The 70,045-nt window shown below is 49.9% G+C and overlaps 6 protein-coding genes across 6 annotated transcripts; 3 read left to right on the top strand and 3 right to left on the bottom strand.

Annotated features, from left to right (window-relative positions):
• Positions 1-18,442: 18,442 nt before the first annotated feature.
• LOC118159994 (olfactory receptor 14C36-like) lies at positions 18,443-19,021 on the bottom strand. Its single transcript, XM_035314525.1, has one exon. It carries the CDS (start codon positions 19,019-19,021, stop codon positions 18,443-18,445), a length of 579 nt encoding a protein of 192 aa, XP_035170416.1.
• Positions 19,022-26,609: 7,588 nt separating this feature from the next.
• On the top strand, positions 26,610-27,536 carry LOC118159993 (olfactory receptor 14C36-like). Its single transcript, XM_035314524.1, has one exon. The coding sequence runs from the start codon at positions 26,610-26,612 to the stop codon at positions 27,534-27,536; it is 927 nt and encodes a 308-aa protein (XP_035170415.1).
• Positions 27,537-36,540: 9,004 nt separating this feature from the next.
• LOC118159989 (olfactory receptor 14C36-like) lies at positions 36,541-37,527 on the bottom strand (the record flags this gene model as incomplete). Its single annotated transcript, XM_035314519.1, has 1 exon — positions 36,541-37,527. A coding segment is annotated over one exon (894 nt), but the record flags the coding sequence as incomplete, so codon positions are not given.
• Positions 37,528-41,428: 3,901 nt separating this feature from the next.
• On the bottom strand, positions 41,429-42,723 carry LOC118159992 (olfactory receptor 14C36-like). The gene has a single exon (XM_035314523.1). The coding sequence runs from the start codon at positions 42,368-42,370 to the stop codon at positions 41,429-41,431; it is 942 nt and encodes a 313-aa protein (XP_035170414.1). The 5' UTR covers positions 42,371-42,723.
• A 9,342-nt stretch (positions 42,724-52,065) lies between these two features.
• LOC118159991 (olfactory receptor 14C36-like) lies at positions 52,066-52,989 on the top strand. Its single transcript, XM_035314522.1, has one exon. It carries the CDS (start codon positions 52,066-52,068, stop codon positions 52,987-52,989), a length of 924 nt encoding a protein of 307 aa, XP_035170413.1.
• Positions 52,990-63,983: 10,994 nt separating this feature from the next.
• LOC118159988 (olfactory receptor 14A16-like) lies at positions 63,984-65,264 on the top strand. Its single transcript, XM_035314518.1, has one exon. The coding sequence runs from the start codon at positions 64,072-64,074 to the stop codon at positions 65,011-65,013; it is 942 nt and encodes a 313-aa protein (XP_035170409.1). The 5' UTR covers positions 63,984-64,071; the 3' UTR covers positions 65,014-65,264.
• Positions 65,265-70,045: the final 4,781 nt, after the last annotated feature.

Raw genomic sequence — 70,045 nt, 5'->3', positions numbered from 1 at the left:
AGGTCACAAAAGCCCTGATAAGTTGAAAGGTGATTCTGGATCTTTCTGTCAGCTGACGGGTGGTGAAGACCATTGCTGAGATTCCTCATAAGTCTCAGAGTCACAGCCTCTTTTGGGAGTCTCAGTCCCTTCTGCAACCCAGCAGTTGTTTCCTATTCCCACCCAGCTGAGAACCAGAGAAAAGTGGAAGTACAGACTCAGGAAAGCACAAACTCAAGCAGCAAGCCCCTGCCTTGACTGAACATGGGAAACGTCCCCATACCTGGGCGTGCTTTGGAGCTGTGAGCAGCCTGACACAGGCAGTAGCCTCGTCACCAGCAGGACCCTGCCCTGTCCAGCCAGGGGACTCCTTCCACCCACAGCATCTCCCCGCAGCCCCTGGGCAGCTCCCTGGGCAGGATGAGTGCTGAGCCTGGCAGGTGGCAGAGGCCCTGCCCCGGCACACAGCCCCTGGGGCACAACAGGGACCCTGCTCCGCACCACAGCCCTGGGCACCCCTGCCTGCTTCACAGTCCTTTGCACTTTTTCACTAACAGCCTCTGGAATGAGTATTCTTCTAAAAGATCTTATGGGCTGTGGGCAATGCTGCTTTTGTGGGACCCTTACAGGCACTGCAGCATTGCTCTGCAGCCAGGGACTTACCGGGTCAAGAGCTGCAACGTTTCTCCTCCAGAGTGCTCTCTTCATCCTCCTACTCCAGCCTGCCTTTAACCTCTCTCTGCCTTCCTCTCCTCCCTGTATCCCCTGCAGGCAGTGCCCCCAGCCTTGCTGTGCTGTGCAGAAGAGCTGATCCAGAGCAGAGCTGTCTTTCTGAAGCACTGCCCTCTTGACAGATCTCTATCCCAGGAGCCCAGTCCAGCTCAGCAGCACAGGCCCAGCCCAAGGCATCACTTTCTCTGACCATCTTGGCTCCCTGGAGCTGCCCCTTGGGTTCCCGTGGAGCCTACCTGGAAACAGGATGAAGAAATCTCTTGTGTTCCCTCCCTCAGCTGGGGAGAGACTATTCTTGCCAGCAGTGTAATTGCTTATATCATAGAAAAAGTTAGGTTTAGAATAGTCTTTCATAGAATCATAGAATGATTTAGGTTGGAAGAAACCTTAAAAATCCCTTAATTCCAACCCCATGCCATGGCAGGGACACCTTCCGCTAGACCAGGTTGCCCAGAGCCCCTTCCAACCTGGCCTTGAACATGTTCTAGGACCTCAGTACTCTCTTAGTGAAAAATTGTTTACTAATATTTAATCTAAACCTACACTTTTTAAGTTTAAAACCATTACCCTTGTCTTAACACAACACTCCCAGATGAAGAGACCCTTCTCAGCTTTCCTGCAGAGCCTCCTCTAAGTACTGGAAGGCCACTATAAGGTCTTCCCAGAGTCCTCTCTTCTCCAGGCTGAACAACCCTAGCTCCCTCAGCCTGTCTTCGTAGGAGAGGTGCTCCAGCCCCTTGGTCATTCTTGTGGCCCTCCTCTGGACCCACTCAAACATGTCCCTGTACTGTGCTTTTACAAGCATTCACCATTTACTTTTTTTTTTTTTTTTAATGTTTCTACACCTGTTCAGGAGTGATATTTGGGTGCATCCTTTGTGAGCTGGACATCAGATGCAGCTCCGAAGTTGGTAACTTGTGCTTATAAAGTGGCAAGAACCTTTCACTGCAATCAACAAGATCAGAACATCCTTTGGCAGACTTTATACAATCCCATTCACAACAGGACTCTGCACTTTCTCTCCTTACTTCTGAAAATCATGGCTTTCTCCTAAATATCTCTTAAACCTAGCTGCACCCTAACTAGATCCTTCAAGGCAGTCTTAAAAGACTACTCCTTCCTATTCCTTTGCTGTAAGCAAATTAGCAGCATACAGAGTTTCTGTGGCTTCCCACAAAACAGCGCACTCCACCAAATGATCTGAAACAGAAGAAAATGCTGCTTTCCAAGAGCACTAGACGGTGCCCAGCTGCTCCTTCAGACCAACAGCTTCATCATTGCATATTCAAATGTCTATTGGTTTTCCATAGACCTCTTCAAATCAAACCAAGGATAAGCAGTATCCCAGTGACTGCTGTTTTTTTATTACAATTAGTCTGCACAACTACTGAAATAACCAGACTCCCTCTTCATTCTTCCACAGAGCCATGGTTTGCTGCATCCCACATCAATGTTGCTATAGAAGGGAGAGAGCCGTTATTATAAGCTGGCAGGACACGTTCTTAACCTTCTTGCTCCACAAGCTTCAGTATCTTTAGCCCCGGTGTAAGTTGCTCTCCAGCATTTGGAAAAGTCCATATACAGGTTTTTTTTGCCGTTCTTTGGAAAGCTCTGTTCTTCTGCTTACTATGTCAGAAACATACAAGCTCTACAAGAGGAAGTTTGGTTTTTAATTTATATTTTTAAATTAAGATGAAAAATACACATTTCTTCCCAGAGGAGATTGCATCCACGAAGTAGCCTTTCATTTGAAATGCCAGGCATGTGCCTTCACAGCTCACTTCTAGCAGATCCCTACTGGAAGTTTGACAGAGAAACACAAGATTAATTATTTTGTTGACGTGCATTTCAAACCCCACTCACAAGTAGAGGTATACCATTCTGTGTTCTGTTTGCTATTGCAGTGAAGGAAAACCTTACAATTCTGTGAGACTTGGCCGAGTCATAAAAGTTAGGTAGCCACACAAATAATAAAAAACAACATGGTTTCTTCTTTCCAAGGGGTCCGAGGTGTCCTTTTAATACTTGAACATATCACATAAGCCACAATGTTCCAACCATCTCTTAATGATTGCATCAGTATTTCACTCCTTCTGTCACTGACACTGATAGACAAAGACACAAGACACTTCCATCCACACTGTCAGCAGCCAGGGAAGGACATATGTTTTTCTTGAACAGCCATGTCCACTTCTCCTGGGCTAATATTGAGAGGTGGGCTGTTAGAAAATTGTACCAATGTAAGCATGTTTTCTTCCCAGTACATACAGATCCTAACACTTTTATTTTACTTCATTTTTTAAGTCTCTGTATGAAGCTAGATAAATCACCATTGGAAATAAGGTAAAACAAGAGTTTAACTTGAAAACCTATGAGCAAGAAGTGTAAGCTGAAATGAAGAATTTCTTCTGAACTCTGCTGTTACACTGTGCCAAGCTGTTTCCCCAGAGGGCAGACCCAAGGCAGTGCCAGCACCAGAGCTAAGAGATCCTCATTTGCAAAATCTCACTTGAGGGTGGTCCTCTCCATGTGGCTCCTTTGCGGAGCAGCATGACAGTAGGCTGTGGCAGAGACTGCTGAAAGCTCAGGTTGAGTTCTGGAGTTCCCTCTGGGGGTGAGGATGAGTTATATCCCCGTGGATGGGCCCAGGGTTGGAGGGGACAGAGCTGAAGCTCTGTCTTCTCAGGGACAGCCAAACCTCACCTTCTGTCCTTTGCCACGTACAGGCCTCAGTTTTGTTCTCCCTCAGATTTGTCTGGGGCCAGAAGCCGAAGGAAAGAAGGCTCTTGATTAAATGTTAGTTGGTGCACAGTTAACAGTTGGACCTGATCATCTCGGAGATCTCCCCCAACCTAAGCGATTCCACGATAGCACCATCCGGTGCACATCAGCATCATCACTTGTTTCTCTGGTAATCACAGATGTGTGTGCTGCTGATTTTACAAACTTGCTGGCAGACTAGTCAGCCCCTTGGAACTAATGGCTGCATTCAGAGGTGCGGAAGAAGAGAGAAGAGGTTCAACAAAAAGAGCAAAGATCAGCCATGCTTCTCACAGCATCTCCCTTTGCAAAGGCAAGTGACCTTCAAAGCCCACAGACACCATGTCAGCTCCTTCAACTGGCTGCTAGCCTGTGATTGCCACCCACAAAGCGTGAATGCCATCATCTTGGCAATTCAGGAAATCATTAGGTAACATTCCCTAGTCTCAAAGACAGATTCTGTAGCCAGATAAATCACCATAGGAAATCGGGTAAAACAAGAGTTGCACTTGAAAACCTATGAGCAAGAAGTGTAAACTGAAATGAAGAATTTCTTCTGAACTCTGCTGTGACACTGTGCCAAGCCGTGAGGTCACAACACCTCTCCGTGATGCTGCGAGGGACATGAGGTCCTAACACTGCTCCGTGACGCTGTGCCAGGCCATGTGGTCACAACACTGCTCCGTGACACTGTGAGGGCTGCAAGGTCACAACACCTCTCGGTGATGCAGTGCTGGGCCATGAGGTTCCGACACCCCATTGTGTCGCTGGGCCAGGCCACAGGCACTGCTCTGCACTGGTCCTGACATTGGCACTAGCAATTTTGGAAGTCCTAGCTCGTGTCTGGGTCCCGCATCATTGCCTGAGCCCCCTCCAGTCGCTGCAGGTCACTAAGGTAGAGGTAGATCACACCATGCAAGGGGAAAGTTTCTCTTCTGTGCTTGATTGCAGTAGTTCCTGGAGGCTCTGGCTACTTGACACCTCAGCCTGATGTGGACCACAACCCTCAGGCCAATCCGCCAGGTAAGTCAGCAGAAGGAAGGAGCATCTAGGTGCTGCAGAGCCAGCAGGCACCTTGCAGTGGAGCTGAGATCTGGGGTGGGCCCGAGGAGGGCCCTTCTCCAGGCAGCTCCACACATGCTTAGTTTTTTACCAGCATGGTGCCACTGCAGGCACCCAGCAACTGTTTGCAAGATGCTCTTGAGTGGAAGGGAGAGACAAGTGCCGTGGAGCAGTCCCCTCTTTGAACTGCATTCTCTGTCACTGTGGTTGGAAGGAGTATATTGATGTGGTTCATAGGAGGGACTCCACTTGTGTTTACAGGTGGGACCAAAGGCCAAGGTGATCCAGGTTCCCAAATGGGTTCCAGGACTGAACCTCTGGGAGATGGCCTGGGTCAGTTGTGGCTTTGGACTTCCTTTGAGAGCTGCCAGCTCAAAGCCCAAATGGCAGCCTGGCACCTCTGCAGGTGTGAGTGTATAGACCAGCATGTGTATGTCCCCTGTCAAGGCACAACCCCGGTATGCTCTCCTGCTGAGCTATTAATGTAGACAGCAATGGGACAGAAACTTCTCACGGATCTTTGGTTGCAGAAGTGTCCCCAGGGAGGGCTCTTTGACGTTTGAGAGGAAATCATAAAAGAGTTAAAGGCAGCATTTGATAGTTATATTTCACTCTGTCCACCGTAAGACTTGGGAAGCTGAGGTTGTAAGTACATGTGTGGACAGGCCATAACCTGCACAGAAGAAGGGATCAATCAGAACGGTGACACTCAGTTCCACAACTAGCAGGGACTGGTGAGCCCCAGAGATGGCTGTGAGCCTCTGTTGCCACTTGTGGGTCAAGCCTCGTCCCAGGTGCAGCTGCTACCCCACCATTACCATTACATTGCAAAGGAATCAGTCAGACACTGCCATTCTCAGACCAAGGAACAGAGGCAACACAGGCAACTGCCACACCGGGAAAGGGCTGTTTCTTGGCCTTCTGCTGTCACCAACCAGAATCAGCATGCATGTGCAGGTTCTTTCCCACGCATTCTTGAAGCTCATGTCAGCAGCCAAACCCAAGAGTGTCAGTAGGCAGCAAGTGTTGCAGAAGAAGGCAGGAGTGGCTCCCTGAGGATGGCTGTCTTCTCCAGGCTGTGACAGCCTGTGACACCAGTGCAGTGGAGAGACGCTCACAAAGCTCTGTGGCTGTGGTTAGACATGGGTCACCTCCCAGTGCACCCAGTTGCCAGGGATTTTTGAACTTTGCTCTTGGGGAAATGAGGCCATCAGAAGCCCATTGAGCAGCCGAAGGGAAACTGCTGTGAAGTGGGGCCCAGAGTGATGCCTCGACCCAGTGCAGACAGGGCAGTGGCATAGAGGGAACATCGCCATCCTTCTGCATCCTCTGTGCCTGAGCCATGCTGAGGCTTTGCCTTTCTCTGATTCTCAACATTGCTGTCAGAGCCCAGAGAAACCCAACACGCCAGGATATAGGAACTATTTCAAAAGAATGCAGGTACTCAGCAGTCTTGTAGGGATGCAGAAGTGGGAGGCTCATCCTGAAAATTAGGAGCCTGCAAGTGGTGCCTATGCTGCAGAAAGGACAAAAGGGAAGGGCAAGATTCAGGTGTCTCCTGAGAGGGCCTGACTCTGTGCGCATGAGTGTGGGAGCAGCACTCCCTGCTGCGGGGATGGTTCTTGTCCATGTCACTCCAAAGGATTATTGGTTAAACCTGCACACTGCCTCACATGCTCTCCTGGTCTCTTGAGTTTTGTTCAGTTTTGACCCTAAAGGCTCCAAGTGTGCCTCAAGCAGCAAAGGTGGGCAAGCACCTAAGAGCTTTTAAAATGCAAAAGAAAAGGGGGAGCAAACCCGAGGCACCACTATTGCAGGGAAAAAACAAAAACAAAAACAAACAAAAAAAAAAGGATAAGCTAAGAGGCAAAAGGGAGGCTCCCAAGTCCATTGAGTTGCAGATGCCCCAGCTTCTGCTGAACGTCAGGAAGCATTGCGGCCTGAGGATTTTCACTTGCTCAAAGATGCTAACCAAATGAAAAAGAACACTTCCTGGCAATGTCAGACCTCCTGTGGGATTACCAGTAGTACACAGGACACAGCAATGTCCACAATTGTTCTTCCAGGCGTGGATGGGGAGAACAATGCTAACACTGCAAAGCCCCCAAATTTCCGAAGGTACTGCATAGAAGGTGCTGCGACATTCTTGGTTCCCCTCGTGCATGTGACAGTTGCGTGCTGTGTGCTTATCTGGCCTTGGAGGCAGAAAAATCAGTGAGTTGTGGTTCCCGCACTCCCTCTCCTCCTTTCCCCCTCCAAAATTCTTTACGGTATCTTTGTCAACATTATTACATGGCTGCTACAAGCCAGGAAGCAGTTGTCATTAGCATATTGTGAAGTGAGCAGACTCTTCTGAACTTTCTGCTGACTGGTGTTTTAATTGGCCTCTTAATTCCTGGGCATTCTCTTCCGGAGCCCGTTTTTCTGTTGCTGGTCTTAGCTAAACGTGGCCCTTCTGCAGCAAGAGCAGAGCCAGGGACAGCTGTAGGCAAAGCAAGGTCAAGAAGAGAAACTGCAGGAGCTGAGAGAGAGTGCCACCGGAGGGAGGAGCGCAGCAGTGCCAGTTCCCTCCCAGCACAAGGCACCCTGTTCTGGGATGCCATGAATTGCAGGTGTCCGCCTCAGTCAAGGTGTCCCAGGTACTGGGAGCATGGTGATGAGCCCTGCCAGCTGCGGGCCTTGCCTTGGACAGGGGCAGTCAGTGTGTCACATCCGCATCTGAGCGCTGCAAGCGTGCGTGTCTTCAGCACAGACAGGGCTTGTGTGTTTAATTACACATCCCAAAGAGCGGATGGGCAGCAGCTCAGCGAACAGTGAGCCAAGGCTGGCATCTTGTTGGGCCAGGGCCAGGGCCAGGCAGGGAGCTGAGTGCTGGTCCTTGCCAGGCGCTCTGAGGAAGGGCAGTGGGTGGCTGTGGTGTCCAGGAATGCTGAGCCTGGCTTTGGATCCCTGTCTCTGCTGGGGACAGGTCTCCTTCCTGGCACGTGCCAAGCAGGCAGGTCAGGATGGCCGGCAAGGTGCTTGGGAGGAGAGGAGCCTGGACAGGTCGCGGAGGGGAGCAGAGTCCCAGCCAAGGGCACAGGGTGCTGCGGACCCACAGCTCAAGCACAGCCTGGTGCTTTTACACCACTGCCTCACACCCGCCTGGCACCACAGCTGCAGCAGGGCCTCAGCAAGTTCCTGTTTCTGCGGGTGCCTCTCCACAGCCCTGGCAGCCCGGACAGACACTCGCGGCCGGTCCTTGCATCCAGAAAGGTGGCACAACCACCCTGCTGTGCCCGAGAGCAAGGCCTGATTCTAGCAGCCACCATTAACAACTGGAAGACAAGCCTGCCTGCCAGCAGCCTTGCCTTTGTGTTCCCCATGCCTGGCACCAGCTGCCTGGAAAATTCACGACTGGATAATCTGCCATCACACTGGCAGATCTGGCCCATTGGGGGTCAGGCAGACTGTACCCACCATGCAGGGAACGCAGGGGAAGGGAGCTGGGGAGCAACAAAGCAGGAGCAGGCAGAAGGGCTGTGAGCGCAGCAGTGACCCTGCACAACACTCACCCGAGAACCCCCCCATTCCAACTGGCTGTGCCACAGCCACACACAGGCCTGGGCCCTTCCTGATCCTGAGCCCCTGCCCGGGCTCCCAGCAGCCAGGCCTCCTCAGGTCCTGACACTTCACTGATGGCCAAATTTGGCCGGGGTGCCCCCTGCCAATGCTCCCACGGCTCAGCTCTCCTCAAGGGGTACAAGAAAAAATTCCCAACTCTTTGGAGTCAGGGCTGGGATTGCCACACGCTGGCACAAGTAACTGGAATCAGAGGGGAGAGCTGAGGCACTGCCAGCACCAGAGCTAAGAGATCCTCTTTTGAGATAAAGTGTGGTTCCCTGTCAGAAGATATAGTTGTAATAGCATAGTTACCTCCTGAGCCTTGACTGTTCTGGTTAGGAATGCTTCTGGCCATCCTGAAAAGGTGTCAGTTAATACCAACAAATACTGATACCCCCCTTTTTTTGGGATTTAAAAAAAAAAAAAAAAATATTACCACTCTTTGGAGCTTGATTCCTGTCTGTGGTTTACTTTTATACCTGTCTAACAATAGTATACAAATTAGGTCATACACATTTTGTATTTAAAACCTGTTATACTACTTCAGCTCCTCAGCATGCTTTATTATGTTCTCCAATTACAATTCAATTTAATATAGTATCTCAATTCTCCCATAATTTATTTATGTTAAACCTGTACATAACATTTTCCATTTTCATCTTAGAATATTCTCCTTCATTTTCTAAGGCTTTTGTTAATGCCTGGTTTTCTGTTCCTGGTACTAGTGTCAAAATTTGACTCTCAGCTGCCCATTCTGCCACCCCTTTGGCTTCTGTATCAGCCAATCTATTTCCCCTTTTAATATCAGTATCCCCTGCTTGATGTCCTTTACAGTGCATACTGCTTGGAGTAACTTCAGTATCTCTTCTGCATGTTTAATTGAGGAAGATAAAAGTCCTCTCTCCTTCCAAATTGCCCCGTGTAGATACACCACACTAAAGGCATATTTTGAGTCTGTCCAAATGATATTTTTTTTTTCCCTTTTGCCAGTTCAAAAGCTCTTACCAAGGTGATGATTTCCACCTTTTGGGCTGATGTTTGTTACCGCATATCCTGTGAGGTGAACTCCCTGGCAGATGAAGCTGCTGCCATCTATATACCAATCCTCCACATCTTCTAGGGGTGTATCCTTTAAGTTTGGTCAGCTGGAGTATACTGTGTCCATAGTCTTGATGCTTTCATGAATGGGTAATCTGGAAACTCTGTTACTTAGGAAAGAGGCTGGGTTCACAGTATTGGTGCAGAAAAAATGTAGTAAACTAATAGTCAATTCTACACATTCCTTTTCTTCTTCAGTAGCTATCATTTGCATATTGCAACCGTGTCCCCTTTTCCTGAAGGGGTCTTTCAAGCTTCAAGATCACAGGCTAGTTGTTTCCCATATATGTTGGGGCTATTCTTGAACCCCTGTGGTAACACAGTCCAAGTAAGCTGAGTTTTTCATCCTCTATTAGGATTTTCCCATTCAAAGGCAAAGAGTTTCTGGCTTTCAGTTGCCATGAGCAGGCAGAAAAATGCATCCTTTAAAACTAGTACCATGAACCAAACTTGACTGTTTTCTAATTTTGTCAAAAGGTTATTTCCATTTTTCCTTATTCAAAATAAATTTTTGCATCCAATTTTTCCAGCAAGTCCTAATAAGGGCCTTGGCAAATTGGGTAAGTATAAAAATTGATGAATTTCATTTTTTCCCAATTTAAATTTCAAACATTGCAAAAAACTCCTTTTCCTGTTGGCCAGTTGCTCCTATTACTTTTACAGACTCAGTGCTTTTCTAGCTGAGAAAGAAGCTCCCATAAGCAACAAAAACAGTGGACCTTCTAGGGTAGATGCCCCAGGTTCCCGCCATTCCTGACTGTTGCAAGTTTATCCTGCAACCTGAGACAATTTCTTTCTGATATCAGGGTGAGAGAGGGAGTTAAGAGAATCTTAGTAGATGGGATATTGATTAATGAATACCTAGATTGTTGTATTGAACTAGTAGATGTTGCTGCTAACTATTGTGCAAATAACCGACGCAAGAAGTTTTGGAGACCCTCACAAAGGATAGCTCCTGATAAATATGAAAAACCTGTCTCAAAAACCAGCTGAAACCGCTCCTATGGTTTGGACAAAAGCCAAGGACCCAAAGTGCAAGTGCCAGAAGAAAAGGCAAAACGTTCAGATATGAGGAAGAGGAAGGAAGAGTCTTACTTCATCTCAGGAGACCACCTGAGATGACTACCAGAGAGCAGTATGGAGGCGCGGATGAGAGGACCACATGCAGATTAGTTCTTGGAACTAATTATAATACGAGATGGGCATAGGTTATGCGTATGTATAAGCGCATTACAAAATTCATGCATATGTAAACTTATACTGTATATAGCTAGGGCACGCATTGTTTGGAGCGAGTGTAACTTAGAGGAATTATCCCTTATGCTCCCGGTGCTGAAATAAAGGCATACCCACTTTATCACTTACTTCATTGTGAGTTGTGGAGTGTTTCTGCATATCATACATAATCTCTAGGTTCAGTGCTCTGTCTAAGCCACAAGCTCTAGTTTCTAAGAATAATTTCTCTACATCCTGGAGCTGTTTCTGCAGGCTTATTATATAATCTGTCAATATCTCGCTGCTGGTCTGAGTTGATATTCCAGTTGATATATCCCATATAGGGCCTTCCATACACTATTTCAGAAGAATTCAACCCCTCCTTGGTCCTGGCCTTAATCCTGGTTCTCAGAAGTGGTAAAGGCAATGATTGAGGCCAGGACAAACTGCCCTCCTGTCCTAATTTTACAGTCTGTAGTTTAATCATTTTCTCTACTTGAACACTCGATTGAGGGTTATATGGAGTATGTAGTTGCCATTCTATTCCCAGGAGCTTACTGACTTGTTGAATGATGTTTGCAACAAAATGATGAAATGATCTGATGAAATTACCACAGAAATCCCAAATCTCGGAAGTATTTCTCGTAACAATGCCTTGGTTACCTCCTTAGCCTTGTTAGTTTGTCAAGGGAATGCTTCTGGCCATCCTGAAAAGGTATCTGTCAAGACCAACAGATAGTGAATCCCCCCCCCCCATTTTCTTGGGAATTCTGAAAAATCAATTAGCCATTGCTGTCCTGGATAATTTCCTTTCCCTATTTGCCCAGGATGGGCTTTAGGTCCCATTTTGGTCTTTGATTCCTGTCTGTGGGTTATTTTTAAGGCATATGACACACTGTTTCGATACCTGTCAGACCATGGTATAGAATTTATGTCCTACCCATTTTCTACTTAGAAACTGATATAATACTTCAGCTTCCCAGCGTGTTTTATTATGATCTTCAATTACCATCTGATATAATAGTTTGGAGTGTGTCACAATTCTCCCATCCTTTATTTGCGCTAAACCTGTAGGTAATATTTTTCCATTTACATCTTCAATTAATTGCTTATTGATCTTAGAATATTCTATTTAATTCTCTAATCCTTTAGCTAATGCCTGGTTTTCTGTTCCTGGTACTAGTTCTGAAATTTGACTCTCAGATGCCTGTTCTGCTGCCTCTTTAGCCTCTGAGTCAGCCAATCTATTTCCTATTTCAATATCAGTTTTCCCTGTTTGATGTCCTTTACAGTGCATAATGGCAAATTTAGTAGGCAGGTATACAGCTTGGAGTAACTTCAGTATCTCTTCTGCATGTTTAGTTGATTTCCCTTAGGATGATAAGATTCCTCTCTCCTTCCAAATTGCCCCATGTGCATGCACCACACCAAAGGCATATTTTGAGTCTGTCCAAATGTTAATTCTTTTCCCTTTTGCCAGCTCAAGAACTCTTACCAAGGCAATGATTTCTGCCTTTCGAGCTGATGTTCCATGAGAAAGAGGCTTTGCCTCAATTAATTACCTTACCAAGTGTTGTTACTGCATATCCTGCAAAGTGAACTCTCTGGTGAACGAAGCTGCTGCCATCTATATACCAATCCTCCACATCTTCTAGGGGTGTATCCTTTAAATCTGGTCAGCTGGAGCATACTGTTTCCATGGTCTCAATGCAATTGTGAACTGAGGAAAGAGGCTGGCTTCACAATATTAGTGAATACTCATTGCTGTACCAGCTGGGCTTTCTGTTGTGAAACATGATAACCAATTCCAAGAAAATTTAGTAAACTTATAGTCCATTTTACACATGCCTCTTCTTCTTTGGTAGCTATCAACAGATCATCTACTTATTGCAACAGTGTCTCCTTTCCCAGGAGAAAAAAAAGATAGAAAAACTTTATTTTAATTTACATTATTTTCTATCTTTAAAAATGATAAAAAATATATAAAATGGCTTAAGAGAAAGGGGATGTCAGGAAGGATACCATCATGAGGACCTTCTGACTTATGGGATCAGTCAATAGGCTGAGCCTCTCTTCCTTCCCCCTCCCCCCCCGGAATATAAAGGGGCAGAAGCCCCTTTATATTTCTGGAGTGACAGGGATGTCCCAACAGTTAACTGTAGTGGAGGCTGAAGTGAGCTTAATTGGGAAGGAGTGGCAAAAGCACCCCATGGGGGCTGCATGCATCCATGGCATAGGCTACCTCAGGAGAGGGAACTTCCAAGATCCTAAAAGGTAGTGGTGGGCTTTTGGCAGAGCTTTTTGGCATAGCCTAGGAGACGGAGGACATTTGGGACAGTTGCCTTCCTTACCTGGTGTCTCACAGGACCCTTCTGTTGTGGGGTTGCTGAGGGTCAAAGAACAGCAGGTGCCGATGGCTACCACAAGGGTGAACCTGAGGCAGTATTTCACTGAGACTCCCTGATTCCCATTCATGAGCTGGTTCATGGACTGGAGAACCAAGGAGTGATCAGCAAGACTCACTCACCCTTTAATAGTCCTATGTTGTCCAATGGTGAGTGGAGACTAACAGTGAACTATCATGGCCTGAACGAAGTCACGTCCCTGCTGAGTGCTGCAGTTTCAGACATGCTACAACTCCAATATGAACTGGAGTCAAAGGCAGCCAGTTTGTGTGTCATAATTGATATCACTAATGCAGTTTTCTCCATCCCTTCGGCAGCAGCAGGCAGGCCACAGTTTACTTTCACTTGGAGGGGGATCTAGTTCACCTGGAATCGACTACCCCAGGGCTGAAAAATCAGTCCCACCATTGGCCATGGACTGATCCAGACTGCACTGGAACAGGGGGAGTTCCTGAACACCTGCATTGCATTGATGAGGTCATCATGTGGAGCAACATAACAGAAGAAACATTTGAGAAAGAGAAGGAAATAGTCCAAATCTTTCTGAAGGCTGGTTTTGCCCTAAACCAAAATAAGGTCAAAGAACCTTCACAGGAGATCCAGCTTTAGGATAAAAATGGCAAAATGAGTGTCATCAGATCCCAATAGATGTGATCAACAAAACAACTTCTGTCTCCACCAACCAGTAAAAAAGAAACACAAACTTTCTTAGGCACTGTGGGTTTTTGAAGAAAGCACATTTCAAATTAGAGTCTGATTGGAAGCCCTCTCCATTATGACACCTGAAAGAAGAACAATTTCACATGGGACCCTGAGCAACGACAATCCTTTGAACAAATTAAATGGGAGACAGTTTGTGCAGTGGTCCTTGGGACAGTCTGACCAGGACAAGATGTAAAAAATGTGCTGTGCACCTCAGCCAGGGAGAATGGCCCACCTGGAGCCTCTGTCAGAAAGATCCTAGGGAGACTCGAGGTCAAGTCCTAGGGTATCGGAGTCACAGATTGTGCTGAGTCTGGCTGTTAACTTTCCCTGAAGTAGCCCATACAGTGCTGTGCTCTGCACTTGTAGCTAGAACAGCATTGATATCACACCAGTGTTTTGTCTATTCTGAGCAATACTGGCACAGCATCAGGACACCCTCCAGCCCCCCCTAAATAGCCAGTAGGCTGGGGGTGGAGACATCACCTGGATGGGGATGGGACATCACCAGGGCAGCTGACCTAAACCAACCAAAGGGATATTCCATACCATATGATGTCACACTCAACAATAAAATGGGGGAAATGGAAAGGAGAGGGGGGTGGGGGGCTCTTATGAAAATATCTGTCCTCCCAAACATCTGCTATGTGTATTGAGGCCCTGCTACCTGGGACATGGCCAAACGTTGCTCAACAGTAGAAAGTAATTTCTTTTCTCTTTCTCTGTGCTTCTCCACAGCCTTTTTTTTGTTTGTTTGTTTTGTTTTGTTTTGTTTTGTTTCTCAATAAAACCTTTTTCAGCAAATGTGATTGTGGTGGAGTTCAGCTGCCCACCTGAGTAAAACCACCGCACAGATACAGAGGATCCAAGGCCCTCTATACTTATACTGAAAAAGAGATATTGGCAGCATATTAAGGGGTTTGAGCTGCTGCAGAAGTGGTTGGTACTGAAGCACAGCTCCTCCTGGCACTCCACCTGCCAGTGCTGGGCTGGATGTTCAAATGGAGGGTCCCCTCTACACATCATGCAACTGATGCTATACAGAGTAAGTGGGTAGCACTGATCACCCAAAAGGCTCAAATAGGAAACCCCAGTCACCCAGGAATCTTGGATGTGATCCTGGACTTGTTGGAGGGCAAAGATTTTGAATTATTTCCAGAGGAGGAGGTGACATGTTGAAGAGGCCCACGGCCTAATAAACTCCCAGAAAATGAGAAGTGATATGTCCTGTTCGCTGATGGGTGCTGTCATATTATAGGAAAGCATCGGAGGTGGAAGGCTGTTGTATGGAGTCCTCAATGAAAAGTTGCAGGGACTGCTGAAGGAGAAGGTGGATTGAGCTGATTTGCAGAAAGTGAAGGCCATCCAGCTGGCTTTAGATGAACAGGAAAAGAGGCCAGTGTTCTGTCTCTGTCCTGATTCCTGGATGGTGGCAAATGCCCTGTGGGGGGTTGTTACAGCAACGGAGGCAGAGTAACTGGCAGTGCTGGGACAAACCCATCTGGGCTGTCCCATTTTGGTGAAATATTGCTGCCCAGGTGGAGAACCTGATTGTAAAAGCACTCTGCATATATATCTATACCCAAGAGTCAGGCTACTGATGAACATTAAAAGAACCAGCAGGGGGATAAGGCTGCTCATCTAGAAGTGGCTCAGGTGGGTCTGGACTGGCAACAGAAGGATGAATTATTATGGCTCAATATGCCCATGACACCTCAGGGCATGAAGGCAGAGATGCAACATATGGATGGGCTTGTGATCAAGGGGTGGACTTGAGCATGGGCACTATTGCACAGGTTATCCATGAGTGTGAAACATGTTGCAGTTAAGTAAGCCAAGTGTTTGAAGCCTCCCTGGTGTAGAGGACAATGACAGAAATATGAATATGGGGAGGCCTGAGAGGTTGATGATACCACACTTCCACAAACCTGCCAAGGCACTCCAGACTCTTAGAAAGGCATGACATCCACATAGTGCACATAAAACACATGCTCGGGTAGACAGTCTGTGTTATCCGTTGCTCAGGCACAGGTAAACCCATCTGTGGGATTGCTTTCACTCAAGGCTCTGGGTGCTCTTGGTGAGTAATGCAGAAAGATGGGGATATCCCAGGTGCACCTCAAAGGGACTGTATTTGCAGTGGGAACAGCCCCTGATTTGATCTGGATGGTGCCAATTGCTATATCATGCTGTGTGTCGTCACTATGGTGTTAATGGAATTACAGGAGGAGTTACCCAGACTAATGAAGAATGAATCTTGATGGAACTGGGCAAGGGCACTGGTAATGGAACCAGACTTAGCTCCATCAGGCAACACTCCAACAACACTTTCTCCCATCCTGAAAGACCATTATGACAGATGGAGACTCACGGACTAAACTCAACAAACTCAACAGACCTTTCAGAAGGATGGCCCATAGACTTAGTGTGTTATATAACGGTGCTGTATCAAAGGGCGAGAAAGGCGGTGGTGATTAATTGGGATGTACTGGAAAGTGTGGGACTATGGCAGTTTTACCCAGCTGGGCAACTAAACTCCACCACAACCACTCTCACTCCCCCTCCTCAAAGGGAAAAGGGGAGTAAATATGATGAAATGGGCTCAAGGATTGAAATAAGGAAAGGGAGATCACTCAACTATTATTGCCACGGGCAAAACAGACTCAGCATAAGGAGATTAATGTAATTTATTGCCTATTACTAACAAGCCAGAGCAGTGAAAAACTCAAAACATGCTAAAAACACCTTCCCCCCATCCACCCTCTTCAACCTCCTCCCCTTAGCAGTGCAGGGGAATGGGGGCTGCAGTCAGTCCCTGATGCTTCATCTCTGCCGCTCCTTCATGCTCACTCTCTGCCCCTGCTCTAGCATGAGGTCCCTCCCACGGGATGCCGTCCTTCCCGAACTGAGCCTGCAGGGGCTTCCCACAGGCAGCATCTCTTGAAGAACTGCTCCCACACTGCTCCATACCATAGGGTCCATTCAGCAGCAAACTGCTCCAGCACAGGTCCCCCATGGGCGCCAACTCCCCCCAGACCCTCTGCTCCTGCATGGGCTCCTCTCACAGGCTGCAGCTCCAGCCTGGGGCCTGCTCCTGTGCGGGCTCTCCATGGGCTCCTGTGCAGGCTCTCCACAGCCTCCTCCAGGCTACATCCACCTGCTCCACCAGGGGCTCCTCCACGGGCTGCAGCATGGAGATCTGCTCCATATGGGTCCCATGAGCTGCAGGGGGACAGCCTGCTTCACCAGGGGCCTCTCCACGGGCTGCAGGGAAACTTGTGCTGCATGCCTGGAGCACCTCCTGCCCTCCTTCTGCACTGACCTTGGTGTTTGCAGGGCTGGTTCTCACTCCTCACTCTCCCAACAGCTGTAGTAAAGCAGGTTTCTGGTTTTATTTATTTATTTTCCCCCCCTTTCTTAAATATGTTCTCACAGAGGTGCAGAAAACTTCACTTATTGGCTTGGCTATGGGCAGTGGCAGGTCCCTTTGGAGCCATCTGGAACTGGCCCTTATCTAACATGGGGCAGCTGCTGGTCTCTGCTTACAGACACCACACCTACAGCCTCCTGCTACCTAAACCTTGCCACATAAACACAGTACAGGAACCTGAGCATGATGTAGATTATACAGTTTAAGTAACAGATATTGTCCTGGTTTCAGCTAGGGTAAAGAAAATTTTCTTCATAGTAGCTGGTATGGCATTGGTTTGGATTTATAATGAAAATTGTGTTGATAACACACTGACGTCTTAGTTGTTGCAGAGCAGTGCTTACATGGGGAATGCTTACACTTTTCTGCTTCTCATGCTGCCCTGCCAGTGAGGAGGTTGGGGGTGCACAAGAAGCTGGGAGGGGACAAAACCAGAAGAGTTGATTGCAGCTGGCCAAAGGGATATTCCAGATGATTAGATGTGCTCAGGAATGAAACCTGGGGGAGTTTGCCACGTGAGCTGCCAGAGCCAGGGGACTGGCAGAGCATCAGTCTGCAGTTGGTGAGCAAATGTGTTGTGCATCACTTTATTTTTATTTGTATTCTTATTCTTGTTCTTATTCTTTTTGTTTGTTTGTTTTGTTTTGTTTTCTTATTAAACTGACTTTACCACAGCTTACAATTTCTCAGATTTTATTCTTTTCAATTCATATGCTGGCACTAAGCTAACAGCTGTGTTGGGTTTGGCTGCCTGACAGGTTCAACCAACAACAAATGAGTCCTGACCCAGCCTTTAGTCCCTACGAGACCATCCTGCAACCCTGATCTCAGCACACTGAGCTCATGGACAAACTAGCAATGTAGTAAGACTCTTTTGTCATTTATTTCCTGGACATGTTCGTGACAGAAACTTAGGAATAAGACATTATTCCGCTGCATTCAAGCGGTGCCCTAAGGAGATTCTGTCTGAGCATGGAAATGCTGTTCTGGAGGCCAGCTGTGTCACTCAGGTGCCCGCTGCCTGTCCCTGCCTGTGGTCCCAGCACAGCCACACAGCAGCACTGGCACTAAGTTACAGGAGCAGCCAGGCCTTACACCACCAACAGGGCTCAGATGGAGAGGATGGCAGTGGCAAGGGAGCAGCTCTGCACGGACCCAGCACTGGTGCTCCCTGGTTGTGCTGCTGGGCCAGGGCTCTTTTCCCCTTCACCTCTGCACATGGGCACCCCGGGAAACACAGAAAATATCTCAGTAGAGGGATATAGGAAAAAAAAAAATCACTTTGACTGGTTTAAATAGAAAAGCAAAATGAAGAATGGCATTTCTTTGTGGACAACATTTGTAAGAATAAAACTGAAAAACAAAAAGTAACAACTCAACAACGTAAGACAGTTTTGGCATACCGTGCATAACATTTTGAGTGATTTGCAGAACAAGGAAGGAACTCTATTATTTATTAAACACACCCAGTCATCAGTTTCCACACAGCATCCTTGAGCTCTTTGTTCCTCATGCTGTAGATGAAAGGATTCATTGCTGGAGGAACAACCAAGTACAGAACTTCAACTACCAGGTCCAGGGAAGGCAAGGAGATGGAGGGGGGCTTCAGGTGGGCAAACAAAACAGTGCTGAGAAACAGGGAGACAACAGCCAGGTGAGGGAGACACATGGAAAAGGCTTTGTGCTGTCCCTGCTGTGAGGGGATCCTCAGCACGGCCCTGAAGATTTGCACGTAGGACAGCAAAATGAAAATAAAGCACCCTAACAATAGAAAAGCAGTTACTAAAACCATAACAGCTTCCCTTAAGTAGAAGTCTGACTGGGATAGTTTGAGGATCTGGGGGATTTCACAGAAGAACTGGTCCACAGCATTGCCACGGCAGAGAGGCAGTGAAAATATATTGGCAATGTGCAGCACAGCATGGAGAAAGCCACTGCCCCACGCAGCTGCTGCCATCTGGGCACAAGCTCTGCTGCCCAGGAGGGTCCCATAGTGCAGGGGCTGGCAGATGGCCACATAGCGGTTGTAGGCCATGATGGTGAGAAGGGAAAACTCTACTGAAAAGAACAAGAGAAGCAGAAAGATCTGTCCAGCACATCCTGCTTAGAAAATGGCCCTGGTGTCCCAGAGGAAATTGGCCATGGCTTTGGGGGTAGAGGTGAAGATGAAGCCCAGGTCAAGGAGGGCGAGGTTGAAGAGGAAGAAGTCCATGGGGGTGTGGAGGCGGTGATTGCAGGCTACAGCAGTGAGGATGAGGCCGTTACCCAGGAGGGCAGCCAGGTAGATGCCCAGGAAGAGCCCAAAGTGCAGGAGCTGCGGCTCTCGCGTGTCTGCGAATGCCAGCAGGAGGAACTCAGTGATGGAGCTGCTGTTACACATTTACTCTGGGCAAGGGAGCCTGACAAAGAGAAGAAATGACAGTGCAGTATTTAAGGACTTTGCTGACCAAAGCCCACTGCAAGTTTCATAGAACACCCTCCCACACAATATTCTCTGCCTCATTAATTTCAGGAAGAGCTTTCTGCCAGTCCTTGTCTTACCTCTGTTTGGTGCTCTGAGGGTGCCACAACAAAGCAGGGGGCTGTGCTGTGGGCTCTGCAGCAGTCAGTACTGGTCTGTGGCAATAAGTAGAAGTGATCTTGAGTGATCTGACAAGTCCATTGGCCAGGGACATCTCCCTCTTTTCAGGTCATAAGGAGAAGGTCAAATAATCCCCCCAGAAACAGCAAAGGTGATGTCGGTGCTGTCTGTAGGCTGAGGAGAGTTAAGGGATTTTCTGCAGTGCCTCGCAGAACTGCAGCAATGCTCGAGGAACCTTAGTATCTAATAAAAATACTTTTACCATAATAACATCCCCCAGCTCACCATGAGGTGTGTAAAATAAAAGCAGAGACTGTAGAAAATGCATTGCTGTCATGTAGTTCTTGTCTTATACTTCCCTCTGTTTCTCTCTCTACAGTGCTGCCTTACTTGCCAGGAGTTCCCTTCCTCCATCCCATGATCTGTCCCATATCAGCAGCACAGGCCCAGCCCAAGGCCCAAGGCATTTTACTGAATACTTCCCCCTATCCCCCTGCTGCCCAACTCCCTCCCCCCCCCCCCAGCTCTTTGGATTTGGGCAGAGCCCAGTAGCCTCAGCCACTGAGAGGAAATGGAAGAGATTTCTCAAGTAGTCCAAGTCTGATGCAAACTCCAAAGTCTCTTGCAGTGTTAATGGGTCCCACCGAGGGACATTACTGACAATAGTTCCCCATGGACTTGTTAGAGCAGAAAAGTGCAGGCAGTGATGATGGGGAGGTAAAGGTGACATAAAGGTGGCCCTGATGCTGAGGAAACCTTGATGTGTCCCATGAAGTCCAACAGTCAGGCCCTGACCCCAGCCTCTGGGAAGGGAGATCCTGTCCCTCCAGTGGGGTTTAGGGCTCTTCCTGGGTCAGTTCAGTGTGGGGATGGGCAATGCCAAGTACAAGGCTACAGAAGAACATCTCCTAGGCTCCTGGAGGGGGATGAGGAGGCAATGAGACCCTAATGCTGGAAGGATAAGGTGTCTCCTCACAGACATCAGTGAAAGAGAAAAGAGCCAGAGCCCAGCAGACGAAGCTGTTGGCTCTGCTGGGGGCTTTCAGCCTTGCAAAAGAACCTTGACCATCACCACCACAGCATGACCTGTGCTGTCCCACATTTGCGCCTGTTTCCATGCTGGCCTTAGACACCCTCTGTGCTTTCTCACCTTGCTCTCACCTGAGCACCTTCCTGTCTTGACTGATGTCTCTCCATCTGCCCTCAGTATGCCATAAAACACAAAGTGACCTCTTGTACCACAGCTCTGTCCTTCAATAAACCTTTCTAGTCAGCCCCAATCTCACTGCTGCATTTTGTGATATTCTTTCTTTCTCTTTCTCTTTCCTACTAGTAGGAAAAGCACCTACACCTCTAAAACCACCCATTAGGCAGTCTCTGCATAACTCTACTGCCTGGAGCCTCTATGCCACAGGGCCTAAGGAACCCGAGTCCTGCAGCCCCCTCACACAGGTCATGCTCTTCAAGCCCTGAAGCCTCTCTTGGAAGACCTTCCCTCCACACTGTCCAGTTCCTTCACACTCCTCCAAAACCTGGAGCCACACCCTGGGACATACTGTTCCCAAGGTAGCAACAGCAGAGATGAGTCAAGGGGAACGACACCTCAAGTGGTCTGGGTGGCCCCCACTGCCCCTAAGGCACCCCTGTAAAGTGCCGGCCTTGCTTCCTATCAGCTGCCTACATGCTGCCTTCTTTTCAAAGGAGGTTTTAGGCACCCTGGGGTGATGCCTAAGCGCCCTGAGGAGATCCCTGATCGGTCCAGAAAAATGTGCATGGAGGAGACTCTTGTGTGCTTCACTGAGATGCCTAGCTGCCTCAGCAGAAGCATTCTTGCCCCTTGAAGGTTTGCCAAGATAGTTTGGTGATACTGGAAGTTTCTTGGTTGCTGCAGATAAATGCTTGAGTGCTATTTGGGGACACTTGGTTACCCTAGATGTGCTTTTGTGCCCAAGGAAGATATTTGATCTGGGATAAAGCTTTGTTTCTCCAGGGAAGATTTTGGGTGCTCCAGGGAGATGGTTGGGTGTTTTTTGTGTGATGTTTGGCTCCAGGGAGATGCTGGAGTGCTGTGGGGAGATGCTTGGTTCCAGCCGGTTAGTGTTTATGTCCCCTGGGGAGATGCCTGGGTGCCCACAAGAACATGCTTGAAAGACCCTGGCGAGTGCTTGTGCACCCCACAGAAGCACTGTGGTGCCAAGGGAAGTGTTTCCCATCTCCAATGAGATGCTTGTGTGTCCCAGGTGGTGTTTTGGAGCCCTGGAGAGGTGCTTGGGTTCTCTAGTCAGATGAAGGAAGGCTGTGGGGAGACGCCAATGAGGTGCCTGGGTGTTCCAGGGAGGTGCTTCTGTGCTGTGGGGAGATGCTTGGGTGACCTAGGGAGAATTTGGATGCTCCAGAGAGGTGTTACTTCTGTGGGGTGACAAGTACCTGCCACAGTCATTCATGTGTCCCCATGGGCACCTCACAGGGAAAGACAAGCATCTCCCCAGAGCACCCAAAATCCTCCCTGGAGAAACAAAGCTTTACCCCAGATAAAAGAAACATCTCCCTTGAGCACACAAGCACATCTCCTAGGGTTCAGAAGCATCCCCAGTGTTATTACTCATGCTCCAGCAACTCCAGGATCACCGATCCATCTTCATGGGACATCCAAGAAAGTCCCTGCATCACCCAGGTGTCTTCTTGGAGAAACCAAGCATCTCCCTGGGCACCCAGGCTCATCCTGACAGAGCAGCTGTACCCAGATTGTACTTATGATAGGCAAGAACCTCCATGGAGCAAGAAAGCATCTCCTGAGGCACACAGGCATCTCAGTGGAGCACACAAGCATCTCCTCTGCACACAACAGCACATCCTTTGAGAACAGCAGCATTTCTCCTAAGATGGGGAATGATCTGGGGGATGCATGGGTGCTCCCTAGAGCACAAAAATCTATCCCTTAATCACACAGTGTTCTGCTGCAGTCATCCAAGCATCTCCCTGCAGCACAGAAGCACGTTACTGGAACTCCCATGCACCTCAATGCAGTACCCAAGAATCTCCCCACCGCACTCGTACATCTGATTGGAGAACCCAAGCATCTCCCCAGGGCTCCAAAATACCATCTGGGGCACACAAGCATCTCACTGGAAATGGTAAGCACCTCCCTTGGCACCCAAGAGCTTCCAATGGGGTGCACAAGCACCTGCCACAGTCATTCAGTCAGACACTCAGACACTCCTAAACCACTCTCTCATCAATCAGGGGGGAGCCCTCCATTACCCAGACCCTTTGTCCTCCCACCAGGGTTGAGGAGTCCCAGGGGGGAGTCCTTGAAGCAAAGACTGAAGCAAAGAAAGCGTTCAGCATCTCTGCCTTCTTGGCGTCTCTCATTACCAGGACACCCCCCCTTGTTCAGCAAGGGACTCACATTATCCTTAGTCTTCCTTTTACTGTTTACATACTTAAAAAAACCCTTCTTATTACCCTTTATCTCTTTTGAAATCCTCATCTCTAGGTGGGCTTTAGCCTTCCTCATCACGTCCCTGCAGGTCCTGACAACACTTCTATACTTCTCCCAGGAGGACAGGCCCTTTTTCCACATTTCATAGACCTTCTTTTTGATCTTATCAATGAGCTCCTTGCTCATCCATGCAGGTTTCCTGCCCCCTTCCCTGATTTCCTACTCTTAGGGATGCACCGATCCTGAGCTTAGAAGAAGTGCTGTTTAAATGTAGCCCAGCTCTCACAAGCACCCTTGCCTTCAAGCAACCTAGCCCATGAGATACTCCCAAGCAGGTCCCAGAAGAGGTCAAAATTGGCTCTTCGAAAGTCCAGGGTAGCAATCCTCCTTTTAGCCTTGCTTCTTCCACCAAGTTCCATCTTGAACTCCACCATGACACCATGAACTCCACCATGACACCATGGTCACTGCATACCAAGCTGCTCCCAACCTTCACATTCCTAACAAGCCCATTCCTGTCGGTAAGTATAAGGTCCAGAAGCACCCCCCACCTTGTCGGCTCCTCCACCACCTGCATCAGAAAATTGTCTTAAACACATTGTAGGAACCATTCAGACTGCGTGTGCCTGGCCGAGTTGCTTACCCAGCAGATGTCTGGATAATTGAAGTCTCCCATGAGAACCAGTGCTCGTGAGGCTACCACCAGCTACTTGTAGAAGGCCTCATCGACCTCCTCCTCCTGATCTGGTGACCTGTAGTCCACCCCCACAACAGCATCCCCCACAACAGCATCCCCCACAACAGCATCCCCCACAACAGCATCCCCCACAACAGCATCCCCCACAACAGCCCACCCCTTGATTCCCACCCACAAGCTCTCCACTTGTCCTTCACCCTCCCCCAGGTGGAGCTGGGTACACTCTAATTGCTCCCTCACATAAAGGGCAACCTCAGCCCCTCACTTCCCCAGCCTGTCTTTCCTAAAAAGGACATAGCCCTCCATGACAGCCTTCCAGTAATGCGAGTTGTCCCACCACATCTCTGTGACTGCAACACGATCATGGCCGAACACAGATCTCAAGCTCATCCTGTTTAATTCCCATGCTCCACGCATTGGTATACAAGCACTTTAGGGAAGCAGCAGGTGTGGTTAACACTGGAGGGATGCAAGAAGAAGATTCCGGACGGCGTATCAGGATCTTTACCTTCTCTGAGGAGCCTTCAGACAATCCTATGGGACAACTCAGAGGTTTTTCCCTATGAGGACGCCATAGGAGCCAGTGGGATATGCTGACAGAGAGTAATGCCAGCTCGTCATGGGGCTGCATTAGGGGCAGCAGGGGCCACTCAGACCACCTGAGTTATTGTCCCCCTCAACTCAGTGCTGCTCTGGCTATTTCTGGAGCAGTATGCCCCAGGCTGAGTGACCTGGGCTTCTTTGGCTCTGTGTCATGCAGGCTCTGGGCAGTAGAGAAGTATGCAGAGACTGCTTGAGGGGTGGTTGCAGTGATGGTGTAGTTTTTTCCTGTGTAGGAAAGAGCGTGAGAAAGAAAGAACATCACAAAATTCAGCTTTGGGGGTTATATGATTGAGGCTGAGGTGAAACGTTACTTGAAGAGCAGAGATGTGGTGCAAGAGTGACTTTATATTTCATGGATTTCTGGGCACAGATGGAGAAACATCAGGCAGGAAGGTGATCAAGTGAGAAAAAGGTGGGGAAGCAGTGTGGATACCTAAGTCCTACATGGAAACAGTTGCAGACATGGACAACATGTGGTGGTTATGGTCAAGATTCTTTTGCAAGGCTGAATGTCCCCAACAGAGGGAACATCTTTGCCTGCTGATCTCTGACTGTTGTCTTTGTCAGTGATGCCTATGAGGAGATACCTCATCTTTACAACAATTGGGTCTCATTGCCTCCTCATCCCCCTCCAGGAGCCTAGGAGATGTCCTCCTGTAGCCTTGTGCTTGGCATTGCCCTTACCCACTTTGCACTGACCCAGGAAGAGCCCTGGAGGGACAGGATCTCCCTTCCCAGAGGCTGGGGTCAGGGCCTGACTGTTGGACTTCATGGGACACATCAAGGTTTCCTCAGCATCAGGGCCACCTTTACTTGGCCTTGGTCTCCCCATCATCACTGCCTGCACTTTTCTGCTCTAACAAGTCCATGAGGGGCCTTTGTCAGTAATGTCCCTCAGTGGGACTCCTTAATGCTGCAAGAGGCTTTGGTGTTTGCATCTGCATTGTCTACTTGAGAAATGTCTTCCATTTCCTCTCAGTGTCTGAGGCTCCTGGGCTCTACCCAAACCTATGGGGGGGGGGGGGGGGGGTTGAGGGGGGGTGGGGAGGAATGGGGAGGGTTCAATTAAATGACTGTGTTCAGCTGGGATGGCTTGTGGTATGGAGGTAGAGAGCTCCTGGCAAGCAGGCAGCACTGCAGAGAGACAGCTGTGCCCAGGAGCAGCTCCTCTGCAAGGTACAGCAGGGCTGGGGGAACCGCATGCAGCTGACATGGGGAGGGGAGAGGAGGGGGAGAAAATTAAGGGCAGCCTAGGTTAGGAAGACAGAGGAGTGCTTGCCGGGGGAGAAATCCTCCCAGCCATCTTCCCACGGTAAGTCTCTGGGTGCAGGGCAATGCTGCTGTGCACCCTGCCAGGCTCTCCTGGAACTGGCACATCCCTCAGCAGATGGGATCTGTCAAGTGGACGCTCAGTGTGGGAGTTGAAGGGCATGCAGGACTTGCGTGCTGCAGGGTCAGCGTGCAAGGGCTCCCTTCTCTTGGGGCTTGTTGCAGGCTGTGCAGCCGGGGGTGCAGGCAAGGGTGCCCAGGGCTGTGGTGCAGAGCAGGGCCCCAGGGGCTGTGTGCCAGGGCAGGGCCTCTGCCACCTTGCAGGCTCAGCACTCAGCCTGACTGGGGAGCTGCCCAGGGCACTGCGGGGAGAAGCTGCAGGTGGAAGGAGCCCTCCGGTCAGGGCAGGTCAGGGTCCTGCTGCTGACCAGAGCCTGCTGCCTTGGGCAGGCTGCTCACAGTCCCATACCTCCCCAGGGCATTTCCCAGCAAAACTTCAAGGCAAGAGCTACCTGATGGCAATGCAGATTTTACAATCTTCTATTTTCCTGCCCACGTGCTGAAGCAGTTTGATAGTAATGGAGTAGTAGTGTCTGTATTAAAGACTAAGGTTCCTTGAGCATTGCTGTAGGTATGAGGCACCTCACACACCTCAGCATACAAAGAGTACCAATGTCACCTTTATTGTTTCTGAGGGAATTATTTTACCTTCTCCTCATGTCCTTCAAACAGGGAGATGTCCCTGGCCAGGGGACCTCTCAGATTACTCTGGATTCCCTTCTACCTGTTGCTGTAGACCGAGACGGTTTCAGAGTCCACGGTACAGCCCCCTGCTTTGTTGTGACACCCTCAGTGCACCAACCAGAGGTAAGACAAGCAGCTGCAGAAAGATTTCTTTAGGAAATTAATGAGGCAGTGTCATGTTTGTAGGGTATTCTATGAGAGGTGCAATGGATTTTGGTCAGAGAAGTCCTTAAATTTTGTACAGTCTTTCCTTCTTTTGGACAGGCTCCCTTGCTCAGAAGCACTAAATGTGTAACATCAGTTCCATCACCGAGTTCCTCCTCCTGGCATTTGCAGACACGCGGGAGCTGCAGCTCCTGCACTTCGGGCTCTTCCTGGGCATCTACCTGGCTGCCCTCCTGGGCAACGGCCTCATCCTCACCACTGTAGCCTGTGACTACCGCCTCCACACCCCCATGTACTTCTTCCTCCGCAACCTCGCCCTCCTCAACCTGGGCTCCATCTCCACTTCTATCCCCAAAGCCATGGCTAATTCCCTGTGGGATGCCAAGGCCATTTCCTATGGAGGATGCACTGCACAGGTCTTTTTGTTAGTCTTTTTTATTTCAGCAGAATTATTTCTTCTCACTATCATGGCCTACGACCGCTACGTTGCCATCTGCAAGCCCCTGCACTATGGGACCCTCCTGGGCAGCAGAGCTTGTGCCCAGATGGCAGCAGCTGCCTGGGGCAGTGGCTTTCTCCATGCTGTGCTGCACATTGCTAATATATTTTCCCTGCCTCTCTGCCGTGGCAATGCTGTGGACCAGTTCTTCTGTGAAATCCCCCAGATCCTCAAGTTCTCCTGCTCAGACTCCTACCTAAGGGAAGGTCGAGTTCTTGTGGTTACTGCTTTTCTATTTGGGGGTTGTTTTGTTTTCATTGCTCTGTCCTATCTACAGATCTTCAGGGCCGTACTGAGAATCCCCTCGCAGCAGGGACGGCACAAAGCCTTTTCCACATGCCTCCCTCAACTGGCAGTGGTCTCTCTCTTTATGAGCACTATTATGTTTGCCCAGCTGAAGCCCCTCTCCATCTCCTTCCCATCCCTGGACCTGGTGCTGGCAGTTCTGTACTCGGTGGTGCCTCCAGTAGTGAACCCCCTCATCTACAGCATGAGGAACCAGGACCTCAAGGATGCCATGTGGAAACTGATGACCAGGTGTTTTTTATAACGAATAAACATTCTTGCCTCCCTACTTCTGAAAACAACTGAAAACTTTACTCATAATAGGCCTTGCCTATCCTTTGAGTTCTTGTTACTTTCCAGTAATATTATGAGTAATTTTGTTCACTTAGAAAAAATATTCTTCATTTTGGTTTTCTATTTAATCCAAATAAAGTAACTTTGTTTCTTATATCTTTTCTCTGAGGCCTCTTCTGTTCCTGCAGTGGCAGTACCCCTGTGCAGAGGTGGAGGGAAAAGAGTTGTGGCCCACCAGCACGGCCAGGAAGCACTGCGTCCATGCAGAGCTACTCTCTTGCCACTACCACCCTCTCCTTCTGATCCGTGCTGAAGGTGTAAGGCCTGGCTGCTCCTGTAGCTTGGTGCCACTGCTGCCGGTGGCCATGCTGGCACCACAGACAGGGACAGGCAGTGGACACTTGAGTGACACAGCTGGCCTCTGGAACAGTATTTCCCTTCTAAAAGGGCCATGCCTGAAGGCTCACGTCATCTTTCAGAGTTGCCATCACATCAGAACATGCTCAAAGAGAGTCCCAAAGGCTTCCTGGGACATAGTATGTTCTGAGAGAAGAGCAGGGCCTGCCCAAGTGCAGGGGAGACATGGGAACAGAAACCGTTTGCAGCTGCTGCTACCAACAGGCACATCATACGCATGTGGAGAGAAGAACAAGAGCGAGCACAAAGACCATCAGCTATTCCTAGGGGTGTCATGAAGGCCAGTGGGGCAGATAGCATCTCTAGGTCCCTTCATCCTGAGAGTAAAAGTGATGGGGAAACTGCCTGAATAGCACAGCATAGTTCAGTTGGAAGGCACATTCAGAGACTGTCTAGTCCAAAGTACAAGACCTAAATGCAGCTTTGGTGAAAGGATCGGCCACTCCTGTAGCTTAGTGTTAGTGCTGCTGTGTGGCTATGCTGGGACTGCAGGCCAAAGTGCAAGACATGAATGCAGCTCTGGGATGTGCTTCCTTGAACCTCCGAGGTCCCTGTGCCCATTCCTTGTGCCTTGGGGTATCTCAGATAAGGGCAAAGCAGGGTGATGTGCCTCAGGTCTGAGGTGTCTCTGTCCTGGTTTCAGTTGGGACAGAGTTAATTTTCCTCCTAGTAGCTGGTAGGGTGCTATGTTTTGGATTACGATGAGAAGAGTACTGATAACATGCTGATGTTTTAATTGTTGCAGAGCAGTGTTTATGCCAAGCCAAGGACTTTTCAGATCCTCACTCTGTCCTGCCAGTGGGCAGGCTATGGGTGCAGCAAGAGCTGGGAGGGGACAGACCCAGGACAGCTGACCCAAACTGGCCAAAGAGGTATTCCATACCATCTGACATCATGCTAAACAATATAGGGGTGGCTAGCCCGGGTGGGGGGTCTGGCTGCTCAGGGATAGTCTGGGCATCGGTCAGCGGGTGGTGAGCAATTGCATTGTGCATCACTTGTTTGTACATATTATTATTATTATCATTATTATTTTCTATCTTAATAAACTGTCTTTATCTCAACTCACAGGCTTCACTTTCCCGTTTCTCTCCCCCATCCCAGAGAGGGAGGGGGGAGGGTGAGCGAACGGCTGTGTGGTGTTTAGCTGCCAGCCGGGTTAAACCACAACAAGCGCCCAGCCCTCCTGGGCTCCTCTGTCTTTCAGTACCGCCTCCCAAGGGACTCTGCCAACCAGTGTCCTGAACAGCTCAAAGTCAGCCCTCCAGAAGTCCAAGACAGCGGTTTTACTGATCCCCTTCCTGACTTCGCCGAGTATCGAGAACTCCTAGCAATGTCTCTCACCCAAGTCCCAGGGAGGCAACAGAATTCCCTGTGGGTTGGGTCCAGTTGGCATATAGGGCCCTCTGTCCCCAGGGGACAGGGCTCACCTACCACACCAAGCAGGAACCCACTTCCATTCCCCCCCTTGGCCTAGGTCCCCTCCTATGCCTGGCAGAATGGGGGAACTTTTGTCTTCTGTGTAGCAGGATGCACTTGTGCTGTGGCAGGCTCATGAGTCTGTCTCAGAGAGGGTAGAGTATGCATCCACCAGTGAATTTCCCTCTCTGACTCCCTTATGCTCCTCAGTCTACTCACTTCCTCCTGCAGTTCCACTACTTGGCTGAGCAGCGCTTCAGCCTGGGCACACCTCCCATAGGCATAACCATCAATGCTGCTCTCGGATACCGACAGAAGATTCGAGCACACCCTGCAGCCCAAGACCTGGATGGCCGTGTTTTTCCCTGAGCCCTCTCTCTGAGGGCTCTGCACTTGTGACAACTGGGGCTGGAAGCCTCCTGAGGCCCTTGCCAACATGCCTTATGATCCTTTGACCTCAGGCCCAATTTCTGGTGGTGTCAGAGGAGATGCTGTGGGGCCTGAATCCTGCTGTGATGTAGGGAACCATCTAAAGCCAGTCAAGTGAACTCCTTCTCTTCTCCCTTAGCTGTAATTGAAGCCTGGGAAGCACTGCCTCAGCCACCTCTGCATTACACCTCAAGCTCCTGTCTTCCAGCTGTAAGCACCTGAAAGTCTTGGATGTGCTCTGAGGCATGGGAAGCGTTCTGGGCTTTTCTGGGGTGTTAATTCTCTCCCTCTGCATTCTGCTCCTCTCCTAAATTGTGGTATTTTTCCGTTTCTTTCCTCCCTGAATCTAAATGCATATGCTGTCCAGGCCCTAAAGGATAGCTGAGCATGTCTTCTACTTCCACCACACTTTCTAATCTCTTGCACTCTTCCTCAGGAAAGCTGAAGATTGCATGGATTTTCATGGCCATCTGTGCAGAGGTCAACATCTCGTTGTGATTAATTGTTTTGCAAAGACTGTGAATTGTCATGGACATTCCTAGGCAGATAAGTTTTTTGGGGTGAAGGGCACAGGGCTTTGTACAAGATGCAGAATAATCTTATTTAATGGTGTTGGCCTAACAGTACTAGAAATGCTTAGAAAATATCAATAAAAATGACAACAAAACAAAACAAATAAAGGCAAAGTTTGAAACTCTTGATACTAGATGGATGCACATTTCAGCTTTTACAAACTTTTGTGATTTTGTTTTCCTCTGCTTTAATGGTTAATAATGGCCAATGTTGGTGCTTTGAGACACACTGCCCAGTTTCCACCTGCAGCTCCTGAGGGCCTCCAGTCTCCCACAGGTCCTCTTGGCAGTTGCCAGCCCCAGGCAAACACCTGTACGCTGGGGCCTCTGAACATGTCACTGGATGTTTGTGGTCAGACAAACAAGGTCTGCCTGGAAAGGTGAACAAATTATTCCAACACAGGAAAAATATACAAATAAAAAGAGGACATGTTCATCACTTCAAACACTTGAGCTGTGGTTATGAAAGAACAATGTTTTCTCACCATGCCAGACATGGAATTACGAAGAAGTGCATTAACTGTACAGGAAATAGCATAGAAATAGAAATTCTTCCCCTCTCCTTGCACTACCACTACTGTGTCCTGTGTCTGTTCTAATGTGAGTCCAGTCGCCCCCACCATGCAGGTGTTCTCACCTCTCCTGATTAAATTACGATTTCTAAGGGTGTCTTTTCAGGAGACTCCCTAGACATGGGCCCTTCCCATTTTTCTCCAGAATCACCCTCCCTTTTCTCTTTGTTCTTTCAGACACCTCCCAACAAGCGGGCTGCTGCTTTGAACTCAAGGGAGATAAAAGCATTCCCCATCCTTCAGAAGTTTAATGAAACCTTGATTGAATTCCTTAATCCAGTTTATATCTGTCCTTGCCTAGCTCTGTCTAAAACAGTTTTTTGTATGGCCATCCCTTGAGGAAGGTGTACATCATTAGCTACAGCTTGCACTGGGCACACAGCTGAGGAGAGTGTTTCGCTGTTTATTGAACTGCATCACATTTAACTTTGTTGGTTTTCAACAGGGAGCAATCCTTCTGTGCCTGTGTGCAGGCAGTTCTGTGGGGAAAAGAGACAGGAACTGGTGCAAAGGAGCTGTAACACTCAGCTGCAGACCTGACTGGAGAAGTCTGATAGAAGGAGAATGTTGCAAGTCCCAGGTGGCTCCTGAGAGAAATGCTGGGGTTAGGGAGGTGAGGAGCAAGGCTGCCCACAGAGTGTCTGGCCTCAAGGGAGTGCTTTCCCAAGGTGACCAGGTCTCCATAAGAGACCCCTGGATCAATAGCAATGGGAGGAGGCAGGGAAATGAAATAAATCAACAAAGAATGCAACTTGAAGGGAAAACTCCCTTATTATCAACTGCTCATTGAAATCTGCCTCATTCACTACCCTCCTGAAATCTCCCCAATTAGATGTGCAAGCCTTGAAGCCTTGAAGGAAATGCTGGGCAGAAGAGGGCACAGGAGGGTTCTCTGCATTGTACTGAGCCCCAGGGTGAATTTGGTGCTGAGTCCATGGACCTCTGATGATGAGAGGAGATAGCACAGGCTGCACAGGAAGAGAAGGCCTGAATAAACACTGAAGTTTCTGGGAGTGTTAATGGGTCCCACTGAGGGCCATTACCACAACAGCTCCCTTGTGGGCTTGTTAGCAAAGAAATTGGGAGGCAGTGATGACTGGCAGGCAAAGGCAAAGTAAAGGTGGTTCTGATGCTGAGGAAACCTTGATGTGTTTTATCAAAGCAAACACCAAGGACTGACACCCAGCCTCTGGGAAGAGAGCTTCTGTCCCTCACACTGCTCTTCAAGGGGCAGTGGGATCTGGGGTGTGTGACGGCAACTAAAGGACAACAGTACACCACCACTGCACAGGGCTGCAAGGAGGCCATGTGGTTCCAGTGCCAGGAGCACAATGTGTTGTCTCATAGGCCCCAGTGTCAGAGACAATAGCCATAGCCAAGAGGACAAAGACCTCTGCTTTGTCAGTGTCTTCCAGCCCTGTCAGTGTCTTTGGAACTCTCCCCATAGGTTGTGCTGTCCTGCCCTATGCCTGAAACATTTTCCCTGTACTGCCACCAAGGTATAAAGGGGCAGAAGCCATTTATATTTCTGGAGTGACAGGGGGATCCCAGCAGTTAACTGTAGTGGAGGCTGAAGTGAGCATAACTGGGAAGGAGTGGTAAAAGCACCCCATTGGGTCTGCCCCAGAGGCTTTCTGCATCCTTGGCACTACCTCAGGAGAAGGAACGGAGTGGAGAGGAGAAGGGCTTTTGGCATAACTGCCTCAGAGATGGAGGACATCAAACAGTTGTCTGCCTTGCCCAGTGTCTCACGGAACCCTTCTGGTGTGGGATGGTAAGGATCAAAGAACAGCACATGCCAATGGCAAACTCAAGGGTGAACCTGAGGCATTATTTCATTGAGACTCCCTGAGCCTCTAATTCTGCGCTATTGGCTCCAGTATCCCAGCACCAGAGCAGCCAGGTGACAAGCTGCTCACCTATGCAGCGACCAAAATGTTTTCTCACATCTTGTAGCTCACGCTGGTATAGGTTTCGGGTAACTACCGTTGATTTTTCAACATCCTCATCTTCATCCTGCATCCCTGATGATGGCCCAGGCTCGTCTTCTCTATACCTAGACCTAGCAGAAGACTCTCTGCGTTCTAAACGACCTGAGTCTCTATACCATTTTTCACCTTGTCTACAGGGGCAACTTGCACTGCTACAGCTCGTTTCTCTGACTCAGCCACAGGGTCTGCCACAGGGGTTGGAATACCCTTTGCAGGGGCAACTTGCACTGCTACAGCTCGTTTCTCTGGCCCAGCCACAGGAGCTGGAGTGGCTGCAGGAGCTGGAGCTGGAGCGGCTGCAGGGTCCATTGTAGGCATTGGAGTGGCCGTTGGGCCTGTCACAGGACTTGGAGGGGCTGCAGGGTCTGTCACTAGGTTGATAGTAGCATTAATTGCAGCTCAATAGGCATAGGCCAGACCCCAGCACGCTACAGTGAGTTGTGTCACTTTGGAACTGCCAGAGTCATGACACTCTTTTTGCAAGCATTCTACCAGGTTTTTAGGATTTTGCAGTTGTTCAGGGGTGAATCTACAAAACATCGGAGGTGCCCACTGCTCTAGCCACCTGCCCATATCCTCCCACACTCCCTGCCACTCACAATTATCCCGCCTCAGGACAGATCTTTGCATGAGATTCCTAAGTAGTTGTTTAACCTTAAACAAAACCTGAAGTGCATTCAAGAGACATAACAACAAGAACATGCTGGTCTGAGTATCCCAAGGATATTCAACATCTTGGAGAGCTATCGTAACTAGCTCGGAGGGTAAGAGGGTGGTGAAGGAGAAAGGGAGAGTGAACAAGTATGGAAAAATATCTTCTCCTGTCCCCTCCACAGACTGGCTCCCTGATGAAAAAAGGCAGTAGGTGTAATTGCTAATAGTTTCCCAGATATAGTTTCCAAAGTACAGAGTCGACGACAGTGCTGAGTACAAATACCAAGTTAGAGTCATGGCCAGATATTTCATCATATCATAAGCTATTGTTACACTGCACAGTACCATAACGATCTTAAACCAGGGCCCGGAAAGGATAAACAGCACAAGAGGGATCACATACAGAAAGTAACGTGCTATAAAACTCAGTTTGGAATACAGGCACAGCAGACTTGAGATTAAAGCAATCAACATTCCGACTAGCAACTATTAACAGGTCTAATACTTATACCAATTTTAGCTTAACACACTTTGGTCAGATCTGTCGTTATCTCAACCCTTTGAGCCCCACGTTGGGCGCCAAAAAGGACTGTTGTGGTTTAATCCGGCCAGCAGCTAAACACCACACAGCCGTTAGCTCACCCTCCCACCTCCCTCTCTGGGATGGGGGAGAGAAACGGGAAAGTGAAGCCTGTGAGTTGAGATAAAGACAGTTTATTAAGATAGAAAATAATAATAATAATAGTGTGTTTGAAAAAAGTGATGCACAATGCAATTGCTCAACACCCGCTGACCGATGCCCAGCCTATCCCCGAGCAGCCAGACCCCCCACCCCAGCTAGCCACCCCCATATATTGTTTAACATGACATCAGATGGTATGGAATACCCCTTTGGCCAGTTTGGGTCAGCTGTCCTGGGTCTGTCCCCTCCCAGCTCTTGCTGCACCCCCAGCCTGCCCACTGGCAGGACAGAGTGAGGAGCTGAAAGTCCTTGGCTTAGTGTAAGCATTGCTCTGCAGCAATTAAAGCATCAGCATGTTATCAGCACTCTTCTCATCCTAATCCAAAACATAGCACCCTACCAGCTACTAGGAGGAAAAATAACTCTGTCCTAACTGAAACCAGGACACCCAGCTAGGAGTCTGAGGGTAAAAATGAACCTCAGAAGGGACAGAACCAGACAAGCTGACCCAAACTGGCCAACGGGATATTCTGTGGCTTAAGATGTTTTGCTCAAAAATAAAACTGGGTGGGAGGTTACCATGACATTGCTCAGGGATTGGCTGGGCATTAGTAGGCAGGTGGAGAGCAAGTTTGTTTTGCATCACTTGGTTTATTTTTATTCTTTTTTGTTTGTTTGTTTTTATTGTTTTATTTTAATTTTTATTTTTTATTTGAATGTTTTCTTGTTAGACAGTGTTCACCTCAACTGATGAGTTCTCATACTTTTTCCTTTTACTTTTTTACTTTTTTTGATTGACAAGGGGGAGTGAGCTCACATCTCTGTGGTGTTTTCCTGCCTGCCAGACTCAACCATCACCAAATGAGTTCTGACGCAGCCATCAGTCCCTACAAGACCATCCTGGGACCCTGACCTCAGCACACATAGCTGATGGGGAAAAAAGAAAAGCAAGGACCCGTGTGGTTGTCTGTTCCTTGGAAATCTTCTTGACCACAATGTTGCAAGAATGCCTCAGCTGTCAAGCAGTGCCCTGAGGAAATCCCAACTGAGAATGGAAATGTTCTGCAGGCCAGCTGTGTCGTTAAGCAGCTACCTCACACTGCTGCTCTGGAAGGTCAGGCTGGGGGGGTCAGAGCCAGCTGGTGGGGGCCCTGCCACTGACCACCTCCCACAGCTCTTCTGTGGCCATGAGGTGCTCAGAGGTGCCTGGCCTGGCAGAGTGAGGAATGTATTTGGACTCTCTCCCTTGGGCATGTTCAGATCTGACAGCAGCTCTGAAAGCAGAAATGAGCCTTCAGGCATGGCCCTTCTAGGAGAGAAATACTGTTCCAGAGGCCAGCTGTGTCACTCAGGTGCCCACTGCCTGTCCCTGCCTGAGGTCCCAGCACGGCCACACAGCAGCACTGGCACTAAGTTACAGGAGCAGCCAGGCCTTACACCACCAACAGGGCTCAGAAGGAGAGTGTGGCAGTGGCAAGAGAGCAGCTCTGCATCAACCCAGTGCTGGTACTTCCTGGCTGTGCTGCTGGGCCATGACTCTTTTCCCCTCTACCTCTGCACATGGGCAATGCCTCTGAAGACACAGAAATGGTCTCTCAAGAAGGATATAAGAAAAAACAAAAGTCACTTAATTGGATAAAATACACGAGTGTGAGATATGTTCATCTGATTCGTGTCAATGTAGAGCAATGCCAGGGCCACATGATAGAATGTGACTGTCTTATACATCCTTGTATAACCACAAGATTGGAGAAATGGAGATGGTTAATGTATGTATATAGTTATTGTGTTTGGTGATCAATGTATGTATATGGTTTTTACATTTGGTGGTTAATGTATGTATATAGTTCGTGTGTTCTGCAATGGTCACCTGACAGGAACAGCCTGGACCAGTGTTGTTGCTAGGCATAAGACTGTGGGGGGGAGCATGCATGTGGTCTGGGGCCGAGAAGATTCGAGAAGATTCCAGAAGAAGAAGGCATGCTTGAAGGAGGACAGCCCAGCAATGAATATGCATTAGTAGAGGAGATATAAGCCCGAAATGGGAACTGTGGGGTGTGCGTCTTGGTGGAGCAGAGACTCCCGGTGCACCCAGCGCTGTTTGCTTGCCTTTATTCCTCTAATAAATTGCTAACTTTAATTGAAATTCTATTTGAGACTCAATCATTTATCACAACGAGAAAAATGAAGAATAACAATTCTTTCTGGGCAACTTTTGTAAGAATAAAAATGTGGGGACAAAAAAATAATCAGCACAAAAACATAAGAAAAACTTTGCTTGTCATCAGTATTTTTAAGAGTGATTTGCAGAAATAGGCTGTCAGTTCATTGCTTACGAAATACAGCCAGTCATCAATTTCTGCACAGTGTCCTTGAGATCCCAGTTCCTCATGCTGTAGATAAGGGGGTTCACTGCTGGAGGCACCATTGAGTAGAGAGCTGCCACGACCAGGTCCAGGGAAGGGGAGGAGAGGGAGGGGGGCTTCAGGTGGGCAAACAAAACAGTGCTGAGAAACAGGGAGACAACAGCCAGGTGAGGGAGACACGTGGAAAAGGCTTTGTGACGGCCCTGCTGTGAGGGGATCCTCAGCACAGCCCTGAAGATCTGCATGTAGGACAGTAAAATGAAAACAAAACACCCACACAATAGAAAAGCACTAGCCATAGTAATTCGAATTTCCCATAGGTAGGATTCTGAGCAGGAGAGCTTGAGGATCTGGGGGATTTCACAGAAGAACTGGTCCACAGCATTGCCATGGCAGAGAGGCAGTGAAAATATATTGGCAGTGTGCAGCAGGGCATGGAGAAAGCCACTGCCCCAGGCAGCTGCTGCCATCTGGGCACAAGCTCTGCTGCCCAGGAGGGTCCCATAGTGCAGGGGCTGGCAGATGGCAATGTAGCGGTCATAGGCCATGATGGTGAGAAGGGAAAACTCTGCTGAAAACAAAAAGACTAACAAAAAGATTTGTGCAGCACATCCTGCATAGGAAATGGCTCTGGTGTCCCAGAGGAAATTGGCCATGGCTTTGGGGATAGTGGTAGAGATGAAGCCCAGGTCAAGGAGGGCGAGGTTGAGAAGGAAGAAGTACATGGGGGTGTGGAGGCGGTGGTTGCAGGCTACGGCAGTGAGGATGAGGCCATTACCCAGGAGGGCAGCCAGGTAGATGCCCAGGAAGAGCCCGAAGTGCAGGAGCTGCAGCTCTCGCGTGTCTGCGAATGCCAGGAGGAGGAACTCGGTGATGGAGCTGCTGTTACACATTTTACTCTGGGCAAGGGAGCCTGACAAAGAGAAGAAATGACAGTGCAGTATTTAAGGATTTTGCTGACCAAAACCCATTGCAAATCCCATGGAAAACCCACAAATATAGCACACTCTTCCTCATTGATTTGCGGAAGAGCTTTCTGCAGCTGCTTGTCTTACCTCTGTTTGGTGCTCTGAGAGTGCCACAACAAAGCAGGGGGCTGTGCTGTGGGCTCTGCAGCAATAAGTACTGGTCTACAGCAACATGCTACAGGGAATCCAGAGTAATCTAAGTCCCCTGGCTAGGGACATCTCCCTGTTTGAAGGACATGAGGAGAAAGTCAAATAATCCCTTAAGAAACAACAAAGGTGATGTCGGTAGCTTTTGTAAGTTGAGGTATGTGAGGTGCCTCAGAGCAGCAGCAATGCTCAAGGAGTCTTCAACTCTCATACAGACACTACTACTCCATTACCATCCCTCTGCCTCAAGACATGGGCAGAAAAATAGAAGCAGACTGTAAAAAGTGCAACACATTCAGGTAGGTCTTGCCTTGCAAATCTGCAGGCAAATGCCCTGGGGTGGTGTAGGGCTGCTCTCCATCACAGCCGTGGGCATCCCTGCCTACACCCCTGGCTTCACAGCCTGTAGCCGGCCCCAAGAGAAGGGAGCCCTCAGGCGCTGCACACTGACCCTGCAGCACGCAAGTCCTGCATGCCCTTCAACTCCAACACTGAGCGTCCTCCTGACAGCTCCCATTGGCTGAGGGATGTGCCAGCTCCAGGAGAGCCTGGCAGGATGTGCAGCAGCATTGCCCTGCACCCAGAGACTTACCATGTAGAGGTGGCCTGGGAAGATTTCTCCTCCCTCAATCTCTCCTCTGCCTTTCCACCTCAGGCTGCCCCAGATTTTCTCCCCTTATCTCCTCTCCCCATGCCAGCTGCAGGCAGTGCCCCCAGCCATGCTGCGCCTTGCAGAGGAGCTGCTCCTGGGCACAGCTGTCTCTCTGCAGTGCTGCCTGCTTGCCAGGAGCTCCCTCTCTCCATTCCACAAGCTGTCCCAGTTGAACAGCACAGGCCCAGCCCAAGGCATTTTAGTGACACCCCCCTCCCCCCCCCCCTCAACCCCCACTTCCCCCTCCAGTGGTTTTGGGTAGAGCCCAGGAGCCTCAGACACTGAGAGGAAATGGAAGACGTTTCTCAAGTAGACAATGCAGATGCAAACACCAAAGCCTCTTGCAGCATTAAGGAGTCCCACTGAGGGACATTACTGACAAAGGCCCCTCATGGACTTGTTAGAGCAGAAAAGTGCAGGCAGTGATGATGGGGAGACCAAGGCCAAGTAAAGGTGGCCCTGATGCTGAGGAAACCTTGATGTGTCCCATGAAGTCCAACAGTCAGGCCCTGACCCCAGCCTCTGGGAAGGGAGATCCTGTCCCTCCAGGGCTCTTCCTGGGTCAGTGCAAAGTGGGTAAGGGCAATGCCAAGCACAAGGCTACAGGAGGACATCTCCTAGGCTCCTGGAGGGGGATGAGGAGGCAATGAGACCCAATTGTTGTAAAGATGAGGTGTCTCCTCATAGGCATCACTGACAAAGACAACAGTCAGAGATCAGCAGGCAAAGATGTTCCCTCTGTTGGGGACATTCAGCCTTGCAAAAGAATCTTGACCATAACCACCACATGCTGTCCTATGCTGTTCCATGTCTGCAACTGTTTCCATATAGGATTTAGGTATCCGCACTGTTTTCCCACATTGTTCTCCCTTGATCACCTTCCTGCCTTGACTGACGTCTCTCCATCTGCCCTCAGAAATCCATGAAACACAAAGCCAGAGACTCTGAGTGACCTCTGTCCTTCAATAAACCTTTCTCCTCCACATCAGTCTCAGTGTCCGCAGCTGCATTTTGTGATATGAATTCTTTCTCATGCTCTTTCCTACTAGGAAGCAAAGCACTGATACGTCTGACACCACCCCTCAAGCAGTCTCTGCATACTTCTCTACTGCCTGGAGCCTCTATGCCACAGGGCCAAAGGAGCCCAGGCCTCTCAACCTCTGCATCTCATGTGCTTCAAGCCCTGAAGCTCACCTTGGCAGACCTCCCCTCCACAATCTCCAGTTTCTCTGCACTTCTCTAAAACCTGGAGCTGAGCCATGGGACACACTGCTCCAGAGGAAGCTACAGCAGCACTGACTCAAGGGGGAAAATAACTCAAGTCATCTGGGTGGCCCATACTGCCCCCAATGCAGTCCCATGAGGAGCTGGCTTTACTCCCTGTCAGCGTATCCCACTGGCTCCTATGGTGTCCTCGAAGGTCTTCTCCTCAGAGTCCCCCCTCAGCTGCTCGGGTCCAACCCTGCCCTGATGGATGCAGGTCCTCTGCCCCACGTGCAGAACTTAGCACGTCTCCTTGCCATCTTCAGGGGGTTTCTGTTGGCTGAATACTGGAGATTCCCAAGGTCCCCCCTGCCCTGACGCTCCGTTTTGTCACCTGTTGGTGGTTGGGTGCAGATGGCTCACCCTGATGGTGGCAACTCTCACAAGATAACAGTGTGAGGACTGTCAATACACTACAGGCACTAAAGGAGGTACTTGTTTACTGGAATTTCCAACCCAGGCAAGAATTACCATGAGAACCATCAGTGAAACACCCAATGACAGTGGAAAGCAAGGAAAACCTGGATCACAGTGAAGTGTTGGGATGTTTGTATGCTAGGGTATTTTACAGGAAAACATATACCTGTCCAGACACACATGCAATACAAATCCCTCCAGCAGCTGGACTTGGACCCTCTGTCTAGCCAGGAACTTGCTGAATGATCCCCTCCCATTCCCTAAACAGAAACCGTAACGAGTCTCTCCTATACAGAATCACTGAACCATTGATGCTGGGAGCATCTGCCTCCTTCTCCTGTTGTTTTTGCTCGGGAGTTCCTTTCTCATTCGTGTCAGCCTCCTGCCACCTTTGCTTACTTCCTGTGTGTCACGTTGGACCATTCATGAGCTTGAAGAGGAGATGATAGAATAAGGAGCAATGGTTTGAATCTTAAAGAATGTTAGATTTAGATTAGGTACGAGGAAGAAATTCTTTTTTTATCAAGGTGGTGTGATGGTTTTACTCAGGTGGGTGACCGAGCTCCACCACAACCGCTCTCTCACTCCCCCTCCTCAAAGAGGAACAGGGAGAAAATACGATGAAAGGGGCTCTATTCCTAACAGCAGCTTTGGAAGAGGCGTCCAGGCTTCTGGGTTTGCCCTGAACAGCCCCATTTGTTACTGCCATGGTATCAGAGAGGCCAGCTGTGACACAGGGCTGCACAGTGCCTGCTGCTGCCTGAAGACACAGGGATGACACTGCAGAGACAACAGGACTGTCACCAACGTACACGAGATATAAGGTGTAACCCAAATACAAGAAGCACAGGAAAACAACGTGGAAGCCAAAAGAGAGCAGCAATGAAAGGGCCACGTCCTGCTGCTGGCCATGACCATGGCTCCAGGGAAGCAGCAGCCCCAACCCAAAGGCAGCAGAGAGGCAGAGCACAGCAGGCAGTGAAGTGCAGCCCCAAGGCCACCAGGGCTGCTTGTCCATGTGGCAGTTGAGCTCTTGGCCCTGAGCCCCTCCTGCATGCTAGGGCTGCTCCCCCAACTCCAGAGGAAAAGGGAAGAGATGGCCACTGAGACAACTGAATTTCTGATGACTTCGTTACTGGGTTTATCTACACAGGAAGCAGTGTTTTTTCAGAAAATAATTAACCTGTAGGAGGCTAAGAATAATATTTTATACATCAGAAAATAATAATAATAATAATAGTACAGATAATAATAAAAAGTATGTTTGTTTTTTTTTTCTGAGAAAAGCTGGGATTTCTGATTATAGGCATATTATTATAGGTGAATATGCTGAAAATTTATGTATTCAAGCAGTGTCCTCACCGCATCTCTTAGTTCTTGGTTCCTCATGCTGTAGATGAGGGGGTTCACAGCTGGAGGCACTACTGAGTACAGAACTGCGACCACCAGGTCCAGGGATGGGGAAGAGATGGAGGGGGGCTTCAGGTAGGCAAACATGCCAGTGCTGACCATCAGGGAGACCACGGCCAGGTGAGGGAGGCACGTGGAAAAGGCTTTGTGACGTCCCTGCTCAGAGGGCATCCTCATCACTACCCTGAAGATCTGCATATAGGAAATAACAATAAAAATAGAACAACCAAATAACACAGAAACACTAAAAACAACTACTCCAGCTTCCCTGAGATATGCATCTGAGCAGGAGAGCTTGAGGATCTGGGGGATTTCACAAAAGAACTGGTCCACAGCATTACCATGGCAGAGGGGCAGGGAAAATGTATTGGCCGTGTGCATGACAGCATTGAGAAAGCCACTGCCCCAGGCAGCTGCTGCCATCTGGGCACAAGCTCTGCTGCTCAGGAGGGTCCTGTAGTGCAGGGGCTTGCAGATGGCAATGTAGCGGTCATAGGCCATGACAGTTAGAAAGGAATACTCTGCTGATGCAATGAAAAAGAGAAAAAAGACTTGTGCAACACATCCTTGGTAGGAGATGGCCTTGGTGTCCCAGAGGGAATTGCCCATGGCTTTGGGGACAGTGATGGAGATGGATCCCACATCGATGAGGGCGAGGTTGAGGAGGAAGAAGTACATGGGGGTGTGGAGGCGGTGGTCGCAGGCTACGGCTGTGATGATGAGGCCGTTGTCCAGGAGGGCAGCCAGGTAGATGCTCAGGAAGAGCCCGAAGTGCAAGAGCTGCAGCTCCCGTGTGTCTGCGAATGCCAAGAGGAGGAACTCGCTCACAGAGCTGCTGTTGGGCATTTGCTGACATTGAACACAGCTGCCTGTCAAAGAGGATACGGCAGAACAAAGTTAGTACACATTTCTCTGAGGGAGACTTATTGTAAGCCTATTGCAAGCTTGAGCCTCTCTCTTTGCAAGAGAACCTTTCTGCAGCTTTCTTGCTTGAGCTCCAGCTGGTGCTGGCTGAGAGTGGCACTGGGAGCAGGGGCTGCTGTGGGCTCCAGAGGAGTCCTTCCTGCTTTGCTGCAGGACGCACACAGGAACATGGGGGAAACTCAAGTGCTGTCCACCTGTCACATCCATGAGCTTTGCAGTGTTGTTGCAAACAACACATCTGAATGCAGAGCAGAGCTGCAGGTATTTTTATTTTATTTTTTTTTTTATGTTGCTTTCAATTACCCTTCTAATGCTTATGACAGGTGTTGGATGCTTCAACTCCCTGACAGTTCATGTGCACTCCCAGAGAAATCCTGTGGGTGCCAGGAGGCAAAGGGGCTGTCCCTTGGTGAAGACTGAGCAGAGCAGTTCTACCTGCCAGACCTGTTCTAGACTGCCCTGCATGTCCCCTCTTTGAGCTGCAAGACCATCCCACTCAGGTGTTTCCATGCGAAGAAGCTGGAGACAGCTGAGAGCAGAGAAGCCCCAGACCAAGTGCAGATGGACAGAATCCTCACCTTATGTTCAGGTGCATGAGCAGGATCTCAGCTCTTCCCTCCTCACCAGGGCTGCAGAGGCCTCATTCCAGCTGCCCACAGACAGCCATCCAGCAGCACAGACATGGTCTTAGCAAGGAGGTGTCTTCTCCTAGGGGCACCTGGATAACACAAGGATCCACGAGAGAGCTGCATCCTGCCGGAGAGCAACCTGAAGACCAGGAGGATGCCCCACAGACAGAGATGAATACTTGCAAGCTGAGGTGTCCCAGCATCCCATCTGCACCCTTCAGTGACTGGAGAAGGCTTGGCCACTTGGCTCTTGGCTGACTGGGGGCAGCTAGGTTATGACACTCCAAGGGGCTTCTGCCAGACTTCCTCACCCTACAGTGCAATCCAGCAGGACTCTCAAAGCCTACTGCATTGCCCACTGCCCTCCCAGAAACAAGACCCAGAAGGAGACCCTTCCAGGACCTGCAGCTGCATGGCCCTGCAGCCAGAGACTTACCTTGTCAAGGGCTGTGCAGATTTCTCCTGCAGTCAGCTCTCAGCATCCTCCCACTCCCAACTGCCTCCAACCCCTCTCTTCTTCTCTCCTCTCCCCGTGCCACCTACGGTCAGAGCCCCCAGCGCTGCTGTTCTGTGCAGAGGAGCTGCTCCTGGGCAGAGCTGTCACTCTGCACTAGGGCCCTCTTGCCAGGAGCTCTCTCTGTCCCAGGAGCCCGGCCCAGCTCAGCAGCAGAAGCCCTGCCCAAGGCATTGTAATCACCCCTCTGGTGCCTTTGGTGATGAGCCCATGAACCTCAGGCACTGAAAAAAAAAAAAAGAAATCTCTCAAGAAGTCCAAGTGAGATGCAAGTTTCCTGCAGTGTCCCCTTGAGAGCCAGCACTGACATAGCCTCCCTTGGAGCTTGTTAGAGCAGAAAACTGGAGGCAGTGAGGACAAGTAGACAAAGGGAATGTGAAGGTGTCATTGATGTGTAGGAAAAGTAGATGTGTTTCATCAAGCCAGGCCTTGACCCCAAGCCCCTGGAAAGGTACCTGGAAAGGCCCTGGAAAGGATCCTTTCCTTTCACACATTCCTCAGGGCTCTTCCTGGGGCAGTAGGAGATGGGGATGTGCATTGCCAAGTGCAGGAGAATGGTACGACCCCTGCCTGGTTCATGGCTGGTGGTAAGGAGGCAATGAGGCCCTGGTGCTTTAACGGTAAGCTGTCTCCTCATAGGCCTCAGTGGCAGAGAGTGTCCATAGCCATGGACACAGAGACCTGGATCCTGTTGGGCCTTTTAGCCTTGCCACAGCCCTCTATACTTGAACACCAGGATGTCCGAGGGACTCCCACATCTGCACCTCGTTCCCTGATGATTCTAGACATTTGTCGTCGTGATGTCACACGAGATTTGAGCTCAGTGCAATAACTCATATCTACTTGTTGGACATGCTCCTCGTAAGACAGCTCCATAGGAAGCTGGCCTGGTTCCTGGTGAGCAGGTACCACTGCTTGTATGGCAACCCTTGTGGTGCCCAGGCCCTCCTCCTCCTGGGCACAGCTCACTCAGCACAGTCCCAGCCTGTCCAGGTGTGTAGCTATTCTTCTTCAGGTGGAGGAACAGGCTCTTCTCCTTTTCTCCTTGTAAAGGTCAAAATGTTTCTTTAGGCCAAATCCTGCAGTTTCTCAAGGCTGTCCCACACTGATGCTCCATTCTGTCAGCTGTTCATGTCTGCAGGCAGACGGTTCAACCCTCCTGTGATTGTGCTATCTCTGGCAAGATAGCAGCATCAGGAGTTGCAGGAAAGTTTGGATAATACATGAGTAACCAATTGAATGGCATTGCAGCACAGAATCACAGAAGGGTAGGGGATGGAAGGCTGCCAGGTTCCACCTCTTCAGTGCTTCCTTCTCATGCATGCTGTCAGATTGTCTGGAGTTGTGTCCTAAATGTTATGGGGTTGTGCAGGTCAAAATTAGAAGGGTCAAAGCCCAGCTGGAGCTCAATCTGTCTGAACTGTCAAAGACAATAACAACTGTTGATATCAACACTTTAATAAAGCAGGATTAAGGAGAATCATCATCCCTTATTGGAATTGGGGGAAACCTGGTGACAAGAGATGAGCTAAAGGCTGAGGCACTTAATGCTTTCTTTGTTTCAGTCTCTAGCAGCAAGACCACTTGTTCCCCTGGACATTTCTTCCTCCTCATAGCCAGTGCCAAACTTCCAAGGTGCACTTTCTGGCAGATTTTTCCCCTCCTGCTCTTTCCTACTATCACAGAAAAGTCAATCAGGGTGGAAACCACTCCTAAAGTAGGCATTCCAACCCATCAACCTTCTTGCAGCCTGCCAGCCAACCAGACAGAAGTCACCTCACCAGCATCTTCCAAGCCATGGGCCAACTGCTGGCCTTGCAGCTTCTTGGCGAGACACAGCCAAGCCTTGTGCCTCCTGCTGTCCAGTCATGGACTCAAGCAGAAGGGACAGGACAACTCATATCAGGGCCTTCTTTCTGTCTGGGTCCTCCTGGGTGTGTAGGCAGAGGGAATCTCATAGTCAGCATGCCAACCAGGTGCCTTCTGCTGGCCTAGCAGGGCCACTGGCAGATGTCAGCCCAAAAGTACAGATCCCAGGTCTAAGTCAAGGGTGACCTGTCAGCTACTTCAGGCAGAAGTGACTTCACAGTCCCCTTCTGTGACACGTTCCTGCTGCTGCCCTATCAACTGCAGGGACAGCAGTGACCTCACAGTCACTTCAACAGTCACATTCCTCCTGCTGGTGCATGAGATCCTGAGGTAGAGCTGACCTGTCTCTTGCCCCCTAGGTACCTGTTTTTCACTTTCTGCGTTAGAGATTAAGCAAAGTTTTAGTGGGAGTTCTGCTTGTGGTGTCAGGTCTGTGGGTAAGGTATGAACATGCTCTACGGTTTAGGGTTTTTTTTTATGTCTGCCAAGGAATCTAGGGTTAAATAGAGAATTTTTGTGCTAGTGTTAAGGGAAGGCATTAGCATTAGCAAGAGAAAAAAATGATTCCTTTCAGAGTGTTGTAGTAGCATTTATGTTTAGGGATTAAAATTACTGGCTCAAGTAAGGTAAGGGCCATATGTGACTGTTTTAAGTCCGTTGTATCTGCAGCATCAACATTACATGAAACCTCTTACTTCTATGAAATCATAAGTTTCTGCTGGCCAAGCTCTTCTTCCCACCCCGAAATCTCACATCTCTCTTGGCCAGGATGCTCCTGACCTCCCCATATCCTATCGGGATCAGCTTGCTGATGACAACTATGATCTCAGAGTACCTTTCTGACCTCTGTTGGCTACTCCATTCCTGGGAAGGAAGTGGCGTTGTAGTCAGGAGGGAAAAGGACACAAAGGTCTTTAGGAGCATCCTGCACAATGTGCCCATCAGCTCTGCACCTCCACAAAATTGTGATTCCTACCTAAAAGTTTTGTTTCCCAAATGGTTTCTATGGATTTGGGGTTACTTTTCCCAGGCCCTCACGCATGTTTCAGTTTTGGATGTGCAGGGATGGGATATGGAAAGCCAAGGCACAGATGGAACTGAGTTGTCAAGGAATGCAAGGAATAACAGGAAGAGATTCTACAGATACATTGGTCAGAAAAGAAAGGCCAAGGAGAGTGTTCCCCCTCGGATGGATGAGAAGGGTGAACGCGTAATGACAGACATGGAGAAGGCTGAGGAACTCAACAATGTCTTTGCCTCAGTCTTCAGTGCTGTCAGGCTTCCCAAGTCTTTCATTTCCCTGAACCCATAGATAGAGGCTGGTGAAACTAGACCTGATGAAACTAGACATGACGTTAGGCTGGGAGAAGAACTCACTGAGAGCTGCCCTGCAGAGATGGACTTGGGGATTCTGCTGGACGAAAAGCTCAACATGAGCCAGTCCTTGTAGCCCAGAAGGCCAACTGCATCCTGGGCTGCATCAAAAGAAGAGTGGCCAGCAGATCAAGGGTTATGATTGTCCCCCTCTGCTCCCTCTGTGAGGTCCCACTTGGAGTACTGCATCCAGGTCTGGGGCCCTCAGCACAACAAGAGTGTGGATCTATTAGAACAGGTCCAGAGGAGGGCCACAGAGATGATCAAAGGGCTGGAGCACCTCTCCTATGAAGAGAAAGCCCCTGGGTGACCTCTTTGTGGCCTTTCAGTACTTGAAGGGGTCTTATAAAAGAGATGGAGAGTGACTGTTTGCTCACTGAGATAATGACAGGACAAGGGGGAATGATTTTAAGCTAAAAGAGGGGAGATTTAGATTAGAGGTTAGGAGGAAATTCTTCACTCAGAGGGTCGTGAGGCACTAGAGATCTTAGAGGTGCCCCAACCATGGATCTGTTCAAGAGCAGGTTAGATGAGGCCCTGGGCAACCTGATCTCATGGGAGGCATCCCTGCTTATGGCCAGGGTTTGGAACTGTATGACCTTTAAGGTCCCTTCCAACAGGAGCCGTTCTATGATTCTATGGTCTCACAAACTATACCTCAAGCATGACTCCCATCCCATCAGCCTTCCAGTGGTCTATCACCTGACCAGAACAGAAGGTGCCTCTCCATCATCTCCAGTGCCATGTGCATGCTTCTGGCCTTTACGGTCCCTATCTGTGCCACATTCCTCCTGCTGCTCTGTCAGCTCCAGGGACAGAAGTGACCTCCCACCTCCTTCACAGCCATGTGTCTCCTGCAGGCCCTGCAGATCCTGAGGCACACCTGACCTCATCACAGCATTCCCATCCAGCTCCTCCTTATGGCCGTTGATCTGATCACATACCTGTTACCTCACATGCCTCTTCCAATGCCATGTGACTGCTTCAGGACCTCACAGTCCCTGCCCTACCCCAAGGGGACAAACAGCTGAAGTTAGGGGTAGGAGTGGGGTTAAAGCTGAGATGTGCTGTGGGTGTGGTGGAGGGCCTTGGGAATTAGGTGTTCAGGTTAACATTTAGGGATTAGAGGTCACCTTCTAGGGTTAAGGGATAGTAAGGGCTTCAAGGGAGTGATTGGTGTTCTGCTCAAGATGCCTGCTCAAGGTATAGGGGAAGAGCAAGCTTTGTAGGTTAGAGTTCTGTTTAGTTCTTGGTTGACGGCTAGGGCTAAGGCTGGCATTCTACTCCTTGGTTAGGCTTCATCATCCTTCTGCTCACCCTTGTGGTAGAAGGTGGGTTTAACATCTGCCTTTTCCAAGTCCTGAGGAACAGCTTTGGTCAGTTTGTCCTTTCCAAGGTCTTTGAGATAGGTCTTATGACGGCATCTGCAGCTCCACCAGCACCTCTCTCACCCTTCTGAAACCACCTCTAGGCAACCTGAGGATCGACCAGGAGGATGATGAAGGTTTGGGAAAGGGCTTAGTTAAAATCTCTGAGGACAGCCTTCATGGGCTTCACACGAACAATGGAAGCAGTGTCACAGATAATCATAGAAACAAGGGATCACAAAATCATAGAATGGTTTGCGTTGGAAGAGACCTTAAAGATCATCTTATTCCAACCACCCTGACATGGGCAGGGATACCTCCTACTAGACCCGGTTGCTCAAAACACATTCCAACTTGTCCTTGAACACTTCCAGGGATGGGACATTCACAGCTTTTCCAGGCAACCTGTTCCAGTGCCTCACCATCCTGAGAGTAAAGAATTTCTTCCACCTATCTAATTTAAACCTACCCTCTTTTAGTTTAAAGTCATAACTCCTTGTCCTATCACTACACTCCCAGACAAAGACTGTCTCCCCAGCTTTCCTGTAGGTCCTCTCTAAGTACTGCAAGGTTGCTCTAAGGTTTCTCCGGTGCTTTGTCTTCTCCAGGCTGAACAGTACCAGCTCGTTCAGCATGCCTTCATAGCAGATGTGCTCCAGCCCCTTAATCATCTTTGTGGCCCTCCTCTGGACTCGTTTGAATAATTCCAGGTACTCAAACTGCTGCGTTAAACCACAGCAGTCTTTTTGGCACGCAGTGTGGGGCACAAAAGGTTGAGATAATGACAGATCTTACCACAGAGTGCTAAAATTAAATGGTTATAAGCATTAGACAAGCTTATTAGACAAGTTGCTGATCACAATGGCAACATTTTGGATCTGAGGTCTGTTGTGCTTGCTTTCAGAAATGTGTTGTATAGCACATTGTTTACTGTATGTGTTCCCGTTGTGCTGCTTATCATTTCTGGGGCTGGTTTATCATTTCTGGGGCTGGTTTAAAGTTATTTTGATATGTTGTGTAACACTGGCTTACGATTCCATAAAATTACTGGTCATGTGACAAATCTGTTATTTGTACTGAGCATTGCCATCACCTCCATGCCTCAGGAACCATCACTCAGAAACTGATAAGAATTACACACTTGAGCTTTTGCTTTAGGGAGCCAGTCTAGGGGGAGAAAAGGGAGGGATACTTCTCCACTTATTCACTCTCCCTTTCCCCTTCACCTCCCCTTTCTCCTCCAGGCTAATTACACTAGCTCTACAAAGCTTTGAATATCCTTGGGATGGTCCTATTGTTATGTTTCCTGAATGTGTTTCAACTTTTGTTTAAGGATAAACAACTATTTAAGAATGCTAACCAGAGATCTGCCCCAAGGCAGGAGAGTTAGAAGTGGCAGGGAGCATGGGAGGATATGGGCTGGCATGTAGAGCAGTGGGCACCTCCAATGCTTTGGAATTTCTCTGGGGACTAGACCAGAGCCCCCAGGTCTGGGGACTAGACCAGAGCCCCCAGGTCTGGTCTTGCTAGGCCAGAGCACCAACCTGTGCCAGTATCAGTTGCCTCTATATGCAGGAGAAAACAATGGATGTGAAAATCAGGCTCCTTAGAATGGAAAAGAACTACTACTCAGAAAAGGAAAGAGGAAGAAGAATGTTAATCTATGAAACCTTGACACAGACTTCCCCACAAGAGGGTACTTCAAAGATCCAGAAGGGTACAGGTGGGGATTTGGGATGGCAGAGGATATTAAAGAGTTGTCTACCTTGCCCAGTCTCTGGGAGAACCCTTCTATTTGTGGAGTTGTTGAAGGTCAAGGAAGAGCACGTGCAGATGGTTACCACAATGTTCTACCAGTTGGGGACAGGCTGGACATCAGTAACGAGCAATTGCACTGTGCATAGCTTGCTTTGTACATAACAATAAAAATAATAAGAATTATTATTATTTTTCTTCCCTTTCAGTCCTTTATACTGCCTTTATCTCAACACATAAGCATTTGGGGAGGTTGGTGTGAGCTAACTGCTGTGTAGTGCTGAGCTGCCCTCCAGGTTAAAGCACAACATGTTTGACAACCACATTCTAACAGCACAAATCACACGTGTAAAAGTCATCTCTCCTGTGCTCAGAGAAGGGCAGTCGGTGATGCATTTGGTCCGCTTCAAACACCACACCGCAGCAGAGACCCTGCTGCCTTCAGGAGCTGTCAGCCCTAAGGCCTCGGGGACACCTCGAGGGAGCCCAATGGCACAGAGCAAGCGATGCCATGGTCGGGTGCGGTGCTGCTGAGCTGGGCCGGGCTTCTGGGCCCCAGGGGAGCTCCTGGCAAGCGGGCAATGCTGCAGAGAGACAGCTCTGCCCAGGAGCAGCTCCTCTGCACAGCGCAGCAGGGCTGGGGGCTCTGACCGCAGGTGACACGGGGAGAGGAGAGAAAGAGAGAGGGCTTGGAGGCAGTGAGGAGTGCAACAACAGAGGGCAGCATGTGGCAGGACAGATCTGCAGACTCTTGACACCGTGAGTCTGGCAGCAGGGCAATGCAGATGGGGTTGCCAGAGGGGTCTTCTACAGCTGGCACATCCGATGGCTGATAGCATCTGTCGGGATGGGTCTCTCTGTTTCTCCAGAAATGAGTAGAAAATGCTTTAGAGAATGGCACTTATGATTGGACATTTAAAGAGGAAGGCTAAGACAGGGGTTACCTGAAGGGTAAGATTTTTTCTATCTATTTTTTCATGCTTTCAGGTTACTGCAGTGGAGGGGAGATAGGTTTCATGGTAATTTGTTATCAGGATTGTACAGGAGCCTGAGACTCCTGGAGCATTGCACTGAGAGATCGATATGGAAGCAAAGAACTTCTTAAAGTCCCTTCAGCCACCTCAGCTTAAAGACTGCACCAATGTCATATTTGTAGTCTCCTCAGGTTTTAACTGAGCTGACACTAATCCAGCTCCTAGCAGGGATATGGGCGGGCAGCAGGGACATGGGCAGGAGGTGAGAGGGAGCTGCTGCCAGAAATGCTGTGCAAAGGAGGGCTCAGGCACCTCCCTGCCATCCCCTGCAGGGCAGGTGCCTTCCCTGGGACACCCCCTGCTCTCCTCTCCCACCAGCACAGCCTCTGCCCTCAAGGCCCCAGTGTCCCCAGCAGAGGCTGCCTCCTCTGCAGGCAGAGCTGCAGCAGAGGAGGGTCTGCTGAGTGTCTGTCTGTCCCTCCCTGGCCTTGCCTCCCCTGGCAGCAGCACGCTGGCACTCCTCCTGGCTTCTCCACCTGGCCGTGCTGCTGCTGGTCTTGTTTCCAGGCTGGCTGGGGATGGGGGTTTCACACCCACATGGAGTGAGCCCTCGGTGTGCTTGGGGGAAGGGGAGTACAGGGACAGGGTGAGGGGTGTGGAAATGTGCACTGGATTCCTCTGCTCTCAGCAGTGTTCAGGTTCTTCTCAGGTGAACCTCTGAGTGCAGTTGTCCTGCAGCACAGATAACTTAAACCACAGAGAGGATCCACAGGATCCACAGTATTTCACTTGCAATGAAGGGGAAATGCACAGGATTTCTGCCTTAGAGACTCTCCACAGGAGCGGTGGGTAAGCTAGAAGAAAAGATACAAGTCCTCCTATGTTCTTTACCTATTGGCGTAGGACAGGATTGACTCCTGCATTGCCCACAGCAGAGTCCTCTGCTCCAAAGGACAGCCTCAGGCAGCATCAATCCAAATGCAAGAAAGGGATCTACCAAATGTCTTCCTGGAAGTGAGCTAGCATGTTGGGAGGCTTAAATGAGAAATGGAAATCCTTTTTCCCAGATAATCCTATTGTTAATAATCACCATCTTTCTGTTCCTTGGGCAGGACCCCATGCCCAGAAAGAGCAAATGCCCAACAGCAGCTCTGTGAGTGAGTTCCTCCTCTTGGCATTCGCAGACACGCGGGAGCTGCAGCTCCTGCACTTCGGGCTCTTCCTGAGCATCTACCTGGCTGCCCTCCTGGGCAACAGCCTCATCATCACAGCGGTAGCCTGCAACCACCGCCTCCACACCCCCATGTACTTCTTCCTCCTCAACCTTGCCGTCCTCGACCTGGGATCCATCTCCACCTCTGCACCCAAAGCCATGGCCAATTCCCTCTGGGACACCAGGGCTATCTCTTATCAAGGATGTGTTGCACAGGTGTTCTTTTTAATCTTCTTCTTTGGTTCAGAGTATTTCCTTCTCACTGTCATGGCCTACGACCGCTACATTGCCATCTACAAGCCCCTGCACTACAGGACCCTCCTGGGCAGCAGAGCTTGTGCCCAGATGGCAGCAGCTGCGTGGGGCAGTGGCTTTCTCTATGCTGTCCTGCACACAGCCAGTACATTTTCCCTGCCCCTCTGCCATGGTAATGCTGTGGACCAGTTCTTCTGTGAAATCCCCCAGATCCTCAAGCTCTCCTGCTCAGATACATATCTCAGGGAAGGTCAGCTTCTCATCTTTAGTGCCTGTTTAACCATTGTATGTTTTGTCTTCATTGTGCTTTCCTACGTGCAGATTTTCAGGGCTGTGGTGAGGATGCCTTCTGAGCAGGGCCGGCACAAAGCCTTTTCCACGTGCCTCCCTCACCTGACTGTGGTCTCCCTGTTTCTCAGCACTGTCATGTTTGCCCACCTGAAACCCTTTTCGATCTCTTCCCCATCCCTGGACTTGTTGGTGTCATTTCTGTACTCGGTGGTGCCTCCAGCAGTGAACCCCCTCATCTACAGCATGAGGAACCAGGAGCTCAAGGATGCCTTGAGGAAACTGATGCATTGTTGTGTTTAGGAATCAAGAAATCGCCCTTCATCTTAGCATATGACTGATAATGTAATGCATTTCAGGCACAAGATGAATTCTGGTGTTATTTTTGGACATTTTTAATACTCTGCAGAGCAGCACCATCTCGGGGCTGTATGGAATGGGAGTTGCATGGTGAAGGGGAGCAGCTGTGTCTGTCCAGGCCAGTACAGACGTACTCACCTGCGAATTGTCCCCTGGGAGACTGGATGTCTCAGGAGAAGAGCAACTCCCTGTTTGTGTGCATATGGAAAGAGAAACCCTTTGCTACTGGTGCCAGCAGCCAGATTGTACACACATGGAGAAATGGACATGAAGGAGCACAAAGGCCATCAGTTATTCCCACATATTTCATGAAGGCCAGTGGGGCAGATAGTGTCACAAGGCCAAGTGACGTTCCCTGGGAAGCCACCTGAGTGCAGCTCTGGGATGTGGTTTCTTGAACTGAGGTCCCAGTGCCCATTCCTCATGCCTTGGGGCATCTCAGAGGAGGGCAGAGCAGGACAAAGCACTGCAGGGCTGAGGTGCCTCCCAGCCTCTGGCAGTGGCTGCAGGAGCCAGAGGGACACTGCAAGTGCTGCAGTGCACTGCCTGTGGGTTTGCAAGGCAGGGACTCTGTGACCTTTGGAAAAAAGGGAGGGCCACTCAGGAGGACTATAAGGCTGTGCAAGGACAAAATTAGAAAGGCCAAAGTTCATCTGGAGCTCAATCTGGCTACTGCTGTTAAAGATCTCAGAAAATGTTTTTATAAATACATACACGTGAAAAGGAGGACAAAGGAGAATCACAATCCTTTACTGGACGTGGGGGGAAATTTAGTGACAAGAGATGAGGAAAAGGCTGAGGTGCTTAATGCCTTCTTTGCCTCAGTCTTTAGCAGCAAGGCCAGTTGTTCCCTGGATACCCAGTACCCTGAGCTGGTGGGAAGGGATGGGGAGCAGAACGTGGCCCTCATAATCCATGAGGAAATTACTGGCAATCTGCTACAGCACTTAGATGTACGCAAGTTGATGGGGCCGGATGGGATCCACCCAAGCGTACTGAGAGAACTGGCAGAAGAGCTGGCCAAGCTGCTTTCCGTCATTTATCAGGAGTCCTGGCTATCAGGGGAGGTCCCAGTCAACTGGTGACTAGCAAATGAGATGCCCACCTATAAAATAGCTGGAAGGAGGATCTTTGAACTACAAGCCTGTCAGTCTGAACTTGGTACTGGGGAAGCTCATGGAGCAGATTATCTTGAAGTCCATCACACAACGCTTCCAGAACAATCAGGTGATCAGGCCCAATCAGCATGGGTTTGTCAAAGGCAGGTCCCGCTTGGCAAATGAGATCTCAATCTATGATAAGGTGATAAGGTCCCAGTCGACTGGCAGCTAGTAAACATGACGCCCATCTACAAGAAGGGCCGGAGGGTAGACCCAGGGAACTATAGGCCTGTTAGTTTGACCTCAGTGCCTGGGAAGCTCTCATGGAGCAGATTATCTTGAGTGTCATCACATTGCACTTGCAGGGCAACCAGGTGGTCAGGTCCAATCAGCATGGGTTTATGAAAGGCAGGTCCTGCTTGACTAACCTGATCTCCTTATGTGACCAAGTGACACGCTTAGTGAATGAGGGAAAGGCTGTGGATGTGGTCTACCTTGATTTCAGTAAGACTTCTGACACTGTTTCCCACAGCATTCTCCTTGAGAAACTGGCTGCTCATGCCTTGGACTGGTGTATGCTTCATTGCGTTAGAAGCTGGCTGGGTAGCTGGGCCCAGAGAGTTGTGGTGAAGTTAAATCCAGTTGGAGGCCGGTTACTAGTGGAATCCCCCAGGGCTCGGTACTAAGGCCAGTTCTCTTTGATATCTTTATTGATGATCTGGATGAGGGGATCGAGTGCACCCTCAGCAAGTTTGCAGACGACACCAAGTTAGGTGCATGTGTCGATCTGCTCTAGGGTAGGAAGGCTCTGCAGGAGGATCTGGATAGGCTGGACAGATGGGCTGAGGCCAACTGTATGAAGTTCAACAAGGCCAAGTGCCGGGTCCTGCACCTGGGGCACAACAACCCCAAGCAGTGCTACAGGCTGGGAGAGGTGTGGTTAGAAAGCTGCCTGTCAGAGAAGGACCTGGGAGTACTGGTTAATAGTTGGGTGAATATGAGCCAGCAGTGTGCTCAGGCGGCCAAGAAGGCCAACAGCATCCTGGCTATAAGAAACTGTATAAGAAACAGTGAGCCCAGCATGGCTAGGGAAGTAATTGTACCCCTTTACTCAGCTCTGGTGAGGCCGCACCTCGAGTACTGTGTTCAGTTTTGGGCCCCTCGCTACAAGAAGTGGAGGTGCTCGAGTGTGTCCAGAGAAGGGCAACAAAGCTGGTGAGTGGTCTGGAGAACAAGTCTTATGAGGAGCGGCTGAGGGAGCTGCGGTTGTTAAGCCTGGAGAAAAGGAGGCTCAGGGACGATGTTATTGCTCTCTATAGGTACCTTAAAGGAGTCTGTAGTGAGGTGGGGGTTGGTCTTATTCTCCCACGTGCCTGGTGACAGGATGAGGGGGAATGGGCCAAAGTGGCACCAGGAGAGGTTTAGGTTGGATATTACGAAGAACTTCTTTACTGAAAGGGTTGTTAGGCTTTGGAATGGGCTGCCCAGGGAAGTGGTTGAGTCACCATCCCTGGTGGTCTTTAAAAGACGTTTAGATGTAGAGCTTAGGGATATGGTTTAGTGGGGGCTGTTAGTGTTAGGTCGGAGGTTGGACTCGGTGATCTTGGAGGTCTCTCCCAACCTAGATGGTTCTGTGATTCTGTGAGTCATGTCTCTCAACAGCCCTGTGTGTATGAGGAGCATGGGAGGCCAGCTCAGACATAAGCACCTCACACAGCTCTAGCATTGCTCTGTGTGCCTCCAGGAACAACCCCCAGTGTCCCTGTGAGATTTCTTCACACCCCTCTCACAGGTTCATCGCGGATGCCCCTCTCTGCTATGTCACACTACCCCACCTTTCTGGACCAAGTCAAGCATTTGGATCAGTGACATTTCTGGGGACTTGAAAAATGTGGGCATCAAACGCATCTTCAGGAAGGGCAAGAAAAAAGTTTGGAAGAACTGCAATTGTCACCTCTACCCTTGGGAATGTGATAGTGAAAGTCCTGCCACAGCCATCTTCAGACACTTGGAGGAAACAAAGGAACTGCTGAAACAGAAGGTGATAGGATAGAAGGGAACATGGTGAACCTGGACTTTGCCATGGTCTCCTGGAGTTTCTCTTTAGCCAGACTGGTGATATTTGAACTGAAGAAGGAGATGATGTTGTGGGGGGACGGTAGCTGGACATTTGTGGTACAAAGTCCTCTTGCCAGCCAGTTACCAGCAGTATCCCTCAGTGATGGGCACTTGGGCAACGCTGTTGACCCTCTTTGTTATCTCCCTTCATGATGATATCACAGAATCACAGCATAGTCTAGGTTGGAAGAGACCTCCAAGATCACCGAGTCCAACCTCAGATCTAATGCTAAGAAATCTTCCACTAAACCATATCCCTAAGCTCTACATCTAAACGTCTTTTAAAGACCTCCAGGGATGGTGACTCAACCACTTCCCTGGGCAGCCTATTACAGTGAATAACAACCCATTCAGTAAAGACGTTTTTCCTAATATCTAACCTAAACCTCCCCTGGCGCAACTTTAGCCCATTCCCCTTCATCCTGTCACCAGGCACGTGGGAGAACAGACCAACCACCACCTCGCTACAGCCTCCCTTCAGGTACCTGTAGAGTGCAATAAGGTCACCCCTGAGCCTCCTCTTCTCCAGGCTAAACAGTCCCAGCTCCCTCAGCTGTTCCTCGTAAGACTTGTTCTTCAGACCCTTCACCAGCTTCATAGCCCTTCTCTGGACTTGCTCAAGCACCTCCATGTCCTTCTTGTAGCGAGGGGCCCAAAACTGAACGCAGTACTCGAGGTGCGGCCTCACCAGAGCAGAGTACAGGGGGACAATCACTTCCCTGGACCTGCTGGCCACGCTGTTTCTTACGCAAGCCAGGATGCTGTTGGCCTTCTTGGCTGCCTGAGCGCACTGCTGGCTCATATTCAGCCGACTGTCAACCATCACTCCCAGGTCCTTCTCTGACAGGCAGCTTTCTAACCACACATCTCCCAGCCTGTAGCACTGCTTGGGGTTGTTGTGCCTCAGGTGCAGGACCCGGCACTTGGCCTTGTTGAACTTCATACCGTTGGCCTCGGCCCATCGGTCCAGCCTATCCAGATCCTCCTGCAGAGCCTTCCTACCCTCGAGCAGATCGACACACACACCTAACTTGGTGTCGTCTGCAAACTTGCTGAGGGTGCACTCAATGCCCTCATCCAAATCATCGATGAAGATGTTAAAGAGGACTGGTCCCAGTACCGAGCCCTGGGGGACTCCACTAGTGACCGGCCTCCAACTGGATTTGACTCCATTCACCACAACTCTCTGGGCCCGGCTATCCAGCCAGCTCTTCACCCAATGAAGTGTACACCAGTCCAAGGCATGAGCAGCCAGTTTCCTGAGGAGAATGCTGTGGGGAACGGTGTCAAATGCCTTACTGAAGTCAAGGTAGACCACGTCCACAGCCTTTCCCTCATCCACTAAGCGTGTCACCTTGTTATAGAAGGAGATCAGGTTCGTCAAGCAGGACCTGCCCTTCATAAACCCATGCTGACTGGGCCTGATCACCTGCTTGCCCTGCAACTACCGCATGATGACACCCAAGATAATCTGCTCCATGAGCTTCCCTGGCACTGAGGTCAAACTGACAGGCCTGTAGTTTCCCGGGTCAGTCCTCCGGCCCTTCTTGTAGATGGGCGTCACATTTGCTAGCCGCCAGTCAAGTGGGACCTCCCCCGATAGCCAGGACTGATGATAAATGATGGTAAGCGGCTTGGCCAGCACCTCTGCCAGTTCTCTCAGTACCCTCGGGTGGATCCCATCCGGCCCCATCGACTTGTGCACATCCAAGTGCCGTACCAGGTCACCAACCATTTCTTCATGGATAGTGAGGGCCACATCTCTCTCCCCATCCCCTTCCACCAGTTCAGGGTAATGGGTATCCAGAGAACAATCGGTATTGCCGTTAAAGACTGAGGCGAAGAAGGCATTAAGCACCTCCACCTTTTCCTCATCTCTTGTAACTAAGTTTCCCCCTGCACCCAGTAAAGGATGGAGATTCTCCTTAGTCCTCCTTTTCGTGTTGATGTATTTATAAAAACATTTGTTGTTATCTTTAACAGCAGTAGCCAGATTGAGCTCCAGATGAGCTTTGGCTTTTCTAATTTTGTCCCTGCACAGCCTCGCAATATCCCTATAGTCCTCCCTAGTGGCCTGCCCACTTTTCCAAAGATTATAAACCCTCTTTTTTCTTCTAAGATCAAGCCACAATTCTCTGTTCAGCCAGGCCAGTCTTCTTCCCCGCCAGCTTGTCTTTGGGAACGTGGGGACAGACCGTTCCTGTGCCATTAAGATTTCCCTCTTGAAGAGCGCCCAGCCTTCCTGGACTCCTCTGCCCTTCAGAACCGCCTCCCAAGGGACTCTACCAACCAGTGTCCTCAGCAGCACAAAGTCAGCCCTCCGAAAGTCCAATACAGTGGTTTTACTGGTCCCCTTCCTGGCCTTGCCAAGAATAGAGAACCCCACCATTTCATGGTCACTCTGCCCAAGACAGCTCCCGACAATCACATCCTCCACCAGTCCTTCTCTGTTTGTGAAGAGAAGGTCTAGCGGGGCGCCACCCCTGGTAGGCTCACTAACCAGCTGTGTCAGGAAACTATCTTCCACACTCTCCAGAAACCTCCTAGACTGCTTCCTCTGGGCTGTGTTGTGCTTCCAGGATATGTCAGGGAAGTTGAAGTCCCCCACGAGAACCAGCGCTGACGATTTCGCAACTTCTGCCAGCTGCCTGTAGAACTCCTCATCCGTCACCTCGTCCTGGTTCGGCAGTCTGTAACAGACCCTGACCAGGACGCTAGCCTTGTTGGCCCCGCCGATCCTAACCCAAAGGGACTCGACTTTGTCATGCCCAGCCTCGAGTTCTACAACATCGAAACACTCTCTAATATAGAGAGCCACTCCACCACCCCTTCTGTGCTGCCTGTCCCTTCTGAAGAGTTTATAGCCAGTCATTGCAGCACTCCAGTCATGAGAGTGGTCCCACCACATCTCCATGATGGCAACCAAGTCGTAGCCTGCCTGCTGCACGATGGCTTCCAGCTCCTCCAGTTTGTTACCCATGCTGCGTGCATTGGTGTAGATGCACTTCAGCTGGGCCATTGCCTTATCCCCCGGCCTTGCTATTGTTCCCCCTGGCACAGCTCCAGCAAACCTTGCTTCAGCCCCATCCCCCTTCTTACCTAGTTTAAAGCCCTCTCAATGAGCCCTGCCAGCTCCTGGCCCAGGATCCGTTTTCCCCTAAAAGATAGGGACCCTCTGCGGCCATCAGGCTGGGTGTCGAGTAAAGTGCCCCATGGTCGAAAAACCCAAGATTTCTGTCTTGGCACCAGCCCCTGAGCCACGTGTTTAACAGGTGGGCTTTTCGTGTCCTCTCTGTACCCCTCCCTGCCACCGTAGGGATGGACGTAAACACCACCTGCACTCCCGCTCCATCCACTAACCGTCCCAGTCCCCTAAAGTCTCGTTTAATAGCCCTCAGGCTTCTCTCTTCAATGTCATCACTACCTGCCTGGACTATCAAAAGAGGATAATAGTCAGAGGGGCGAACCAGGTTGGGAAGCTTCCTGGCAATGTCCCTGACCCTGGCCCCAGGGAGGCAGCAGACTTCCCTACGGGTAGGGTCAGGCCGACAAATAGGGCCCTCTGTTCCCCTGAGGAGAGAGTCTCCCACAACAATCACCCTTCTGTCTTTCTTGGTGGAGGCAGTCCTGAGGCGTGGAGTCGACCTCCTTGCCCTAGGCATCCTCCTGGGTACACTTGCTACCTCTTCCTCACCCACCGGTCTCTCAATCTCCAGGGCCTCAAACCTGTTGCGTAAGGGCACCTGGGAAGGTGGGGCCGGAAGGGGAGGGCATCGCCTGCGATGTCAAGCAGGGACCTTTTTCCATTCCTCCTCAACTCCCAGATCCCCTCCCTCTGCCTGACGGCCACAGGGCAGGGGATCCACCCCCATTTGGGGTGTCTCACCCCGGTACCTCTCCTTGAGGCCCTGCAGGGAGTCGCTCCACCAGTCGATCTCCCGCTCACACTCCCTGATATCCCTCAACCTCTCCACCTCCTCCTTGAGCTCCACCACCATGCGGACCAGGTCGTCCACCTGCTCACACCTCACACACACAGTTTCTCCACCTCCCGTCGATGGCAGCAACAGGCTCAGACACTCCCTGCATCCGGTGGCCTGAACCGCTGCACTTTTTAACGGGTAGTCGGTCTGGGTGCGTACCGACTTCCTGGAGAGCGCACCGTGCCTGGTGGAGACCATTATCGCCTCGCTAACGGCTGTCGTTGAGGAGGTGTTACCTCCTGAAATCCTTTTGTATTTCTCGCAACTCACTCAAGGATAGAGATCGAGTGGTTTCTGATTCATTTATGATTTCAGTCTCTTCTCCCTGATGTTGTGATGACGCTGCTTTAGAGGTGCCTGCCTTTTCCTCCTCTCCCTCCTCCTCAGGATGAGCTTCTTCCCTTACTAAACGAGCTGACTTCCGTTTCCATTGTTTTGTCTTGACTATAGGGGCTACTGATACCATAGATGGTTGGTCGTTTGGGGTGGTCACAGTGTGTGTTATCTCACTATCAAGTTCAGAAACTTTCCTATCCCCTTGAGGGTGCTGGGCAGTGTTAATTGACATTTGATAGGCGTAAGCCAGACTCCAGCAGAGTGCAGCAAGCTGGTGGAGTTCTCTGGTATTGCCAGGGTCAGGGCATACGTCTTTCAAACATTCTACCAGTTTTTGTGGATTTTGCACTTGTTCAGGGGTGAAGTTAAAAACCATTGGAGGAGAAAACCGTGGCAGGTACCTGCCCGTATCCCCACACACACCCTGCCACCCACAACTACTTTGCCTCGGGGCAGGTCCTTGGATGCTATTCTTAATAAATTGTTTGATTTTGGGAAGGAAGAAAAAGAATAGAACTAGTAATAGGAGGATGACATCTGACCAAGGGTATCCAAAAAACTCAAAGGCTGCTGTGATTAGCCCACAGGGAGAGAAGAAAAAAGCACCAGCCCTGATATTATTCATAAATTGACTGCCAGGGAAGAAAAAGAAGGCAGTGTAATTCTTCACATTTCCAGAAAGATAATCTCCAGGAGACCAGAAGGATAGCAATGCAGGACCTGAGTACCAGACAAAACTGGAGGCCAGCATGTTACCGCACAGTGTGATAAAGAAACAAAACACAGATTTCAACACGTTCTCCGATCGGATATAGAGGACGAAAGAGAACAGAGAACGTATTACGTACAACATAGTCACACAGGAAAATATTAACAGCAAGCCAAACATTGTGACTAGCAAGTATGTTAGGTGGAATTACTTTAATCAATTCTACGGTTATCTCAACCCTCAAGCCCCACGTTGGGCGCCAAAAAGGACTGTGATGGTTTTACTCGAGTGGGCAGCCGAGCTCCACCACAATCGCTCTCTCACTCCTCCCCTCCTCAAAGAGGAAGGGGGAGAAAAGACAACACAAAGAGCTCAAGGTTTGAGATGAGAATGATTTAATTAAAGGGAAGGGGAATGGGGAGAAAAAGAAGCAAAAGAAACAACAAGGCCGCGCAGAAGCACAGAGAGAAAGGAAAAAAAAAAAAAAAAAAAAAAAAAGGTTATTCTCTACTTCCCATCAACGAGCGATGTTCGGCCACATCCCGGGAAGCAGGGCCTCAAAATGCGTACCAGTTGTTCAGGAGACACCCTCCCCCATGAGAGGCCCCCTTTTATTGCTGAGTGTGACATCAGGTGTTATGGAATATCCCTTTGCTTGGTTTAGGTCAGCTGCCCTGGTGATGTCCCCTCCCCATCAATTGCCCACCCCCAGCCTGCTGGCTCTTGGGGGCCTGGAAGGAGTTCTGATGTTGTGCCAGCACTATGCAGCAATAGACACAACACTGGAGTGATACCAGTGCTGTTCCAGCTACGAGTGCAGAGCACAGCACTGTGTGGGCTGCTGCAGGGAAAGGTGACTCCATCCCAGACAGACCCAACACACCTATGGAGCTGTCTTACGAGGAGCATGTCCAACAAGTAGATATGAGTTATTGCACTGAGCTCAAATCTCGTGTGACATCACGACGACAAATGTCTAGAATCATCAGGGAAAGAGGTGCAGATGTGGGAGTCCCTCGGACATCCTGGTGTTCAAGTATAGAGGGCTGTGGCAAGGCTAAAAGGCCCAACAGGATCCAGGTCTCTGTGTCCATGGCTATGAACACTCTCTGCCACTGAGGCCTATGAGGAGACAGCTTACCGTTAAAGCACCAGGGCCTCATTGCCTCCTTACCACCAGCCATGAACCAGGCAGGGGTCGTACCATTCTCCTGCACTTGGCAATGCACATCCCCATCTCCTACTGCCCCAGGAAGAGCCCTGAGGAATGTGTGAAAGGAAAGGATCCTTTCCAGGGGCTTTCCAGGTACCTTTCCAGGGGCTTGGGGTCAAGGCCTGGCTTGATGAAACACATCTACTTTTCCTACACATCAATGACACCTTCACATTCCCTTTGTCTACTTGTCCTCACTGCCTCCAGTGTTCTGCTCTAACAAGCTCCAAGGGAGGCTATGTCAGTGCTGGCTCTCAAGGGGACACTGCAGGAAACTTGCATCTCACTTGGACTTCTTGAGAGATTTCTTTTTTTTTTTTTCAGTGCCTGAGGTTCATGGGCTCATCACCAAAGGCACCAGAGGGGTGATTACAATGCCTTGGGCAGGGCTTCTGCTGCTGAGCTGGGCCGGGCTCCTGGGACAGAGAGAGCTCCTGGCAAGAGGGCCCTAGTGCAGAGTGACAGCTCTGCCCAGGAACAGCTCCTCTGCACAGAACAGCAGCGCTGGGGGCTCTGACCGTAGGTGGCACGGGGAGAGGAGAGAAGAAGAGAGGGGTTGGAGGCAGTTGGGAGTGGGAGGATGCTGAGAGCTGACTGCAGGAGAAATCTGCACAGCCCTTGACAAGGTAAGTCTCTGGCTGCAGGGCCATGCAGCTGCAGGTCCTGGAAGGGTCTCCTTCTGGGTCTTGTTTCTGGGAGGGCAGTGGGCAATGCAGTAGGCTTTGAGAGTCCTGCTGGATTGCACTGTAGGGTGAGGAAGTCTGGCAGAAGCCCCTTGGAGTGTCATAACCTAGCTGCCCCCAGTCAGCCAAGAGCCAAGTGGCCAAGCCTTCTCCAGTCACTGAAGAGTGCAGATGGGATGCTGGGACACCTCAGCTTGCAAGTATTCATCTCTGTCTGTGGGGCATCCTTCTGGTCTTCAGGTTGCTCTCCGGCAGGATGCAGCTCTCTCGTGGATCCTTGTGTTATCCAGGTGCCCCTAGGAGAAGACACCTCCTTGCTAAGACCATGTCTGTGCTGCTGGATGGCTGTCTGTGGGCAGCTGGAATGAGGCCTATGCAGCCCTGGTGAGGAAGGAAAAGCTGAGATCCTGCTCATGCATCTGGAGACAAGGTGAGGATTCTGTCCATCTGCATGTGGACTGGGGCTTCTCTGTTTTAAGCTGTCTCTAGTTATTGGGAAAAACAAGAATGTGATTGTTGTACTAAGCATAAGAAAATCTGGCTTGCTCTACATTGTGATTGGATATGTTCTCTGCAACAACTCTGCAAAGTTTATGGATCTCATAAGTGGCCTGAACTTGAGTTTCTCCCATGTTCCTGCTTCTCGACTGCTTCACAGCAGGAAGGACTCCTCTGGAGCCCATAGCAATCCCTGTTCCCAGTGCCACTATCAGAGAGCATCAGTCAGGACTCAAGCGATAGAGCTGCAGAAAGATTCTCTTGCAAAGAGAGAGGCTTGGGATGAGAGTGCTCTAATACTTCCAATAGGTTTTCCTCAAAGAACTCTCTTCTAACTTTTTCTGCCTTCTCCTTTTCAACAGACAACTGTATCCAATGTCAGAAAATGCCCAACAACAGCTCTGTGAGCGAGTTCCTCCTCCTGGCATTTGCAGACATGCGGGAGCTGCAGCTCCTGCACTTCGGGCTCTTCCTGGGCATCTACCTGGCTGCCCTCCTGGGCAACGGCCTCATCCTCACAGCCGTAGCCTGCGACCACCGCCTCCACACCCCCATGTACTTCTTCCTCCTCAACCTCGCCCTCCTCGACCTTGGATCCATCTCCAACACTCTCCCTAAAGCCATGGCCAATTCCCTCTGGGACACCAGGGCCATCTCCTATCAAGGATGTGTTGCACAGGTCCTTTTCTTTGCCTCTTTGGCTGGTACAGAGTTTTCCCTTCTCACTGTCATGGCCTACGACCGCTACGTTGCCATCTGCAAGCCCCTGCACTACAGGAGCCTCCTGGGCAGTAGAGCTTGTGCCCAGATGGCAGCAGTTGCCTGGGGCAGTGGCTTTCTCAACGCTGTCCTGCACACGGCCAGTACATTTTCCCTGCCCCTCTGCCATGGTAATGCTGTGGACCAGTTCTTCTGTGAAATCCCCCAGATCCTCAAGCTCTCCTGCTCAGATTCCTACATCAGGGAAGTCTGGGCCCTTCTGTTTAGCATCTTTTTAGCATTTAGTTGTTTTATTTTCATTGTGCTGTCCTATGTGCAGATCTTCAGGGCTGTGGTGAGGATGCCTTCTGAACAGGGCCGGCACAAAGCCTTTTCCACGTGCCTCCCTCACCTGGCCGTGGTCTCCCTGATGGTCAGCACTGGCATGTTTGCCTACCTGAAGCCCCCCTCCATCTCTTCCCCATCCCTGGACCTGGTGGTGGCAGTTCTGTACACTGTAGTGCCTCCAGTAGTGAACCCCCTCATCTACAGCATGAGGAACCAGGAACTAAGGGATTCAGTGAGGACACTACTTGAATACACACATCTTCAGCAAATTCACCTATAATACTATGCCTAAAACCAGAAACACCAGCTTTTCTCAGAAAACAACCAAAAAAAAATTCATCTATTATTAAATGTTTGTATTATTATTTTATCTAATTCTTTCACTTTTTATTAAATAACTTTATTGTTAGCCCCCTATATGTCAATTATTTTCCTATAGAAGCCATCTTCCTGTGTATATAAACCCAATAAGGAAGTCGTCAGAAATTCCTTTCTCTGAGCGGCCATCTCTTCCCATCTCCTCTGCAGCTGGGGGAGCAGCCTCATCACACAGGAGGGTCTCTGGGCCAAGAGCCCAGCTGCCACATGGATGAGCAGCCCCGGTGGCCCTCAGGGCTGCCCATCACTGCCCGCTGGGCTCTGCCTCTCTGCTGCCTTCGGGTTGGGGCTGCTGCTTCCCTGGAGCCATGACAGGACATGGCCTTTTCACTGCTGCTCTCATTTGGCTTCCACATTTTTCCCTTGTGCTCCTGCATTTTTCTTAGCCCTCAGATCTCATGTACCTTGGTGACAGTCTTCTTGTCTCTACAGTGGCATCTCCACCACATCTCTGCATTCCTCTTCCACAGCTCGTGTCAGAAATATACCCAAGGAGCTGCTGCATGTTCAGGCCTCTTGATTTTCTGGGTTTCACCATGGATCAGAGACCCAGAGTGATCACTGAAGGACAAAGGGCTGGAATGGGATCTGACTGCTTGGTTGTATTTAACCTATCAAATAGTAATCGGACTTTCACTGGCCTGGGAGTGTCCCACTCATGCTGGGGCTGATGGCAAATGGCATCCTGAGAGGAATCTGGAGCTGCTCTGTGCCATCTTGTGCTGGCCTGGGGAGCGGGGCTGGCCCTGCGGGGCACAGGCACTCTGTGCTAGGGATCTCCCAGGCAAGAGACCAGGGCTCCTGCAGCTTCACAGACCTCCATTTCCTGAGCCATGGCTGGCCCCAGCCCAGGGGCTGCTGGGGAGGCCCAGAGCCGCCTTTGTCCCAGCAGCTGTGGTGCCTTGTGAGGGGCTGGGGCAGTGGTGGCTGTGCCCAGAGCCCTGCAGCAGCCTGCGGCAGGCACTGCCCTGGGGCCAGCCCAGCCTGGGCTGCTGGGCTGGGCTGGGCTGGGCTGGGCAGTGCCCGGCAGAGGGCAACAGCAGCGTCAGGGAGCACTGGGGCTGCAAGCCCTGCCTGCCCTCCTCCTTCCACGCTCCGTTTGGTGGCTGCAGCAGAGGGGACCCCCACCCAGCCCCTGCATGGGGCTCTGCCACCTGCCTCGCCCCGGCCCTCTCCAGCGCCGTCTTTGCTGCTCTCTGATGCATGCAAGGACCTCCCAGTGCATGCCGGCCAGCACATCTGCTGAGGGCCAGTGCGGCTGCTGCAAGGGCAGGGAGCTCAGCACAGCCCTTGCAGCTCCCTGCCCTGGGCCTGCCTCTCCCCTTGGCCTCGGCCCGGCCTTGTCTCTGCTGGCAGGAGTGCTCTTGGCATGCGCTTCCTGGCCTCCCCTCGCTGCGCACAGCTGCTGCCCACTCAGGCTGCTGGCACAAACGTCCCTCACAAGCAGCACCACCCCTTGGGCTGTTTCTCCTGACCTCCCCCACCCCACTGCCTTGACTCCTTGTCTCTGCTGGGCTTCACTTTGCACACCCAAATGGATCCCTTGTCATCCATCTCCTTTTCCCCTGACCCTTTGGGTGACAGAGCCAGGGAGGGACGTGTTACCTTTAGGTCTGCTAGTGCTTGTGTAATCCACATTGGTGATTGCATAGAAAGACAGTTCCTTCACCAATGATTTACATCCTTCTTCATGTTATGACATAATGTCCTTCACTCTGCTTTATCTCATAGTTGAACTGGATTAGGTCTTCTTAATTAGTCTGAGGCACAGTGCAATGCCTGTTGTCTTCTGTCACTCTAGCACAATACATATGACTTGCCCTTTCTCTGTGCATAGACCTAACAGGAAATTTTTCACTTTCATATTCCTAGTTAGAAGGGGATGATTTCCTGAAGTGGGGCAAGCTGACTGGTTTGGTCTCAGTCATTTCAAATGTCCTGCTCTTAACTCTTCCAGCCTGAGTTTGACATAGATGACATAGGAAGGTGAATGGATGTTTAGGTGTCTACTAGGAACAAGGGAGAGTTTCTTGGGGACCCAATGGCTATTTCAACTTTAGGTCAATCTGAAGAATCCACTGAAGAAGGAGTGTGTCTTTCAAGGTTTTTCATGTGCTGGGCTGGACTGCAGTTTCAGGGACAAAGACCACTGCTGGCAGTGGAAGTGCCCTGGGATCTCCATCTCTTTCCACCTGATACACTGATGGACTCTGGTCTCCTGTAGGTACTTTCAGACAGTTCCCATTCCAGGGAATTACTTTAGATGCACTGGGGCCTCTGAAGGCCTAATGACACATTCTGCAGCAGAGTGGGGATTGAGGCAGGCAGGGCTTTTTGTCCAACATCGAGGCCACTCCAGGCAGCCGAGGGAGCCACCAGGGTCCAGCAGCTCTCGCAAGGGAGGTTGATGAGACCTGGATGGAGCCAGCAGTGCCCCCTCCCCTGATGTTCAAAGCAGCCCCTAGGGAGCACTGCAACCAGGATGGGCAAACAGGGTCGTGTGTCAGTAGGCTGTGGTGCGGCAGTTTGTGCGTCAGTTCACACAGGCAGGGTGAGCAGGGAGGGTGCCCTCACCACTCTTTTCCAGTGGTTTTTTGCAATGGTGGTTGTAACCAGCTCGTGAAGAGCCCAGCCATGGTATCCACCAGGCAGAAAAACATGGCCTCCGCATCTCTTGCAGCCTCTCCTGCAACAGTCACCGATGTGGTTACTCAGACAGAGGTCTCAGGGAAATGTAGCCATCCAGGTCTTGGGCTGCAGGGTGTGCCCAAGTCTTCTGTCAGTGTCTAACAGCAGCAGTGGTGAGTATGCCTGTGGGAGGTGTGCCCAGGTTGAAGAATTGCTCAGCCTGGTGGCGGAGCTTCAGGAGGAGGTGAGTAGGCTGAGGAGCATCTGGAAGTCAGAGAGGGAAACCGACTGGTGGAAGCATACTCTACCCACCCTGAGGCAGACTCATGAGCCAGCCACCACACAAGAAACAAAGGTTTCCCTATTAGGAAGTAGGAAGGGACTTAGGTCAAGGGAGGAATGGAAACAGACTTCTGCTTGAGGTGGAATTAGAGGGCGGGGAAGCCAGGCAGCTGGGATCCCTTGCTAGAGACGCAGGCATTGACAAAGCAATTGGAGATGGAGCACGATCTTACAGCCTTGTCAGCTGTGAGGGAAAGGTATCCCTTCAAGGAAGAACTTGTACGTCTACCAGGCAAGTGGACCACTATGGAATCCAGTACCTGAGGGAATTAGCCATACAGGAGGTGCTTTATGAGGACCCAGAAAATGGACAAACACCCACAGATCCAGATGAAGTAAAGTGTACGCGACCCATGTGGCAGAAGTTTGTACGGAGTGCACCATCATCATATGCCAGCTCATTGGCAATAATGGCCTGGAAAGAGGATGAGACACCCACAGTGGGTGATGTGGCTAAACAACTCTGGCAGTACGAAGAAAGTCTCTCCTCTTCCTTACAGGCCTGCGTCTCGGCTGTGGAGAAACTTTCTGAAAGCATCCATCAACTAAAAGAGAATACTTTGGAGAAACTTTCTGAAGAGGTCCAGCAACTTAAAGAGAGTTTATTTTCCTCTCCTCCTGCACAAACCAATGTCTCAGCTATTAGGGGTAAGCGCTCTTCCGTGCAAGGAAGACAATATGGGGGTTACACACCCCGTGCCACCCTGTGCTTTTACCTATGTGACCACAGAGAGGACATGAGAAAATGGGATGGATAATCTACTGCAACCCTAAAGGCATGGGTATGTGAGTTGCAAAAGAAAACAATTGGGAAAAAGGGGTTCTCTGAAAAGTTTGCTGCTCCAACTTCCAGCAGGCAGTCCTTTAAAAACAGGAATGAAGATTCTGACGAGGATTAGAGGGGCCCTGCCTCCAGCCATGGGGAGGAAAGGGACAATCAAGTTTATTGGACTGTGTGGATTCGATGGCCTGGCACATCAGATGCACAGAAATATAAGGTTTTAGTAGACACCGGTGCACAGTGTACTGTAATGCCATCAAGCTATAAAGGGCCAGAACCCATCAGTATTTATGGAGTGACGGGGGGATCCCAGCAGTTAACTGTATTGGAGAGTGAGTCTAACTGGGAATGAGTGGCAAAAACACCGTATTTTTACTGGCCCGGATTCTCCGTGCATCTTAAAAGAGGATATTTCAAGGACCCAAAAGGGTTCCAGTGGGATTTTGGCATAGCTGCCTTAGAGACAGAGGGCATTAAATGGTTGTCTACCTTGCCCAGTCTCTCAGAGGACCCTTCTGTTGTGGGGTTGCTGAGGGTCGAAGAACAACAAGTGCCAATCGCTACCACAACTCTGCACCGGCGGCAATATCGCACCAACCGAGACTCCCTGATTCCCATCCATAAGCTAATTCGTCAACTGGAGAGCCAAGGAGTGATCAGCAAGACTCATTCACCTTTTAATAGTCCCATATGGCCAGTGCAAAAGTCTAATGGTGAGTGGAGACTAACAGTGGACTATCATGGCCTGAACAAAGTCACGCTACCACTGAGTGCTGCAGTGCTGGACATGCTAGAACTCCAATATGAACTGGAATCAAAGGCAGCCAAGTGGTACGCCACAATTGATATCGCTAATGCATTTTTCTCCATCCGTCTAGCAGCAGAGTGCAGGCCACAGTTTGCCTTCACTTGGAGGGGAGTCCAATATACTTGGAATTGGCTGCACCAGGGGGGTGGAAACACAGCCCTACCATTTGCCATGGACTGATCCAGTCTGCGCTTGAGAAGGGGGAAGCTCCTGAACACCTGCAGTACATCGATGATATCATTGTGTGGGGTGACACAGCAGAGGAAGTTTTCGAGAAATAACAGCTATGTCTCCACCAACCAGCAAAAAAGAAACACAAACTTTTGTAGGTGTCGTGGGGTTTTGGAGAATGCACATTCCAAATTACAGTCTGAT

Source organism: Oxyura jamaicensis, unplaced genomic scaffold, assembly GCF_011077185.1.
Source record: "Oxyura jamaicensis isolate SHBP4307 breed ruddy duck unplaced genomic scaffold, BPBGC_Ojam_1.0 oxyUn_random_OJ72845, whole genome shotgun sequence".
NCBI classification, from domain to species: Eukaryota; Metazoa; Chordata; class Aves; order Anseriformes; family Anatidae; genus Oxyura; species Oxyura jamaicensis.
Note: the sequence above shows the minus strand (reverse complement) of the source record. Positions and strands in the feature narration are given on the sequence as shown.

Bases quoted from the DNA above. Each gene is read 5' to 3' on its own strand.
- LOC118159994 (XM_035314525.1), bottom strand. From the start codon at position 19,021: ATGGCCTACAACCGCTATGTGGCCATCTGCCAGCCCCTGCACTATGGG.
- LOC118159993 (XM_035314524.1), top strand. From the start codon at position 26,610: ATGTGTAACATCAGTTCCATCACCGAGTTCCTCCTCCTGGCATTTGCA.
- LOC118159992 (XM_035314523.1), bottom strand. From the start codon at position 42,370: ATGCCCAACAGCAGCTCTGTGAGCGAGTTCCTCCTCTTGGCATTCGCA.
- LOC118159991 (XM_035314522.1), top strand. From the start codon at position 52,066: ATGCCCAACAGCAGCTCTGTGAGTGAGTTCCTCCTCTTGGCATTCGCA.
- LOC118159988 (XM_035314518.1), top strand. From the start codon at position 64,072: ATGCCCAACAACAGCTCTGTGAGCGAGTTCCTCCTCCTGGCATTTGCA.